At 40.8% G+C, this 62,455-nt stretch overlaps 5 protein-coding genes across 9 annotated transcripts; 4 read left to right on the plus strand and 1 right to left on the minus strand.

Annotated features, from left to right (window-relative positions):
• Nucleotides 1-2,756: 2,756 nt before the first annotated feature.
• ddr2b (discoidin domain receptor tyrosine kinase 2b) lies at nt 2,757-11,195 on the plus strand (the record flags this gene model as incomplete). The annotated part of the gene is made up of 16 exons (XM_079452529.1): nt 2,757-2,826; nt 3,852-3,954; nt 4,041-4,272; nt 5,443-5,590; nt 5,720-5,822; nt 6,123-6,306; nt 6,403-6,643; nt 7,679-7,732; nt 8,142-8,278; nt 8,456-8,633; nt 9,162-9,388; nt 9,463-9,584; nt 9,729-9,926; nt 10,039-10,273; nt 10,352-10,501; nt 10,802-11,195. 16 exons carry the CDS (start codon nt 2,757-2,759, stop codon nt 10,931-10,933), a joined length of 2,514 nt encoding a protein of 837 aa, XP_079308655.1. The 3' UTR covers nt 10,934-11,195.
• A 778-nt stretch (nt 11,196-11,973) lies between these two features.
• xpr1b (xenotropic and polytropic retrovirus receptor 1b) lies at nt 11,974-23,791 on the plus strand. The gene is made up of 15 exons (XM_079452135.1): nt 11,974-12,391; nt 16,190-16,241; nt 19,147-19,248; nt 19,669-19,889; nt 20,054-20,203; nt 20,333-20,416; nt 20,510-20,591; nt 20,675-20,871; nt 21,133-21,312; nt 21,453-21,621; nt 22,110-22,304; nt 22,411-22,571; nt 22,713-22,852; nt 23,073-23,294; nt 23,490-23,791. Exons 1-15 carry the CDS (start codon nt 12,323-12,325, stop codon nt 23,542-23,544), a joined length of 2,079 nt encoding a protein of 692 aa, XP_079308261.1. The 5' UTR covers nt 11,974-12,322; the 3' UTR covers nt 23,545-23,791.
• A 1,908-nt stretch (nt 23,792-25,699) lies between these two features.
• LOC306892010 (lipoamide acyltransferase component of branched-chain alpha-keto acid dehydrogenase complex, mitochondrial-like) lies at nt 25,700-29,578 on the minus strand. Of its 2 annotated transcripts, XR_013786426.1 has the most exons (13): nt 29,467-29,573; nt 29,265-29,360; nt 28,871-29,003; nt 28,426-28,501; nt 28,050-28,231; nt 27,814-27,938; nt 27,482-27,716; nt 27,240-27,406; nt 27,040-27,117; nt 26,740-26,931; nt 26,506-26,577; nt 26,041-26,310; nt 25,700-25,917 (listed from the first exon to the last, which is right to left on the minus strand). XR_013786426.1 is itself a non-coding variant. In XM_079452713.1 (12 exons), exons 2-12 carry the CDS (start codon nt 29,313-29,315, stop codon nt 26,143-26,145), a joined length of 1,479 nt encoding a protein of 492 aa, XP_079308839.1. In that variant the 5' UTR covers nt 29,316-29,360; nt 29,467-29,578; the 3' UTR covers nt 25,700-26,142. The 2 variants fall into 2 exon arrangements, 1 of the variants encoding a protein (XP_079308839.1); XM_079452713.1 differs by having other exon boundaries at nt 25,700-26,310; nt 29,467-29,578.
• A 2,114-nt stretch (nt 29,579-31,692) lies between these two features.
• On the plus strand, nt 31,693-46,082 carry cdc14aa (cell division cycle 14Aa). 4 transcript variants are annotated; one of them, XM_079452716.1, is made up of 16 exons: nt 31,693-31,901; nt 32,032-32,105; nt 32,353-32,443; nt 32,581-32,656; nt 33,466-33,558; nt 33,809-33,888; nt 34,102-34,168; nt 40,958-41,020; nt 41,122-41,209; nt 41,742-41,972; nt 42,048-42,186; nt 42,295-42,460; nt 42,847-42,944; nt 44,274-44,399; nt 44,507-44,903; nt 45,546-46,082. In XM_079452716.1, the coding sequence occupies exons 2-16, from the start codon at nt 32,048-32,050 to the stop codon at nt 45,573-45,575; spliced, it is 1,803 nt and encodes a 600-aa protein (XP_079308842.1). In that variant the 5' UTR covers nt 31,693-31,901; nt 32,032-32,047; the 3' UTR covers nt 45,576-46,082. The 4 variants fall into 4 exon arrangements, with proteins under 4 accessions (XP_079308842.1, XP_079308844.1, XP_079308841.1 ...); XM_079452718.1 differs by lacking the exon at nt 44,507-44,903 and having other exon boundaries at nt 45,546-46,078; XM_079452715.1 differs by having other exon boundaries at nt 31,710-32,105.
• Nucleotides 46,083-46,126: 44 nt separating this feature from the next.
• On the plus strand, nt 46,127-52,005 carry vcam1a (vascular cell adhesion molecule 1a). Its single transcript, XM_079453556.1, has 6 exons — nt 46,127-46,385; nt 46,528-46,806; nt 47,201-47,503; nt 47,583-47,837; nt 47,918-48,181; nt 51,451-52,005. The coding sequence occupies exons 1-6, from the start codon at nt 46,325-46,327 to the stop codon at nt 51,594-51,596; spliced, it is 1,308 nt and encodes a 435-aa protein (XP_079309682.1). The 5' UTR covers nt 46,127-46,324; the 3' UTR covers nt 51,597-52,005.
• The last annotated feature ends 10,450 nt before the right edge of the window (nt 52,006-62,455 follow it).

Here is a 62,455-nt window from a genome sequence, read left to right on the forward strand (position 1 = left end):
GGCCTTCCCCTCCTCTTGTTTGCTTGTTATTGCGTCTTGTAGTTTAGTGTAGTTATTTGTAGTTCATGTCAAAAGTTAATTTAAGTCTTGTTTAAGTGTAGTTAGTTTTGCAAGTTATTATTTTCCCCTGTTCTGTTATGTTACCCCCTCGTAGGTTTTTGTTTTGTTGTAATTATTAAAGTCTTCTGTTAAACCCCTTACCCACTGTCTGCACCTGGGTCCTCTGTCCGTGTCTCACCCATCGTGATCATGACAGGAGATTAGAGAAGAAGTAGAAGACTGTATTATTGGGTCAGATGTTGACGGAAAAGATGTGATTATAGCTGATTCTTAAAGACAACTACAGAATCCGCTGATCTTGTGGCACAAGTTCCAGAGTCGTGGAACACATCCGGAAAAAGTGCGAGAGTGATTTTTTTCCCTTTGTGGGATGACACCACAAGACATTGTTTGATAGCTGAGCACATGGATCGGGCAGGTACATAAGTCTGAATTAGCGGCTGAAGATAAGGGGGTCCTGAACCAGTGGTGGTTTTGTAGTCCAAAAGCCGAGACTGGAATTGGATGCGAGCGACTTTAGGGAGCCAGTGCAACATAATGAAGAGAGGGGTGATGTGCGCTCTTTTTGGCTTGTTGAAGACAACTCTTGCCACTGCATTCTGGATCATCTGAAGAGGTCTGGTTGAACAAGCAGGAAGACCAGCCAGTAGAGCATTGCAATAGTCCAGTCTGGACAGAACAAGAGCCTGGACTAGAACTTGCGTAGCATGCTCAGACAGGAAAGGTCTAATTCTCCTATTATTATAGAGGATGAATCTACAGGACCTGGTGGTTCAGCTGATCATCAATTACCACTCCCACATTTCTGGCCGATCTGGAAGGAGTAGTGGTTGATGAGAAAGGTTGGATGGAAAGGTCGTGCTGAGTCTTCGGATCAGACGGGATCACAAGCAGTTCAGTTTTTGCAAAGTTCAGCTGCAGGTGATGGCCCTTCATCCAGAGTTAAATGTTGTTCAGGCATGCTGAGACGTGTGCAGAAATCTTCGGATCATTAGGCTGAATTGACTGGTGGAGCTTTGTGCCATCCGCATAGCAGTGATAGGAAAAGCCATGTTTCCGAATTACATAACCTAGGGACGTTGTGTATATAGAGAAGAGCAGTGGTCTAAGAACTCAGCCCTGGGGTACAGTACTGAGATCCTGGAACTCAAAGACCTCACCTCACCAGGATACTCTGAATGACCTATCCGAGAGATAAGACTCGAACCACCGTATATCGCCGTATAGAGACACTCATAGTCTTGAGAGTCGACAGGAAGATGTGGTGCTTGACAGTGTCGAAAGATCCAGGAGGATGAGTGCAGATAATTTAGGTCCTTACAAGATTGGAGTTTTAAAATTGTTCATTGTTAAAGTGACGTTTCACCCAAAAATAAAAATTCGGCCACCATTGATTTACCCTCATGTCATTTCAAACCCGTATTACCCAAAATATATTTTGAAGAATGTTGTAACCGGCACCCGTTCACTTGCATTGGTTTTGTGTCCGTACAATAGAATTGAATGGGTACCGGCACTGTTCAGTTACCAACTTTTCATCAAAATAAATTTTTATATGTTCTACGAAAGAAAGTAATTCAGGTTTGAAATTACAAGAGGGAAAGAGTGTTAATGATGAGAGAATTTTCATTTTTGCGTAACCTATTACTTTAAAAACCACATAGAGTAGGTTAAGTATTGTCTTTTCTTAGCTGTCAAAATGGTGTGAACGTCTCTGAACTCTACAATTTAAACCTTCTGTTTCTGATGAAATCTGGGTTGTTTGGACTTTCCCAGCCTGCTGCTGACTGTATCCTTTCCTTTCCCTGTTTATTTCTGCTCCTGTAAGAGGGTCAGCAGCCCCAGCCTCTCATTTCTCTCAGGATGGAGCATGAGAGCGAGGAGGATTCTGTTTTTCTTACCGAGTGATTAAAACATCTGTTTTGAATGTTGCACCAGAGAAAGCGGTAAGTGTCATTTCTATTCTGTGGAATATTTGATTGGACATATTGATTCATTACAGATAATAAGTATTTTTCCAGATGATCAACAAGTCAGTCATTGTGTGGTGTCTTAGATTTTTTAATACAAAACATTGGAAAAAGATATCCGTACTAAAATAATAAACGTGCACAGTGTCATTTAGGTTAAACAAGTATATTTATGAAAAGTATTTTAATAGTTGGGTTTTAGAACTGAAGAAACAAGAATTATGCAACATCAAACTTATTTTATTATTCAAAATTGTATTTTTTACTATTTATGATTTTAGTGAACTGTTATGCTGTATAAATAGTACGATTCTCCTGGTCACCCACTTAAAATGACTGTACATACAGTTCTGCTGTCCACATGCAGATGACTGACGCTCCACACACAACATAAATAAACATCTCTGACATAGTGGACGTTTGTGTACAGGCAGAACTTTCTGACCTGAGGGCAAATCTACCTACAAGAGATGTTTTGTTCCTCACCTTGTGGGTTTGTGGTATAAAGAAGCCATTGAAAAACATTGAGCCTTTTTCAAGGCTTGTAATCAAAATTGTTATGTAACTAATTATATATTGTAACTATAAAGAGTGAAGATTTAACAACAAGTACTTTTTAATGAATTTGAACAGAATTTAAAAATGTGCTTGTGCTCGATATCCCATATACTGTACATCATTTTTTTCTGATTGATATGTTTGCAGGAATTAGACATGTATGACAGGATGTTTCAAATGAGACAATACTTTACTGTCATTGTCCTTGTTGGAGCAGTAAAGTCACAAGTCAACCCAGGTAAGTGACACATATTGTTAGAATAGCATTAAATTAAATAAGGAATAATTTTGTAATCCAAAGGTACTGTACATGGTATATACACATGGTTCATTGCGGCATCATTTTAGCATGTACTTTACACGGACAAACAGATACAAAAAGATGCTTTGTGAAAAATTATAAATATTTTAGACCTCCTGAGCTATGAGCAGAAAGCAGGCAGCTTACTGATGTTAGTCACTGTAGGCTATAGACACAAGGAGGAAGCTATGCTGGAGGTCTTGTGTCTGTTTCATCCGCCAAGGCTAACAAATCACATTAATGAGAAGGGCGAAATATTTAATCACTAGGTCACTGAGTTTTCCAGTTCTCCTACCTGTACAGTAGACCCTATTTATCATGAAGCTACATTACTGCCAGCAATGAAGTCATCATTTACAGTGAGTCTGTGTTATGAATTATGTATAAACAAGAATACACTAGCAAACATTTCATATAGACGTTACAACTAATATATCAGTTAAAACATTAATTTATTTTGGAATATTTCTATGAATTTAAAGGATTTTTATATGAAATAGCTATACAAAGCTGAAAAAGACATTAAGTTCATGGTGAGCTTGTCCAGGCGTGAACATAAAAGTCTCTCTGTTTTCTCCTGGTGGAGGCCTCATGGATGGGGTTGAGTGGTATTTGGGGTATTTGCTTATGGGGTGTGGATTCATGCTGCAGATGTTGTGTGTCCACTTATGCACAGCCTCCCTGGCGAAGACCTACAGATTCTTACTCCTATAACACAAAGCAACCTATAGAGGTGCTGAGAAAATGTATGGTGTTTTCTTCTGCATCGCTGGTAACCTAATAGTTAAAGCTTCAGGATGCACATAAAGCTTGTGGGATTCATTTTAAAAGATATGATCCTGGAACTATCGTTTGCATATAATGGCCACCTTTTACTTACGTATGTGTAAATAGTAATAGTTTTTATAAAATGCCTGTGTTGTTAATAAAGTTAATAATGTGTCTAATGATTTGTTTATTAGGTGTATGTAGGTACCCACTGGGGATGACGGGTGGCCAAATTCAAGATGAAGCTATATCTGCTTCCAGCCAATGGTCAGAGTCCACTGCAGCTAGATATGGCAGGTATAACCATCACATTTATTGTACAAAAGAACAAAAGTTCTAATAATGGATTTAAATTGTTTGTACTACATCCTTGGTTGTTTCAGATTGGACTTTGATGATGGAGATGGGGCATGGTGTCCAGACGTAATGGCTGAACAGAACAGTCTTAAGGAGTTCTTGCAGATTGACCTTCACACTCTCCATTTTGTAACTCTTGTTGGCACGCAGGGACGCCATGCAGATGGAGTGGGCAATGAATTCGCCCAGCTCTACAAGATCAAATACAGCCGAGATGGCACCCGCTGGATCTCCTGGCGTGACCGACATGGTCGGCAGGTGAGTTGGCAGCATTACTTTTCATAATTGGTGTCCAGTTATCCTAGTCAAATCAAAGAATAATTTGAAATGTGAAAATGAATAGGTCGACTAAGTATTAAACACATTCAGAAAAAGTGTGCACTGTACAAAAAGTACTGCTGAAATAGTAAGACTGGCATCGTAGTATATTATTCTTTTTTACTTGCAAAGACTTAGCCTTATTCAACATTCGAAGGGTTAGACCCTACCTCACTGAGCATGTGGCACAACTCCTTGTACAGGCCCTGGTAATCTGCAATGTTCTCCTTGCTGGTCTTTCTGCAAAGGCTATCAAACCACTTCAGCTGGTTCAAAAAGCAGCAGCACGCCTCGTCTTTCAACAGCCCAAAAGGCTTAATGTGACACCCCTTTTCATCTCTCTCCACTGGCTACCGGTTGAAGCCCGAATAAGATTCAAGTCACTGATGTTTGCATACAGGACTATCACTGGATCTGCACTGGCATACTTTCACACCCTACAACACTCCTACACCCCATCAAAAACCCTGCATTCAGCGAACGAGCGTTGCCTTGTAATGCCTTCTCACAAGGGCATTAAATCACCTTCCCACTCATTCTCACAACTCCTTCCTGGTGGAACATTCTTCCAAACGCGGTCCGGTCAACCACATCTCTCAAAACCTTCAAAAAACTACTTAAAACACACCTCTTCTGCAAATACTTGACAGACAATTTTTTTTAAACATTTCTCTCAGCAGGTAGTGGTTTAGCTTTTGTTGAAACAAGTAACTTTGTATAAAAGCACCTATTGTAATATTGCTCTTTTATGACATATCGCTTTATTGACATATTGCACTCCCCAAACTCTTTGTAAGTCGCTTTGGATAAAAGCGTCTGCTAAATGACTAAATCGTCCACATTATACATTTAGATTTATTCATTTAGCTTTTATCCAAAGCGACTTACAGAGAGGTCAGGGAGCAATAAGCGATATGTCATACAGGAGCAATAATACAATAGGTACTAATTGTAATAGTTTCAACAAAAAACAGACCGATACTTGTGGAGAGTAAGAGTTAGTGTTTTTTTTCTCTCATTTGTCAAAATTCAAGATTTTCTCTCATTATACAAACGTTTTCATGTAGGAAGTGATGTCTTCGTGTGTGTATACTTAATGTCTCTATACAGATTATCGAGGGGAACAAGAACGCTTACGATGTCGTGCTGAAGGACTTGGAGCCGCCCATTATTGCTCAATTTGTACGTTTTATGCCCTTGACTGACCCTTCTATGACTGTGTGCATGAGGGTGGAGCTCTACGGCTGTGAATGGCTAGGTATGTTCTTTTTATGGATTTCCTTCCATGTTAAAGGGGTCTGCTTTCGCCAATGTACTTTTTTTATGTTCTCTGTGGTCATGATGTTGGCATTTGAAGAAACCTTACCTTTCTCATTGGTGGTTTCAGATGGTCTTGTCTCCTACAGTGCCCCTGCTGGTCAACAGATGAATTTGAAAGGCCAACAGATCTTCTTAAATGACACTGTGTATGATGGAGCCATTAGTTACAGGTAGCAAATGTGTTGTAAATTAAAACAAAATGGTGTGACAAAATAGCCAGTTGCCTTTAGTTTACGTTACAACCATGAAACATTTCAGTGGCATTAGGGGATGGGGAAGGTATTTTATTGGACAAAAAATTTGAAATGCCACTGTGAACCGTATGAATCATCAATATTTTAGTTTTGTTTTCCTAAAATAAAACATTAAAATGTGTGTATCTTTAAAGAGCATGAAATTCATAAAACTATGTTTTTTTGAGGGTGACATTTGCTTCGGGGGATATAAATTATAATAAATATGTCCTCCAGCATGACTGAAGGCCTCGGACAGCTTACTGATGGAAGCTGTGGTCAGGATGACTTCACTAAAAGTCAGGTGTATAACGTCCGGCCAGGCTATGACTATGTAGGTTGGACTAATGCTACTTTCCCTAGTGGCTCAGTGGAAATGACATTTGAGTTCGATCGGGTCCGAAATTTTACATCAATGAAGGTAAATCTAATTCAATGAACTATTGCTTTTGCATATCATGATCTTTTCCATTATCGCTTTAATATGATACATAGATATTTTGTCTCATTTAAATAGATCCACTGCAACAACATGTACACGTGGGGGGTGAGAATATTCCGACAAGCTGTTTGTTACTTTCGTTCGGCGTCAGACTGGGAGCCCAATTCTGTGTCTTTCCAGCCGAAGATAGACAACATCAGTCCGACTGCTCGGTTTGTCACTGTTGCCCTTGGCAACCGTATGGCCAGCGCAATCAGGTGCCATTTTGCATTCAATGACATCTGGATGATGTTCAGTGAAATTGCTTTCCAGTCAGGTAAGAGACAGTTTGATCCATAGATATCAAAACTAGAAGTCACATTCAAGCTCTCAAGGCACGTAGACGCATCCGCCATCTTGGAACGGTCAACTGACGTCACTCACAGCCATCCATGGCTGTGCATTTTAATTCCCGAAAAACATTATAGGCTACCCTTTCGTTGTTGTCATGTATTTGTGTAGGAAATATAATGTTTGAGTTTATACAAAAACAAATATGTTTTCATAATCATACACAGTCAGCTTGTTCTTGAGTGTTAACGGACCGGCTTGGCAGGGTTGCCAGATCTGTGAATCTAAATCCTTCAATACGAGCCTAACGTCCCTAGTCCAAATAATACAACATTCATAAATAAAATAATCTTAAGATTGACAACTATATAACAAATTCCTTCCACTCCTAACCGGTGGATAAAAACAACCCGGGCAACAGTTTCAAAGTAACCCATTTCCACTGGACAGCTGCAGACTGGGCAACACAGATCGGCTCGCACCGTTCCAATATGGCGGACGACCTACGTAAAGAGGGTATGCATTGGCATGACTTTCCCACGTGAACACGCCGGGTCACGCCCCCTTGAGCCCCAGGACAGGTTCCACTGAGTGGTAAAACACGCAGAAGAGGAGAATAGGAGAGAAAAATAACCGGGACAAAACACCCAATTATTTGCTGACTTACCTGTGACTTACAAATCAGGTGTTCCTGGACACTGAAGTGTTGCACGGAATCGCGTTTCCTTATATTGTAAGCAGTCATTTTGCTGAATGTTTTGCCACTCACAGAGGTGCGCTCTTGCATGCTCACGTGGTGTTTCTACTTGGTAAAGTGACGATGTCCATACCCTTTATATCAGCCCATAGAAACAGATGCTAATGCAGCATCTTCTTTTGATATCTATGGTTTGATCACTCAGCATCTCCAGCTCACCCTTTCTTGCATATTAATGTTGTTTTTCAGTTCTACAGTAGGCTATTTATCACCTAAATTCCACAAAATACTTTTTGTCCAAATTCACCTCTTCAACTCTTTCAGACACAGCAGTGTATAATACCTCTCTTGTTCCACGTAAACGTAACCAAACTCCAGGTATCTACCCAGGTAAATGATATAAATATTATATAAATAGCCTACATATCATATGTAAACACTGTGCCATGTGGTATTGGGTCTGTCCTAAATGTTTGAAGACAACAGCACCCCCAGATGTCTACAATGACATATAAATATGTTTAATATCCATACATTTTTCAAATGTTTTTAGACTACATAATCAAGTTAAATAGCATTTTATAATGTTATAGTTAATGGATCATTGAAAATCAATATCTTACACTCAAAATGAATCAATTATCTTACACAACATCTTGGATTGTTTCAATGCCTTTTAAAATTCAGTTGAGGTTGTTTGCCATTTTTTTCACATGCATTGTCCAATCATTGTCACAGTGTACAGTAACACACGGCTGTCTTTTTTTGCCCAAAACCCCTTTTTCAGTGGATGACCCCACCCACAAAATCGATGACAGCAACACCCGAATACTGATAGGCTGTTTGGTGGCCATTATTGTTATTCTGCTGGCCATCATAATAATCATACTGTGGCGACAGGTCTGGCAGAAAATGGTTGAAAAGGTAAGATCTTTTTTTGGTCTTTCTGCCCATGCAATGAATATTGATCTCCTTCAAAGCAACTTTTCTTCAAATTGAAGGTGGCATTATGTGACATTACATTGCACATTCACCCTTTACAACCTGTGATTATTAATGGAACATATGATAATGCTGCCTTGTGTTTGTGTTGTATTGAAGGCCTCACGGAGGATGCTGGATGATGACCTTACAGCTTTTAGTCGCCGTCATTCCTCTATGTCTAGTGATGTTGAATCCAACTCCACATACGAGCGGATTTTCCCCATGGGCTCTGACTATCAGGAGCCATCACAACTTCTACGAAAACTTCCAGAGTTCCAGGCTACAGAAAACCTTGGTTAGGGCTCCTCAATTCAAACATTCTCTGTTAATGTTAAAGGGGTTTTAACAAGTCAAATGAATAGTTTATAATTCTGGCATTGTTTACTCACCTGAATGCTTTTCTTTTTTTCACATTTAGTTCAGACTTGAAGTTTAGTTTAGTTTTTAAGTTGAATATTTAAGTTAAAATATAATATCTTGTCAGTGTAAATGCCAAATGAATACCAGTGATATTTTAACACTTGAGAAGTCATATTTAATACGAGAGCTGCACAAAGCGAGAGAAACATTTTTAGTGACTAATAATACATTTTGATTAAAAAGTTATTATCTTCTGAAGACAGGAATATAGTGCATATATTGCTTTTTCAGAGCTTGACAGATCTGTTCACTGTAAATGGCTATATGGTTAATTGTTGCAAGATGATTCTTAACGTCTGTAGATTAAACAAAATAAAAAGAACGTAAGTGGAGACATATTTATTACTTTCAGTCAGATCCCCTTCACTTCATATCTATCTGTGTTGACATGCTTGTGTTACAGCAATGACTGATGCCCCTTCAGACACTTCCACAACCCCCCCTACAGATGAAATCCCACACTATGCAGAGGCAGACATAGTAAGTCAGGTGGAAGTTCCAAGTGCCCACAGTTACCGCGTCACTGTGGTCAATATGCCGTTGTCTCCAGGAAGAGATGGAGCACTAGAAGAGTTTCCAAGAGAGAGGCTGACTTTCAAAGAGAAACTTGGAGAAGGGCAATTCGGGGAGGTAATATTAAGTTTCTTCATGGATTTTTTTTCACATGTATTTGTTGCTACACTATACGTGCATACCCTCCTCAGGTTCATCTGTGTGAAGCTGAGGGAATGCAGGAATTCATAAAGGACCATTGTGGCGACATCAGCGATGAGCCAATGCTCGTAGCAGTCAAGACCTTAAGAGAAGACGCGAGCAAAAACGCAAGGTAACGCCAAGGCGCAGGTGTCCCGCAACACTGTTACAAACCGGTTTTTGCTGAGGAGCGCTGCTTTTGTTCTACAGATGCTGTCCATCCTTAGTGTCCATTTTAGGAGATAGTAACATTCCTCAAGGAAATCTACATTTTCAGGAACGACTTCTTGAAAGAGATCAGGATCATGTCACGGTTAAGAGACCTGAACATCATCCGGCTGCTGGCAGTGTGCGTTGAGAGCGACCCGCTGTGCATGATAACAGAGTACATGGAGAATGGAGACCTCAATCAGTTCCTGTCCCGCCATGAGCTGCAGGAGGATGGAGTTCAGGCTTGTGAAACAGCTACGATCAGGTATAAAAAACAATCTAATTGTTTAGATTACAACCCTAGCGACACCCTAGCAACCACCCAGATCACCCTAGCTTGAGCAAGCACCACTCACATATTTTTTTTCCCTCTGTAGCTACGATAACCTGATAGACATGGCCTCTCAGATTGCTTCTGGAATGAAGTATTTGTCATCACTGAATTTTGTTCACCGCGATCTTGCTACTCGCAACTGTTTAGTGGGCATGAACAATACCATCAAGATCGCCGACTTTGGCATGAGCCGTAATTTGTATCGTGGAGATTATTACCGCATCCAGGGACGAGCTGTCCTGCCTATCCGCTGGATGTCCTGGGAGAGTATCCTACTGGTAAACCAAAACTGCAATGACATAAGAAAACTTTGAAAACTCTGCTATTCTCCTCTCTAATCTCTGCTTTTTGTGCAGGGTAAATTCACCATGGCCAGTGATGTATGGGCGTTCGGTGTGATCCTGTGGGAGATTCTTACCCTATGCAAAGAGCAGCCGTACGCCCAGTTCACAGATGAACAGGTGATTGAAAACACGGGCGAGTTTTTCAGAGACCAAAACAAACAGGTAAAACTTCCCTCAGCTCTGGTCAACCAAGTCTTTCATGTGTCAATCATTTTCATGGTCTTCTAATTCAGACCTCAAAAATAAGATAATATGACCACAAAAAATTCTCAGTACAAATGTATAGGACCTTGTTCCCTTCTATAACAGATCAGTGTACCACATTAATAAATACATTTTAAAATAGACGTTTCTTCCCTGCACCTAATAATATCTGGCACTGCAAGATGATTTAGAGAAATCCATGCACTGTAATAACTTAAAAAGAACAGAAGGTGTCAGTCGTGAGCTTTATTTGTTCAGGTCTATCTGCCAAAGCCTGCTTGTTGTCTGGATTCAGTCTACAGCCTGATGCTCAACTGCTGGAAAAGAAATGCTAAAGAAAGGCCCACGTTCCTGGAGATCCACAATACCCTGAAGGAAAACTACATCTAACCGTTAAATAGATTCTAACGCCATGCTGCTTTTCAGAGCAACACCTACATACATACACTCTTATGAAAAAGTAAATATGTGTGCTGATATCCATATAACCACACTAGCAACCCTCTTTTTTAAAAATGGACACTTTATAAAGACAAGTTGTAATTATTAAAAAGGATATTGTATGTTCTTTCTTAACACTTTGTTGCATGCACTTTGTAAACACTTAGTTATCTGTCAGTTTGGACATTGTTAAATAAATATAAATTTGCTGACTTTTGACAAGAGGAGTCTTCTTAATCTCTAAATAAATGAAAATTCTTTCATCGTTCACTTTCTTCTGCAGAACTCACAAAAAATATATTTTCAAGAACATTTGTAACAAAACACCATGCTCCATTTTGACTTCCATTGGAAGCACACAAAACTACCAAGACATTTCTGAAAATATCTTCTTTTGAAAAAGAATCATATGCAGGTTTCAAGGGTGAATAAATGGTGACAACATTTTTATTTTGTATTGAACTATCCCTTTAAATTATCCAAAACAATTACTGTCAGATCAGAACATTCACATCAGACCATTTCCTCTTAATTTATTTTAATATTAAAAACTAAAGTCTACGGAAAGAAGTTTCCAGACCTCTCCTTAAAACAAATCTAGTCTATTTACAGAACTTCAACCCCACTGCTTGTGGTGGGTGCAGATCAGTTTAGCACTGCGCGATCATGCGTATAAGACTATTAAAACCACAATATAGCTATTATCTCATGCATTATCTCATGCACACGCCTGTGTTTACATATTGCAACATGCATCTTATTTTTATTGTATCTACAAATGCTTTGCAGAGCAGGGGCATCCCACGCTGCTGAGAAATGTCTCTCAGCCTAGATATTGTCACAAACTGTCAATGACAATGCAGTGAGGTGAGGTGACATAAATACAAACGCAATTTTGTGTAATGAATGCGTTGGTAAAACAGCCCGCCCTTCATTTCATACTTCTTTAACACAGTCATTATTTTAAGAGGCATGAGCTATCAAAGCGCGAGTTGGAAAACATCCTCTGGTATGACGCGCTGTGACGTCATTCTCCGACAATGATGGCCGCGGAGCTTCAGCCTCGGACAGAAAGAACAACTGTCTAGACCTCGTTTGGTCCTCTAACCCACTTCTTCCGGGGTTGCTATGTGCTTTAAAACACGCGAAAGGAAAATGAGGAACATTTGGGCTTGTTGTTTGTAAACGTTGCTATATTTGCCCTGAATATGTGTTCCGCGGAGCAGCGAAAAACAGCCGTTAATCTGAGGGTGATTTTCAGCTCGCGATGATTCACTGGTAATTTTCCAGCAGCGCGAGTCTCTCCTCAGACAAAACACCCAGAAATATATAATAAAAATGAAGTTTACCGAGCACCTGTCTGCCCACATCACACCGGAGTGGAGGAAACAATACATTCAATATGAGGTAAGAGTCGAAGAAAACCAACGGTGAGCCAATGCACCCACGTTTCTTCATTTGATTGAACTAGTTTAAGGATGAAGCGGATGTTTATGTGCCATGAATGGGCAGAGGTTTAACTCTGGATTTATGATTGATATCTGTCAAGTCTGTTTGGTGTCGGTAATTTGAATGCTAACAGCTGGTAGCTTTAATGCTAATGTAATTCCGATAATCGGTGATGCAGATTAATTAGTCCGATGCGTGTTTTATAACCTTACTGATCCAATAAATATAACATTACTGTATGTACAATTTACAGTTCGTCACGTGTTTCAGCACAGTCTAACCGTCCATTAGAGTTAACAGATACTAAGGATGTCAGTCAGTAATATCGTTGTGGCTGCATGTCGTCTATACGAGTTTAAAATTGTAAAATGTAGCATTGTGTTCAGTAAATTATACAAAGAAATGTTATTGTTGTTAGTGTAGTGTAGTGTATAAGCCACTTTATGAATTACAATTCCGGTGGGCATGTTTGTCCAAACCTTTACTTGCAAAACATTGAATGAAATGTTTTTCTGTTTTGTAATTATTAGTAGGATGTCATTCTTCTACAACAAGCATATTTGACAACGTAGACCATAAAAAAGCAATGCTTTACAGACTACATCATTGAATTATTTCACATGAATGCATGGCAGGCAGTTTTCTTTGTCTCTGACAGTGGGCTAGGTCTGAGTCGACGGGGCTTTAGTGGACAGGAGCTCCTTCGGGGTTTAATGGCCTACACATAATAAGATTATTGCTTCCCCTCCTTCATTTGCTAATTCATTAGTCATCATCCGCATTTGATAGTTGGTCGATGTGTGTTTATGCTCAAATAACACATGGAAATCTAAACGTTTAACAAGGCTTTATTTTCTACTTTTATAAAATAAAAGTACTCTATTTTCTAGCTTGGTCACTAGGAACTGTGGACTTGATTTGGTTGTTAAATTCTAAGCTTTTGCCGTGACCTTTACTGTGTGTCACACAGTCTTGACAACGCTGATGTCAGCGAATTCAAAGATACAAAGACTATTTCTGCTGATTTGTTGGGTTTCTGTTTGGGCTATCACATGCTTCCTGATGCCCTGCGAAAGAAGTGGGAGAAATAGTCTCAGACAACCTGAAAGAAACACTGGAGTAGCTGTGTGCTACAGTGGAGACTAGAGGAAAGGCTGTGCTGCAGTCAAACAGATTTTTTAGCAATTGAAGTATAGATTGGCCTGTGTGGAGCTGTGCAGGTCTGCTGGTAGAAGTAAACATCCCTCATACCACTGTCAGATTTTTCCATGCTCGACCTTGATCTGCTCAGTTCGCTCTGAGCTAGTATTTTTTACAGGAGTTTGTTTTTGTTGACCTGAATGAACCTGCAGCTGACAACTGCACCGCAAAACTGCATTTGATCAGAGTGAACATGCATCCAGTCAGTCTAGTTACTAGTCAAATATTATTCATTCAACCCATTGTTTTCCTCTTCTCGCATTTATTTATAGATTGCGTAAAGCTGGCAGTTTTCTGCCAATCTCATATTAATCTCGAGTACCTAGAAGTATTGCACAAGTCGTTGTCTTCGAAGAGTATTTAGTTTGATCAAATTTACAAAAGTGAAATATAGCTGTACGATTATTTCTGGAAAAACACGAGCTGCTAGAGTTGGAACTAGTTTGACTTGCGCATGCAGTTCATGTACGGCATCTTTTAGCTCTGAGGCCGTGCCATCTATCAGTTTCAAATGATCTCCAAATCCAGAGTTATATCCACCGTTTATATAACATCCATCCCTGAAATGCCGTGAACAAACGGACACACCTAAACTTGGCTTTATCAAGAGTAACAAGCTTCAGCGCAGTGCAGCCCATCTTGACGCAGAGAAGATAATCTTGATGGTAAGCGGGTCTCGCTCGTAGGTTGGCTCGTGGGCGGGCTCTTTCTTGTGCCTTGCCGTGCTTTTCCGGGAGAATGACCAATATACCAGAAATATAAAAAACTTTCCGAAACAAATGCATCTGCTAAATGACTTGATGTATATGTAAGTTGGAGTGCTGGCGAAGTGTATCAAGTACAGTAATACTACGTCATAGTTGACCATTTTAAGCATGAGAAGCCAGTGCGTTTAACAGTGTAAAGATGGCAGAATGCATGAAATAGCATGATACGCTATCTTTAAACTCTGAGCTCAATGCTTACATATGACTTGAGGCTGTATACTCCATTGTACTGTACACTGTGCTGATGCATAAAAGTGCATGGAGACCTGCTGCAGACTGTCTCAGGATAGTATGGACCTTTGTAAAGGTCATAAGTTCATACTGTTTGTCCATTCATCACAACTGCATTTCCTTAAAATATATAGATGAGGTGTATTTTTGCACCACGCCATTGCCATGCGTTGTTCATGACTGTCATTTAGAGGTATGCTGAGGTTGGACTTGTGGTCACATTTCTATGCTTATTTTGAGGGAGATCTGTGGAAAAGTTCTGCGGAAGGAATTTGATTATGGTTATGTTGCAGTACCATAGTAATATGGTTATGGTACTTAGCGGAAAGCATAATCAGATTAGCCAAAAAGGAAAACCCTGTGCTCTTAAAAGTCAAAACATTTACAATGTTTTATGTTTTGTCTGATTCTGGTGCAGGTAACTATAAGGTAGTCTAAATAAACATCTTAATGGGGTTGATGGGTTTTGATTGTTTAAGCACTGCTTGTCTAATCTTTTTACTTATTGGCTTGGTTTTTCCCAGAAGTCATGTGATTCCAAAAATCTTAGCGACACCTTTTGTAATAGGCAGTAGCTGTCCTTTTTCTCTAGTCAGTATCTTTTATTGTGACAATGACTATGGATAACTAACAGAGGGCCAGCAAAATATTGACGTGTTGTTATTGATGAGTTACACAAGCAAAATGACTGCATTCCGCCACAGCTGAATACAGGATCTTTGACCTTGTTGCTGTAAATAACTAGTCAAACTTTCACGGGCAGGATGTACTTATACTTGTAGAATGCAGTGGATAATTCTTATGTGTCTAGCTTTGGCTAGACTTACTCTATAAAACAATTACTACTGCTGATGGAAATAGCTTTAAAGGTCCATTGTGTGAAATGTAGCTGCACCGAGCGGCTAACTCCACCCCTCCCTTTCTAGGCACTACGGACAGAACTAAGATGTCGTCACATTTTCACTTCTTTGCTGAAGGAGAAAACTTATTTATGAAACGCGCTCTGTAGAGCATTTTGTCCTTTTAGGGCTACTGTAGAAACAACATGGTGAATACCATGTAAGGGGACCCGCGGTGTATGTAGATAAAAATAGCTCATTCTAAAGTAATAAAAACATAATGGTTCAATATTGTAATACCTTTCAAGACATTGTTAAGTATATTATATTGCATTTCTGTCAACAGAGCCTCCAAAATATTACACAATGGACCTTTTAAGTACTTCACAGTAACCCCTATTGTGTTTTTTGCTGTTTCATGTATTTTTCAAGGACACTGTGCAATTCTCATGGGGTGTATCCAATCTTAGATAGATAGAAATGGAGTTCACTGAACAACGTTAAAAACAGCCGTTTCCTCTATCATACTTTTAGTTTTAGTACTTCCTCTTCTGGGCTCAAGAACTCATTCTTCTGCTGTCTCACTCCATCTGTATCCTGGCAGAAGTTCCCCTGTCAGTCAGCATGGGCACTGGTCCAGTCACATGCTGCTGTGTAATATGAAAGCCCAGTTGTCTGACCTCTACAAATAGTGTCTCATATTCTTCTCTTCTCCACAGGCTTTTAAAGAAATGTTGTACTCCGCCCAGGATCAGGCCCCATCAATCGAAGGTAAATATTGCACATGTGACATGAATGTATCCTTTGTTGCACCCACAGCTGTATAGAGGAGTCCACCAGGAAATCGACCCGGGTGACATCCTCTTTAACTTTATTTTGGATCAGATTTTCAGCCCTCATGTCATTTTCAAAATGCACTGTACACATCAGCTACTGTTTTCAGGCTTTGTGGTCTTTTATAAATTATTAAAATAATATCTGTGTTACTGAAAAAGTTAGGTCTGGTCCATTTTCGTGGTTAAATCTTTTGGTTTGACGATATTAGATGGAAGCCTATGAGGTTATCATCCTTTCACTTTGCCTCTCTCTTTAGAGTTTCAGCTAGCATACAGAGAAACAAATTATTAACATTGAAACGTTTTTTTATCAGTCAAAACCAGTGGTAATCATTAAAAGATGAGGGGCAAAGGTTAGCCTGGGGTGTTGCGAATACACCTCAGTCACAGGGTGTCAAAGTTTTTATCAGATAAGAGCAGAGCACAAAGCTGAGTTTGCATCAGCATCTCTGAATAGGGCACAGTTCAAGTTATTTTCGCATTTTCCACACATCCATTTGTTCAGGTATGAAATACCTTCAAGCCATCAACCCAGACTGTAATAGTATATTCTGGAAATGCTTTGCTTGCATGTCACTGGTGTTTGTACAACAACAAACACCTGCTAGTGACTTTGCAGCCCCATTCTTCTGAGGTTGACTCTACCTGCATCCTTTCAGATGGAAAAAAGCTGTTTCAGTAACCTTACGGAGACTTCTAGCTCTCAGATAAGCAATGATTTACATCCAAAGTTTACAGCACACACACACATCTAGAGGCACATTTCTTCTATAATAGTGCTAAAGCTCTCAGAAGGCCGTTATCCTGCACAAGAGGGCTTTTCTAAGCTGTGGGATGAAGGTAGTTGTGATTATGTTGAAATAACTGTAATCTTCTGTCAAAGTTTGTGGGTTTTCTGGGTGGTGGTAAGTGTAGTTAATGGGATTGTTTAAGTGAAGCTATGATTTTGAAAGTGGGAAATTGCATGACCAGGGTTTTGGTTAATAAGATGCTGATTCTTTTTGATGACGGGTGCCAAAAAAGTCAGAAACCTCTCATTTGCAAAGTTCTGTGCTTTAATATGAGAGTCTTCATTTGTCAGTTCTTGACAGTCTTGAGAATGAGATCATCTCCAGATTTCTCAATGAAAAGAGTCGGTTCACCCCAGTATGAGGTTGCCACCCACATATCTGTCTATTTTATAAAATATTAATTTGCGCATATGCTTAAACATTATTAATTGCTAATACAAACATCGGCTGATGGCAAAAAAAACCAGATGGAATTATACGCTGATTGCATTTAAAACACAACTAGTTTGTGTTATAGATTTGTGTTATTGTCCTCTGTGATAATTCACTGGATGCTTTTGCAAAGTTCCCAAGTGCCGAGGCAGTCTGTTGTTTATTATTTGTCCCAGGATCTCTAGCTGAAAGAGAGAGCCGTGTATGTTCATCCCTGCCGAGCAGATATGTAACTGAGCTGTGTGTTTTCATAGCAGGCCAGACACTATGACCCAGCTGAAGGTCTCGCTGGAGAAGGTTACCTAAACCAGGACAGAGAGAGACTCCCTACTGTAGAGTTTGACACAGGATCAGAACTAATCCCAAAGTTTGTTTTGATATTAAACAAGAACCCTTTCTCACCCAGTTTTTTTTTGCTTGTTGTCTTCTATACGTACTGTATGCTGTTTTATGATTAATGAAAATAAATTTTTGACCGCTCTGTGCCAACCACACTTTGGTACTTTGACCAATGAAGCAGATCTTTAAGAATCATATCTACCAGATACATGTTCATTAATAATCTGGGGCAGATTAAAAAAAATGTGTTTATACAATAGTGAAGAGCGTCATTTTTAGTCAAAGGACCTGGTGTTGGTAATAGGATCTTGTCAGTCAAACAGTGTTTGTTGTGAAAATGTCGGTTTATGTGCTGTTTTTGTCAGTGTACTGTTTCTAGAAGCACAGCAGCGAATAATGTTGTGTTATTTTTCGGCAGAGGACCGTGCTGGCTCAGTTCACTTTGGCCCAGACAGATGTGTGCAGAAATGTATGCAAAGTAAACCTGCCTGTCACTCCTCACTGACCGAAGTGGAATTAGTATGCACCCTTGTTATATAAGTGAGCTCACGTGTTACATTCACAGTGTGTCTCTCCACTTGACAGGTGTTTAAATCCAAACTCAAATGAGTTAACTCGGAAACTTGCTAATAATGTTATTGCAAGCACTATTTCCTTAAGAGTCATCCTTTGAGTGTGTTTAAGCTCATGGGAACACTTGTGCTTGTGAGCAGTCACGGTGATTCACTGTCCGTCTGTCTGTCTGGACAGTATCAGCCACACTCTCTGTCAGTGCATTCTGTGTTTTGTCCATCACAAGAGAATGTCACACAATCTCTATAGTGTCACACTATTTACTGTCAACAGAAACAGGGTAACTTCAAATGCATTCAAACTGTAAATGTTTATGGTTATGACATGGGAACTGTAACGATTGTTGTGATTTAAGAGCATGTTTACTTCCTTGGCTTTGACTAGAGCTTCTTACACTTGTGAAGAATGTACCTCAAATTGATTATTTATTTAAGACAGATCAGAGTATCCATTACATTTTACAGTCACCAAAAATGACAATTCTGTCTTTATTTACTCACCCCCAAGTTGTTCCAAATCTGTATAAATGCCTTTGTTCTGATGAACACAAAGAAAGATATTTGGAAGATTGCTTGTAACCAAACTTATTTTTCCCATCTGTTAAATACACACAATCTTTTTTTTCTCTTCCATTTTGTGTAGGAAGATGTGTTGCTTTTTGTCTTTTTTCTGAGTTACTTTTTCACACTTGCTTCTTGCTTTTAGTCACAGATGAAGACACAGTCAAGAGATACTATGCCAAGTTTGAGGAGAAGTTCTTCCAAACATGTGAGAAGGAGCTGGCCAAAATCAACACTTTCTATTCAGGTAACCATGTGTAAACATTGGCGTCTGTTCTTTGTTGTTTCCTTTTTTGTCATTGCCGTTTACAGTGACGAATCAGCCATCTCATATAGATTAAACTTTGCTTAAAAAGACTCTGAAACACAGTCAGAACTGGGAATTAGTTATTTATTAGTTTATTAAACCCCCCCTCCCAAAAAACAAACGAACAAACGCCTGCTTTCTCTATTCTACTTTCATTTACATCCGTGTCAGATCAGTTTTGCCCAGAGATAATAAATTCATTTTGTATGTCTAACATTTCAAAGTGAAACAAAAATTGTCTTAGTTTGGCAAAAAATCTTCGTAATAATGAACAAAAACTTTTTGTAAAAATGTGCACCATCGCACTTTACAATTGCTTCACAAACTTTTCTGACAGTGTTTTCTCCTCTCCTGACACAGAAAAGCTGGCAGAAGCCCAGCGCCGCTTTGCCACGCTGCAGAATGAACTGCAGTCGTCTCTGGATGCGCAGCGGGAGAGCAGTCGGGCCACAGACCTGCGGCGGCGGCGCACTGTCTTCCACCTCTCACAGCAGGAACGCTGCAAACATCGCAATATCAAAGACCTGCAGCTGGCCTTCAGCGAGTTCTACCTCAGCCTCATCCTGCTGCAGAACTATCAGGTCTGAAAAAAAGTTTGATTGGACTGTAAGAAGAATAAGAGTAAATGTGAAGTCCAACAACTGACTATTCCACAACATCTGATTATTATTTTTAAACAATTCCTATATAATTCCCAATATTTAGGGACCTCATCTAAGGGTTTTCTAATTGTTTTCCCTTTCAGAATCTGAACTTTACAGGCTTCCGGAAGATTTTAAAGAAACATGACAAGATCTTTGAGACGGGGCGAGGGGCAGATTGGCGCGTGGCCCACGTGGAAGTGGCTCCTTTTTACACCTGTAAGAAGATCACCCAGCTCATCTCTGAAACCGAGGTACTGTATACCGATCTGACATGACTGTTTGAAAGCACATCTGACTCTCTAAACCCTCAATCTTAGCCAAAAATCTATTTGTGACTGACGTTGAGTAGTTATTTTAACAGCATGTTTCTGAACCTGCAGGGCCTTGTTACCACAGAGCTGGAAGGGGGAGACAGGCAGAAAGCCATGAAGAGGTTACGAGTGCCCCCACTGGGTGCAGCACAGGTATGACATCCTGGAACCTAACTTTTTCAATTAAAAAAAATCTCCTTCAAAATGGCATGAACATCTCAATGCTCTGATCTCGGTTTATCTTAGCCTGCACCAACATGGACAACCTTTAGAGTAGGACTGTACTGTGGAGTCTTCATCGCTTTAACTGTCACAGTCATCATCACAGGTAAACCTTCTGCCAGACCTTTTCACAATGGTTCCTAGAGATTTGTCGTTTTAACAAATTCATCATGTTTTGCACATATGTAGGTGTGGTAAAGTTGGTTACAGAAGACAGAGATAATGTGTGGCCTCTGGTAAGAATTTATCGAGGTGGTTTTCTGCTCATCGAGTTCCTGTTCCTGTTGGGCATCAACACGTATGGCTGGAGACAGGCTGGTGTGAACCACGTCTTAATATTTGAGCTCAACCCTCGCAATAACCTGTCCCACCAACATCTCTTTGAGGTAACTAGATATATATCTTCTGTACAAAAGAATTCATGTTATTTTTAGCTTTTAATTTCATACAAAGGGTTATTTCAAACCACCCGGTACGCTTGAATGAAGCCATTTATGCAATTAAAATATATTAAAGACATTAAGTGTTGTTGCGAATGTGATGTTAATCAGATGTTGATGTTTTTTTTAGTATTGTAACATTTATCAGTCAGGAATTCGTTCCTTTTACATTACAAGAGTCACTTTAATGTGTTTCTTTCTGTGCAGATTGCAGGTTTCCTTGGGGTTCTTTGGTGTGTCAGTATACTGTCCTGCCTCTTCGCTAAGGACATCAAAATCCCTATACAAGCAAACCCTCTTGCACTCTATGGATTCTTCTTCCTTTTCCTCATCAACCCCTTCAAAACATGCTACTACAAATCTCGCTTCTGGCTGCTCAAATTACTGGTATGAGTCAGGAGCAGTCAATGTGTATTAATAAAGCAGGCGATATATTATGTAATGATAGTATATGCCTCTATCAACTCTATTATGTTGGATTGAATTGCTCAGCCATCGCTCTAATTCTTGTCCTGTTGTTGAATTAGTTTCGAGTGGTGACTGCTCCGTTCCACAGAGTTGGCTTTGCAGATTTCTGGCTGGCTGACCAATTGAACTCTCTAGGAGTGGTTCTGATGGACCTAGAGTATATGATATGCTTCTACAGTATGGAGCTGGACTGGGCCACAACTTATGGGGAGCTGGAAATCAAAAATGGTGAGTTTGTCACCATCCAGGTGTTGTAGAAGCAGTTTATGATGCTTATTATTAAAGGTCCAGTGTATGCAATTTAGCTGCATCTAGAGGTTGTGAATTGCAACCAACGAGTCACTCCACCCCTCCCTTTCGAAGCACTACAGTGGCTGAAACAGAACTAAGATGTCACGCTTTTGCTTCTTTGCAGAAGGAGATAACATATTCAAGAAATGCGCTCTGTAAAGCAGTTTGTCCGTTTAGGGCTACTGTAGAAACCACATGGTGAACCTGTGGTATATGTAGATAGAAATAGCTAAGGTAATAAATACATTACGCTTCATTATGTAAGGTCTTTATAGATTATAGATTGTATTGCATATCTGTCAGCAGATATGTTAATTACACACTGGACCTTTAATGTACTGTTAGAACCTAACAAAGTTTTTCGCTTTAAGGTCCTCATGGATTCAAAATGATCACAGATTGATTTGTTTTGATATTCTGATCAGGTGGTGGGATTTGTCACTCGTATTCATACGGACTACGAGCTGTCATTCAGTGTTTGCCCGCCTGGTTCCGGTTTGTGCAGTGCCTAAGGCGTTATCGGGACACAAAGCGTGCCTTCCCTCACCTGGTCAACGCCGGCAAATACTCCACTACTTTCTTCGTGGTCATCTTCTCTGCGCTTTATAGGACACATAAAAGTAGGTGGATGCTGTTACATTGTGCACTTGGTCGTTGGATGTTTAGATTAATGTTTTAAATCCTTTATTTACCCAACATGACAATGTGTCTGTTTTGTTTCCTTAGATCATCAGGAAGAGAAAGTCTTCTTTTACTTGTTAATTGCTTGTAAGATCATAAACTCCTGCTACACTTTATTGTGGGACCTGAAGATGGACTGGGGTCTGTTTGACCGTAATGCAGGGGAGAACACCCTCCTCAGAGAGGAGATAGTATATCCACAGAAGGTAAAAGTATACACACCTGGGTACAGTCAAGAGGGCTGTTGGCACTCTCAACGTTTTCAGATTCTCAAATATGTGTATAGTAAACATTTACAGCAGTGGATTGAATTGTTCTTGATGTGTTTGTGTGCTCTCTTTGAACAGGCTTACTACTACTGTGCCATAGTAGAGGATATAATCTTGCGCTTTGCATGGACCATCACTCTTTCCCTAGAGGTTATGATTTCAAACCCGAATATCTCAGATATTTTGGCCACTATTCTCGCACCGCTGGAAGTCTTTAGGTGAGTTACATTATACCTGTTCTGTTATATAAATGAGGAATAAATAATGAGGCCCTTGCGGCTGTGCTATATTGTGAATTATATCACTGCGACCTGGCATTGTTAGGCTTGAGGTGCAGTGGGCTGTCTATAACATTTAATGTTCCTAAATTGTACTGAAAAGTGCTCAATTGTAGATGTGCCATTTGAAATTGATCATCATAATGTGTGGGCTTTTAAGGCGCTTTGTTTGGAACTTCTTCCGTCTGGAGAACGAACATCTGAATAACTGTGGTGAGTTCAGAGCAGTGCGGGACATTTCAGTAGCTCCTCTAAATGCAGACGACCAGACGCTGCTGGAGCAGATGATGGACCAGGAGGATGGCGTGAGGAATAGATTTGGAAAGAAGAACTGGAAGAGGAGCTACAGCATGTCTTTGAGAAGACCACGTCTGTCCTCCCAGTACGTTCATTATCAGGCTGTCAACCACACACAAATAAAGACATGGAATAAATAATAAAAACAGCTTTTTTAGCATACCTAAAATGTTTCAATGTTGTTTCAATTTGTTTTTTAAGACATGGTTACATAAGCATAATTCACTCACTGTGATGAATCTTCTGGATTAGTGCTCAAGTTTCTTTGCTCTCTTCACAGGTCAAAGGTCAGAGATACCAAGGTACTTATAGAGGACACAGATGACGACACCTGACCCTTGCGTCCACAATGGCTTGATAAAGTCTTTTATAAGGGACCGTAGATGTCAGCGGGCTTTGGCTCTTCAAAAGCTCTCCAATCAATCCATCACAAAGCTGCCTGACTGCACCACACACATTTCCTACCGGAGAGACATCACTGACTCACACGCATACAAGCTCACCGCAGGAGCGGCTGCCACTTAGTTACTGTAATATTCGTGACTGCCTTGATCATTTTTTGAAGATCCAATACGTGGAAGTAACAAAAAGGAAATCAAAGGACAGTGTATAAATATATATATATATATATACATATATATATGTCAGTTCATAAACCACTGCGATCGTTGAAATCATACTGACTGTGGGATTTTCAGACATGAACAGTTTGAACACAAAGACTAACGATGAGGGTATGAACACATTCATGTAGCAGACGCTTGTCTGGTTAGCAGACACAGGACTGGTTACCCTCATTCACCACAATGTCAATTTCCAAATGTTTTGTTTTTTGAATGCGTTTCGTTGTTATTTATGTAAAGGAGAAATGCCTTGAAAGTTGCTTTAAAGGAAATCTTTTAACTACGGTAAGGATTTACCTTTTGACGACTTCAACTAGGACCTCCACATGCTTTCACACAACCCTCAGGTGGCTCTGAACGTAAATTAAGGACTTTTTAAAATGATAAATACTTTTGTCATTACTTGCTTATGTAGTCTAAAATGCCAAATGGGAATATTTGCCTATGTTTTCAGCTGATATTTTTTCCTTTGTGTGTTTTGAAGCATCAAGTCAATGGAATTTGAAGAAGTGCTGCTTATGACTGTGGAAGAGAAAAATACATTTCGCTTTAAGTGTCAGGCTCATTTTAGAGCAAGCCAAATATGTAACACATTCCTCAAGAACATTTCTTTAGCAGTAATTTAAGTTGAATGTCTTTCTTTCTCTCACAACATACGACAATCCTCCTTTTTTAATGCAGGTTAAGTGCACACCGTATACTTGTCACATTCCATGTCTGTAATATTTAATTTTTAGCTAGTGTCTTCCAGGGTCTGACCTATTTTTTTGAAAGCCACCTGAGGGTTTTAGAGGTTCCTCATTCATAAATCAAGCATAACGGCAGTTTTTCATAAAACTTAGCATTCAAGTTGATGTAATTATTTTAATAATACTTGAGCCTTGTACGCATTGAGGTAGTTCTCATGTGATGGCTTATTTACAAAATGTGTTCTTGTACCTTTTGAAAGCCCAGTCTGCCTGTGAACAATACTACCTGTGTGCACCAGGGACCCACTGTGTCCTGCATCATGAGGAAAATAGATGGTTGAGAGTTCTGTTACATTCCCTGTATATCACACTAGAAGGTCCAGGTTAAAATGGAGACACTGCATTTGTAAATTCGTTCAGTCTGGGTGTTTAACAGAAGTATGGCTTCATGGGAATATTCATGGTATTCAACTAAGCTGCAGTACTCAAGAGACACTCGCAAGCTCCAGTTCATCATGTCATGTACTACTGTCCCAAGTAAACACTTGGTCCAAAAATAAAAGGTTTCTCTGTGGATGATTGATCATCTCTTCTCATGCCATTTTGAACCTAAAATTCTTTGCCTTTGTATTTCCGACCAAATGTTTCTGGTCAGTCGACGATTTTGGTAATCATAGCCCTAGTACATCTTCACTGTCCACCCAACTTTTCCAAATTCAATGTACACTGTACTTTCTAAGTGATTAATACTGTGTTGTCAAAGTTGACCTTATATATAATCAATTTTATTTCTAAGATATTTGCAAAACCCAGAAACAAAAAAAGGTGACTAATATTAATGATGTATCACAAAACAAATTAGGATTTCAGAAGGACAGCAGCAACATACAACTTCTAAATGTAAAACCCCTTTTGAGCTTAGCTTGCCTTTGAAGACTAAGTAAAAAACAGACATTGTTCTCAGCAGTTTACATTCTGCTTAATGAAAACTAAGCCTCTTAGTAATGGAAAACATTTACTGATTCACAAAAACTGTCATCATTGATTGATCCATATTACATGCTCTACAATCTTTTCCATTGAATTGGATTTCCATTCCGGTAGTTTACACAGTGTCATTTTCATGACAATTAAACCAAATAACTGAAAAATAAAAAACAGCTTTAACACAAAGCAAACGGTTTGCCATAAAACATTTATTTCCAATAGAATTCAGTAACAATCTATCCACATAGTGGTTCCAGATGAAGTGGCAGTCTGTCTGCTCTACAGAGACTTGTTGTGTGAATGAGCTCGCAGAGAAAAACAGCAGACAATGAGACACTACAGTCCAGATGCTAACACTCGAGATTCAGTCAGTATCAGCCTATACCCCTTACTCACACATCAGCTTGATCTGGAACAAAATTATATGATTTAAAGCTTTTATTATACGTAAAAACTTTCCGTTAATTTCTAACCATGAATAATGCAAGGCAAAAAAGGCAACAATAGAAACAGGGCAAAAGCTTCTTTTCACCACAAATGTAGAGTTGCGCACTGTTTGCGGTTAGTTGTGACCAAACAGCGACACTCCAGGGAAAAATGGATTGTTTATAACTGCAGAGACATCACGTTGCAGTCATTTGAGATCTAGCAACATGGCAGCTGGATTCTCCAGGTAAGAGCGCCAGAGGTTGGAGAAGCGGCACATGGTGGCCCCGTCTATAAAGCGATGATCAGCAGACCAGCTGACGTTCATGATGTACGCCTTTACCACATCATCACGGGAGGTAAACCTGGGCAGCACCTGGACAGAGGAGATGTTTTTATAAACCATAGGTATACAGAAGTTTGAGTAAAGACACAGTTTTTAGACACTAAACTTTGCGGCTCTTTACAATTGCAGCACATACAAACCATCCCTCCAAAAATTTACTGAACAGTTTAACCTTGAACGTGCAAAAATGCTTTAATTAGAGGGTGAAGACAACAAACTGCTCACCTGGATCTTTCCCAAAGCACCGATGGCCGCCTCCGGGGGCAGAATCACTGGCTTGGCATATGTCCCTCCAATCTAAAAAAAAAAGCCAAACTCTTACTGTACAGAACTCATTATTTTATGTTGAGAGATTCAACCAGCACTACAGAGGAACACTGGGCAAATGATGATGATCCTCAAATTTTGGTGAATAAATCACTCGATAGGTTTGACCCTCAGAAGGGCAGCGAACCTCACCGAGCCAATGTTGGAGAGGGTGAAGGTTCCTCCAGTGAGGTCAAAGGCGCCCAGCTGTCCAGCAGAACCCAGAGCCTGCAGACGATTGAGCTCCAAAGCAATGTCTAAAACACTGAGGCTCTGAACGCTCTTCACGTTGGGCACCAGGAGGCCCTGATGAGTGTCCATTGCCAGACCGATGTTATGAGATGCCTGAGAGGAATGACACGTCATCCATAAACAAATAAAACACTATACTATTCAAACAAATACTTCAAACCCTCAATTGAAGAGTTAGGGCAGGTTTGGACTTTTTCTGGCCTTGTATGTGATGTTCTGGCAGCCTTCATCCACAGAGGCGTTGAGAAGAGGAAACTGCAGGAGGCTAAGTGATGCAGCCTGAACAAAACACAGTATAAGCCAGTTTAAAAATCTGATCTCAAACCGCCAAGTGAGATACAACTTTAATTCTTAATGCTTAAATTTGCACACTGTCCAAGAGTGAAAAGGTGAAACAGTACCTTTATGAAGAAAGGCATGTAGCTGAGTTTGATTCCCCGAGATTCTGCAAAACCTTTCAGCTCCGAGCGCAACCGCACTAGCTCCGTCAGATCCACCTCATCACAGTAACCAAAGTGAGGAATCTTTAGAGCGGCAGTCATTGTCTTCACCATAACCTTTTGGAAACCTGCATTTATAGAAGAGATCTTTATATATAAAGCTTCTTGATCAATTGAAAACATGCTGAAACTGTGAAGTTCACCGTTTAGGGGCTCTGTCCTGTCTTTGCCGGTGAAGATGGGTCGAGCGATCGCTGGAGGAGCCATGACAGGTTTCTTCTCACTGGATGGTGTATCTGTACTGCTCGCTGCAGGTGCTGGAGTTTTTTGGACCTCATAAGGGAGGATGGCTCCTGTTTGCTTGGCTATGAAATTGAGAATGTCCTCCTTCAGAATGCGACTATCCTTTCCTGTTCCGACTATTTCACTAAGTTTAATCTATGAAAGCACAGAAACAGAGCTTGACATGAAATATGGGTGAATACATTTATATTATTCTTTTGAACTAATGCACATTTGTTGAAAATACATTTACATTGTTCTCAATGGCCAGGCGGCGGACTGCTGGCGTTGCCTGGGTTTTTTGGCCCTTGATCTCCTGGAGTGGTTGTTCATGGGAGACGGCTGGAGTCTCTACCACATCCTCTTCTTGAGCGCCCTCTGCAGGTAATCAAAGGACAAAACATTTTCACAGAAAAAACAAACAAAAGAATGGAAGGACATTTCAAAGCTGTTTACATACTAGGATTACAAAACACGGCAATGACTGACCGTCCTCTCTGTCTGTTTCAATGTCCACGAGAGGAGAGCCGACATTAGCGATGGCATCAATGTCATAATACAGTTTACGAATGACTCCGTCATAGCGGCTTGTGATGGTAACCGAGGCTTTGTCACTTTGGACCTCGCAGATGCTGTCGAACTGGGACACCCTATCGCCTTCCTTCACATACCTGCATATACGAATAACAGTGAAAAATAGATGAATAGTAACAAAAATTTAGTTTTGTTTGGCAAAAATGTTGATACAATAGTGTATTTTAAAAGCTTTTTTGTCATTGTGCTTCCATTGCAGAATAAAGGTAAGGTCTCCAAAAGGATGTATTACAGCGTAAAAGATATATTGCAAGAGGAGAAACAAACATACCACTCTTTGACTGTCACCTCCATGATGCCCTCTCCTATATCGGACAGTTTGAACTGCAGCACCTGTCCAGACGCCACTGAACGCAACAAAAGTGTATTTAACAGCAATGAAATAAACACAAAGGACCATGTTCATGAAACACAAATAGAATTTGTCACTGTGCAAATAAAATAAAACAATACATGAAACCATTATTGTGCTAATAGTCCAAAAGGTATTCAGGTCAAAGGGACAATTAATTGAAGTACAATTAACATATACATCTGTTCTATTTGAGTTTTAAGAGTAAACCACACAGCTTATAAATCTTTATGGGACCTACAGCTGATATGCCAGTTTTAAATCAAAAGATGATGTCACACAGTAAAACACACTGTCTGCCTTAGAACCAGAAGACACATCTGTACATTAAAATGTGCAGTTCACAACTTGAGTTGGAACATACCAGGGCTGGATCTGAAGCCTCTCCATTGAACTGATGTGAGGGATGTGGAGAAATCAAACACGTGTTGTACATAGGCTGGTTCCGTCCCCTGGTGCCTGTGACACCGCTGGGTGCGATGGCACACGACCTGGGGCTTTGAGTGAAACAGAAATGAATACGATGAAGACATGACAACTTAATCTTGCTATATGCTGGTGCAGGAACTGTGTGAATGAGTGAATTAAATGAGCGAATATCCAAAAGGTTAGACAAGAACACTTGCATTTCTTTAACAAGCTTGCAACTAAACAAAATATAAGAGATGACTCTGCCATGATGTGCATTATATGTGAATAAATGTCTGAATTAAAACATTTTAGTAAATATAAGTTTATGTTAGTAAGTGTTAGTTTACCAGATGTCTCAGTATTCGCAGAGAATTCCGCACTGGTCTCACCACCGCCATCTTTGCCCAAGACGCTCATCAAGATGTTCAACGCGAGAAGTTTCACTCCATATGCGAACCATCAAACATTGAGACACCAACAATAAGTTCACTCGTGAGGTGACAGTGCATTCTTTATAATACACATAATTTGTAATAAAAGCACACCTACTTTAAGTTTCTAGAAAGCAGTGTGTTATAAATCGAGAAAACAGCCATACTCGACTTCCTGGAAGTGGAGCGAGTTGATTACATCGTATTTTTCAATCGTCTTGTTTCTTTTTGACGTCACGCTCTCACCTCTTATGACTAGCCAATGAACCAGGGTCTTGGCAAACTATATTATTTTGTAAATATGTGAATAGTCATTGCTCAAATCAACATAACAAGTAAATAATATGAAGAAAGAACCTTTTTTTGTAAACATTTGGTGTAGAGTAACCATCTTTTTTTAAAACTTGAATGTAAAATTCAACAACAATAGTGAAACAGCAACTACAGCAATTCAAGCTGCTTTTTGTACAAAGGATCAGTTGGTCTAGTTTTACTACAGCGCTGTTGGTAATGTGACTCAGTCCTTTGGATGTCTAGTCACCTACTTTGCACAGTAGTCTAGTCATTCACATGGGGAGATTACCATAGGCGGCATTGAGTCTGAACTCTTTCCGCCACCGTGTTAAACTACTGCTACTGCTTAATTGTCAGATTAAGGTGAATGGGTCAAGATGAGGTGATCTATATAAGTGATGTGAATCAAGGGCTATATTGAATATTTCTGCTCTGATCGTATAGGATGCATGTTGATAAATCTACTAAATCCAGTTTCGCATCACATCGAATAATGTCAGCAGGTTTGTGTAAGAATTAGATCTCTTTGTGTGTTTGTATGTGTACCGTCATCACTGTGTGGGGACATTGACAATTTTTCAGGTCCACATGGGGGAAAACAGCTTATAAATCATACAGAATGATATTTATTGAAAATGTAAGAATGCAGAAAGGTTTGCGTGATTTATTAGGTTTGTGAGTTAGGGTTAGGGGATAGAATATAGCAGTATGATATCAAATCAATGTGCACGCGAGTGTGTTAAATTATTCCTCATTAATCCAAAAAGAAGAAATCGTGATTTGTAATTACACACAATTAAAGTGAAAGTTCACCCCAAAATAAACATTCTGTCTCATTTATTAACCATTATGTCAATCAAAACCTCTATATAACAATTTCTTCTGTGGAACACCAAAGAAGAAATTTTTAGAAATGTATGAATGCCCTCTCCTGTTACACTGTTAGTTGTTATAAGAAACCCTGTTCCATTTGCACTATGGCCTCTACACCACATCATCATCTCAGGTGTTGCCTCCGAACAAGCCTCATAGTCTCTGAGCCTTGAATAAGAGAAAGGGCCTCCACACACTGCCAGAACGGTGAAATTCCCAGGTCACTTCATTGTGACAGAGACTCATAGTGACAAAAGTTATGTGTTGCTGAGGTCATATTGCAAACCCAATCAGAGCAAGAAGTGAGGAGTGACATTCCCACCTTTATAGGAACTGAGAGTAACAGAAAACCTCCAGCAGTACCAAAGCCTTTTTATTGAGTTGAGCTGTAACCTGAGTCTGTCACTTGAGCAGCTCGTACCTTTGTGTCGTGGCACATTGGCAGGTGGAGCTGTATGGCCGTTCTGTGAAAAATGCAGCTTATTTCTTCCGTTCTGTGACTCAAGAAAACTTCGGAATCTGATTGTCTCTGGTTTCATTTCGGTGGGGACGACATAAGGACTTCAACAGTTTAATCTTCCTCTCTTGACGGACCTCAATGAAGGCATGTCCCATGTGTCGTCTTGGGGGGGACACTGGCGCATCAAGCGTAGACGTCCAGCCATGGTGCCACCGACGGCTTGGATAACACACATCACAGGTAAAACCAATATCTGTCTGTCTGTCTGTTTTCAATCGAGACCATAGTATGCCATAAGGCTAATAATTTAAAAATGTTTAAACGAACTATATTATAACTGATTGCATGTTGTTGGTATTTGTGGTGAATCATGAGCTGACACAGGCCTGATCATATTTAAGAGTTTTAGATTTAAAACGTGTCAGCTGAACGTGAATCATCGGATTCTGAGAGGCAAGAGTGTTTTTTATCACAGCAAAATTTAGCAGCAAAAGAATTATGTCAAAGTTTTATATTATAGGCTACTTTACGACGAGTTTAAACCACACAAGGATGTAAGTGTGACTTTTGTAACGATATTACTTACAGAAAAGCGTGCACCTCAGTGCTGCTAAAGTCAATCGCTAATCTAAAAACCTCATTCTTGTGTTTACATTAGTGTGCTACACCTCGGGCACTGATTGGTCGAAATTAGCCCCTCCCTAGCAACGCGCCTTTGTGTGGTGGTGTGGCACGTGGTTACTAGGCAATGTTCCTTTAAGATGTATTTTTAAGTTTGCAGCGATTGAAGAACGCGTTAGGAAACTCTCGCGCTGTAGTAGAACATTGAGAAACAGCATTAAACTTCTGAGACATAACATGTTTTATGTCACTTTCGGAAGTGAATTAGAGGATTTGCGTTTATAAGGAGCTTACGGGATTCAGAAGTGGGTTATAACAAGATTAGCTTTTACTGTACCTCTTTATACACATTTTACACGCGGATTCACTATTGAAATGTTTATTTGTAATTTCCCGGATGTTTGAATATGACACACTTGAATTGAAACATCGAAGTTTTGTGAATATATACATGGAACGTACAATGGAAGATTGTAATGAACTGCTCGGGGCTTCGGAGTTTATCAAAGGTAAGTAGCCTATTCTTTTCTAGCCAGGTTATATGTAAATGTACGTTGATGTACATTTGATTCTAAACATATGTTTTGCTCGACAATTATTGTTGGATAGATAGAACTTAAATAATTTTACTATGATGTTTGTTATATTATCTTCTAGTCCAGAACGTATCTACCATATCTCATTAAGTCCAGATGTAAAAATGTGTTTTTTTTATTATGGTGTTTTTCTTTATTGTTTTCTAAAAAAAAATCACAGATCGTCTATATTTCGCTACACTCAGAAGCAAACCCAAGAGCACAGCAAACACACATTTCTTCTGTACAGATGATGAATTTATTTATGAAAAGTAAGTGAGTCATCTTGATGTAGGCCCTTGTGTTCACTTAAAATGATTAACAAATGTAACCAGTGTTTACAAAGAAATTAAAATGTGAATTATCTTGATCATTGTTTTACAAGTAATGATTGGATTTCTGTCCACAGCTTTTATGCAGATTTTGGACCCCTTAATCTAGCAATGCTGTACAGATATTGCTGCAAACTGAACAAAAAGCTAAAGGTAAAACCAATCTCTTTTGAAACTTCTAAAAACATAAGCCTGAAACCTACAGATTTACATTTTTACATATAAATAGAGACCCATCTCTCATGGAAAACTCAAGTGGTCAGTGCCCTATTAAGACTGGTCACAAAAAATAAATGGGAATAAAACATATTGTTTTCAACTCACCACTTCCGGGAGTCATCAACCATATCTGTTTAATGGTTAAGATCTTCACTTTGCTAAAATTCTTCAAATTTGTTGTGATGGGCTACATTCAGTTTCTATTATGGCCAGTAGAGTACGCTGTAGGGCTATTTCACAGACCTCTGTGTAACAGAAGTTTCTGGCATGAATAAAAGAAACATGGCAGCTTTAGTGGATATTATCCTGAAAGGCCTAGCTATATATGGAGATATCTGGAGTTGACAGATTAAGGATACTGTGCTGGGTTATGTTTTGGATAAGACTGTGTTTGTGTATCCTGATGATAATCTACAGTGACCCCACATTAAGACTAAGCAACATTTAAGTGTATGAATCTCTTTGCATTTGACAACAAAAAATCCAATAACCAAGTGTCCATAATAACTAACCACAACAACCAACTTTCGTTTCTGTTGATGCACTTTAATCATTTTACTTAGTTATTGTTTAAATTACATGTTACTTTCAAGTCAACTTCCTCTGTCTAGGAATTAAGCAGTACTATCCTCCACAAAAAGCAATTTGTAAAATTTCAGCAAAACAGCTTAAAGAAGAAAACAAATATTTACGTTCACAATGTTTGTTAAATGAATGTGTTTGTGTGTTGTTTATGTTTGCAGTCTTTTACCCTATCCAGAAAGCGTATCATCCACTACACCAGCTATGATCAACGAAAAAGAGCCAATGCTGCTGTTCTTATTGGGGCTTATGCAGTGAGTCCATACGTTTTCTGTATTTCACTGAACTTAGATGATGATGTCTCAAGAATGTTCTAAATGGCCAGGTAGTTCTTAAAAAATACTTTTACGACAAAACGCAAGTGAAACAATCTAGGGGTGAGTCAGTAATGACTGAATAAAAAAAAGAATGGTCAAGGTCACAGGGCACAAGGCTTCAACAGTGGAAAAGAGTGAGAAATCTTTATACCCAGTTGAGCCTGTGTTTGCTCCTGCTTTTCTCTAGGTAATCTACTTAAAGAGAACTCCAGAGGAGGTGTATCGGGCTCTGATCTCTGGAACCAATGTGTCATACCTGCCTTTCAGGTGAGATGCTACGTGCACTTCTGAAAGTGTGCATACTAGATTCTACTGTAATACTAATCAGATCTCTTTACATTAGTCAGTTATTTTGTGGATCATTTTGAGGCAGTTCTGCACAGTTATTTTCTTTACTGATTTTTTTAGTAATTTTCCCCATTTCAAAATTCTCTAATTTGTATTAAACTCTTTCGTTTTTTTTACTTTATATCCATGCAGAGATGCTGCTTTTGGCAACTGCACATATAATTTATCCATTTTAGACTGTTTACAAGGAATCCGCAAGGTAAGTTTATTTAAACAGTTAGTTTGTTTTGGCTTTTCTCTGTTATAATATCACCATCCTTTATATGTAACTCTTGATATTTCACAATAGAAACTGTATGGCTATTGAGGTTCCCTTTCTGTCGGTCTCTCGACGTTGTGTCGAAGCCGACAGATGGGGTTCGCCCTTGAGAACCAATCATCTCTGACTATTTTGAAAAGGCCAATGAAATTGGCGAATGAAATTTGCATGCCGGGCTCCGCCCCCGGATATCCGGGTATAAAAGGGGAGCCGGCGTGCTCATTCATTCACCTTTTGTGCTTCGGAGCCTTCGCATCTGATGACATTCTTCGAATTGCCGGTTTCTACGACGCGGTGCAGCGGAGATTCCCCTGGGCGTCCTGGCAGTTCCTGAGGTATTTTTCTAAAAGAGCAATTTCCTCAGCGTGGCATTGCCCGCTGATCTCTTGGGTGCAGTACACTCATCGAGGACGGGGACGGACACGGTGGTTGCCGCAAGTGTTCGGGGGTCCGATCGCTGTGGCAGCCTCGTGGATTCGTCCTGCCCGCACGGCGCGCGGATGGCTATTCAGACGTTGCGTCACTGCGCGCGGATGGCTAGTCAGACGTTGCGTCACTGCGGGCGGACGGCTATTCAGACGTTGCGTCACGTTGGCTACGTTCTGTCAAGAGCAAGCCACCACCTCGTTTGCTTCCCGTTCTGCGACCGCAGCGGCTACGGCCCTGCCGTCAGCGGCGGCGAGCAGCGAGGGTGATGTGGGGATTATCGTGAGCGTTAATCCGTCAGCCGGTCGGCTCGCGGACCGCTCGCGCCCCGTCTCGCTTGTTTAGCAGGTCCCCAAGGATGGTCCTAAGCCATCTTATTCCTCAGCCACGCGCTCGGACACGAGCCGTGGAGATGAGGTGTCTCTTGCAACATCGGAGCGCGACCTGCTGGCATCAGACTCTGGCGATTCCCTGAAGCTCCCTCCCTCGGGAGGTCGAGCACAGGTGAGAGCAGACGTCAAGATGTCAGCCATGCTCGCTCGGACCGCCGTGAGCGTCGGGTTGCGGTGCAGCCCTGGTGCTCGCGGCTGGGTACTCGCACATTGGGCCCGGCTCAAGTGCCAAGTTTTACCGAGCTGCATAAGGAGTTCAGTAAGACCTGGAGCGTCCCTTTCGGCGCGCTTCCGTCTAGCTGACTCTATCGCCCTCTCTTCCCTCGGGGCGGGGAGGCAGCTAGGGACTATGTCAATGCACCCTGGGTGGAGCATGCAGTCGCGGGTATCCGCAGACGGCGGCCACCTGGGGGGCTTGACCTAGACTCACCGTCCAGGGCATGTAAGGTCTCAACATCTCTGGTGTTGAGGCTGGCAGTGCCGTGGACCAAGCTGCCTCCACTCTTACGCATGGCCTTCCTGCAGGCCAGGGCGCTAAAGAGAGCCCCACGGGGTAAGACCGACCCAAGTAGTGCCGCCGCCGACTGGCCCTCCGGGGACCGCGGTGGCAGCGCAGGCTGGGTCGGACGATGTCCACATCAGTGGCCCGGAAAGATGCCTCGGACCCAATCTTGCGCAGGGGGGCGATGTCGAGAAAGGCCACTTTCCCGACTCCCCTCTCGCAAGGTCGGCTGATTGGTGGCGCTGTCAAGGACTGCTCCAGCAGCCTTTTGACAGTGTAGAAACAGACCGGCCTGCTGTGACCCGGCCGCCTTTCGGCCGTCGAGGTCTCGCACGTGGTCTGCCCCCAGCAGCCCTGGCCTTCTCCAGCGTCGACTCCGGTTCTGGTGCCCCCGCAGGTGGCCCCCCGGAGGAAGACGTTGAGAGGAGGACCACCTAGAGAGATTGAACCATCGGGCCCGACCCAGCCTGGGTTGCTGGATGGTCGGACTGGGGCGGTCCCTGCCGCGTCCCAAACACCTTCTGGGCCCCTTCGGGGGCCTAGTGCCCGCCTTCTCACAAGGAGAGGTCTCTCTCTGGGTCCCACTTGCAGCCGCTCTCACCCTCTGAAAGATGGTGTTCGGCAACTCGACGTTGCGTCGTGGCGGCACGCAATGACGAGTATAAAGCAGCCCTCAGCACTCTCGCTTCGACGGTGCGTCGAGCTGCGCCATCGCCTGGCAGGTGATTTAGCGGAGCCGTTCCCCCCGGGGAGAACAGCACTGCTAGTCATTGAACCAACCCCCGCGGGTTGATGAAGTAGATCGCAGCCCCCCCTGTGAGGTCTCTGGGTGCTTGGTTAGCATTTCAAACCATCACGGTGGCTGGGAGTGTGGTCCGTCTCGGCATTCGATCCAGCTCGCCAGACCTCCGCCGGACTTCAGGCATCCTCTTACCTCAGCAGAGGCAGGGATGTTCCTGTGCTCCAGGCCGGGGCTGCCACCCCTCTGGCGAAGGCGATCGAACCGTCCCCTCGGCCGAGATGTCCAGTGGCTTCGACAGCCGCACTTCATCATCCCCAAAACCAGGGGTCGCTGCATACCTTGAGCAGCACCTTGCAAGGGTGCCGTTCGGGAGGCGCAGAAGCGCGTCCTGGTGTCTGTCAGACGCCAGGAGTGGTTCATGACAACTGACCGCATACTCTCATGTACAGTTTCCCTCGGCACTGTCGAGGGGCTGGCATGTCAGTAACGGGTCAGCCGGGAAAAAGAGAGCAGCTCTCCCTGGCGCGGAGCTCCCCCTTTTCCTGGTAGAGAACTCAACACTGTCTCCATGACGGTGTGCTCGCTCACGAGCACGCACAGTCAGTGCTGAGCTGCTTGAACTTTCAGGCAGCAGCCAGCGGTCCCCTGAAATCAGTTTCAGAGGCTCCTGGGCATGGTGTCCTCGGGGGTGGCCTGTCCCCCTCGGGTTGACGCACATGGGACCGCGACAGCACTGACTACAGAGATGAGTTCCCTGGAGAGCGTGGCGCACTGGCAGTAGGCGTATCGTCATTACGCCTGCTGCCGTCGCATCCTAACCCCGAGCAGGTCTTGAGGCCGGTCGTGGAACGACAGACGCCTCCCTACGGGGTGCGGGTGCGGTGTGCAATGGGCGCGCAGTGTCGGGTCGCTGGACGGGCCCCCGCCTGCGTCGGCAGATCACTGCCTTCAAGTTGCTAGCTGTCCTGCTTGCACTGATGAGGCTCCGGCCTCTCGTGCAGAGCCAGCATACTGGCCCGGACAGCACGACCGGCGTAGCGTACTAAACCTCAGGGTGGCACTCGCTCGCTGCAGTCATCGCAACTCGCCCAAAACGCCTCCTCCCGTGGAGACAGCAGGTGGCAAAGCCCCTGCAGGTCACAGGCCCACCGGGTGTCCTGAACCAGACAGCCAAGCGCTCTCTCGTCAGTTGACACCCCGTGGGAAGTGATGACTCCACCCCTGCGGGCTGGCCTGGGTGTGGTTTGGGCGGGCACAGGGGGACCTGTCGCCTCCCTGAACACCACCCAGTACCGCTGGGCATTCCTTGGACGAGGACCCCCTCGACACGGAGGCCCTAGCGCGCAGCCTCCAGTGGAGACAGCAGGTGGCAAAGCCCCTGCAGGTCACATAACCACCGGGTGTCCTGAACCAGACAGCCAAGCGCTCTCTCATCAGTTGACACCTCGTGCGAAGTGACGACTCCACCACTGCGGCCGGCTTGGGTGTGGTTTGGGCGGGCACAGGTGGACCTGTTGCCTCCCTGAACACCCCCCAGTGCCGCTGGGCACTCCCTGGTCGAGGCTCCCCCCTCGACACGGAGGCCCTAGCGCGCAGCTGGCCGCGGGACAAGCGGAACTACGCTTTCCCCCAGTGAGCTTCATTGCGCAGGTCCTGTTCAAGGTCTGGGAAGGGAGTATCAAGTGCTGCTAGTTGCGCCTTACGGGCCCAACTACACTTGGTCCTCGGAGCTGATACTCCTGACGACAACTCCCCCTGGCCAAATTCCCTGACGAAGGGCCTACTCGCAGGGGATGGACACGTTGTGGCGTTCGAGCCGGACCTCTGGGTCTGGCTCCTGGATGGGACGAGGAGTTCCTGGATGACCTACCCCCCTCAGTGGTGGAGACTGTCACTCAGGCAAGGGCCATGCCCACAAGGCTGGATGCCTTTAAGTGGCGCCCCTTCTCGTCCTGGTGCTCTTCTCGAGGAGAAGACCCGCGGAATTGCTCGCTCAGGAACGTGCTGTCCTATTGCAGGAGAGGCTGGGGAGTAATCTCCCCTTCCACATTGGAACGTGGGTACCCGCTGTCGCGGCTATCACGTACCAGTTGCTGGTGAGCCTCTGGGGCGGCATGACCTGATTATTAGGTTCCTCTAGGGCGCGAGGGGCTAACGCCTCGTCCGCGCCCCGTACCCTCTTGGGACCTTAAGGTGGACCTGTGGGTCCCCTTTTTTCGGGCCCTGCCGAGAGCCCCTTCCTCGTTCTGCGAGGGGGGTTGGCTCTCCTGCTGGGGCTCGAGTCCATCCAGAGGGTGAGGCACCTGCAAGCATTCCGTGTCCACCGATTGCCAAATTTCAGGCCCGGTGACTCTCACGTGATCCTGAGACCCCGGCCGACTTACGTGCCCAAAGTTCCGCCACCCCCCTTTGGGACTAGGTGGTGAACTTGCAGGCGCTCCCACACCGGGAGAAAGACCCAACCTGTACGTGGGGTGTCCAGTAAGCGCATTGCGCCTCTACTCGAACCACACTGAGGGCTTCAAGGCCCTGAGCAGCTCTTGTCTGTTATGGAGGTCAGCAAAGGGAGTGCTGTATCCGAGGAGAGTTGTAGCGCTGGGTCGCACACGCCGTCACTACGGCGTGCCGATCCTAGCCCGTGCCCATTTGAGTGACGGTACACTCCGCTCGGGGTGTGACCTCCTCGTGGGCATCGGCTTAGTGCGCCTCTCTGGCAGACATCTGTAGAGCTGCGGGTTGGGCTACGCTATACCTCGCAGAGGCTTGCAACCTCCGTGGGGAGTCGGCAGCTCGAGTCTTGCCAGCAGGTGAGACCAGCAGTCGTGGGGCGTACGCCTGCGCATAGCGCCATTCCCCTTCTGAGGTGGACCAGTGCGCTATGGGCTGCCTCCCTTCTTTCCCCAAGGGTGAAGAATAGGCAGTCCGTCCATCCATCAATAGCACTCAGGGCGGCGGGCTCGGCGGAGCAGCCCTGCCGCCTATGGCCGGGTATCAAGCTGAGTTATTACATATAGCTCTAACCGGACCTAGTGCCCCACACGTAGTAACCCCCCACTAGGGTGGTTCCGTCTGAGATGTCGTCATGAGATGGTTCCCCGCGTGGCAACCCATGACCTCCCCAGGTGGACATCCACCTTGCGGCATTCCGCACATACCTCCCATGAGTTCTCCCCTATTTGGTGAGACCATGTTGGTGTCTCCACTGTATTCCCACCTAGGGTGGGAAGTGGTCTCCGTAGCGCACGTCCTCATTGAAGGAACAGCGCTTACCCAGTAGCCCTACGACTGGATGGCCCTCGCCAATGGGGCCGTCTGAGTTGGCAGAGGGCAGGGGCTACTCATCTTTGCCAAAAGCTCTGGGAGCCCCTGCCTGCCCACTGGAAGGTTACAAATTTCGCGATAGCGCTCACGTGTGGCTCGCCCAGGCCGGTCAACGTCGCTTCGCTAGAGATTGTGACGCGGCTAGTGCCGTGGCGTTTTCCATAGGAACCCCATCTGTCGGCTTCGACACAACGTCGAGAGACCGACAGAAAGGGAACGTCTCGGTTACGTATGTAACCTCTGTTCCCTGATGGAGGGAACAAGACGTTGTGTCCTTCTTGCCACGACAATAGCCGTCCGCTGCAGCAGTCACGAGATGCTCTCAGGCTCCTCAGCACAAAAGGTGAATGAATGAGCACGCCGGCTCCCCTTTTATACCCGGATATCCGGGGGCGGAGCCCGGCATGCAAATTTCATTCGCCAATTTCATTGGCCTTTTCAAAATAGTCAGAGATGATTGGTTCTCAAGGGCGAACCCCATCTGTCGGCTTCGACACAACGTCTTGTTCCCTCCATCAGGGAACAGAGGTTACATACGTAACCGAGACGTTAGTAAGTATAAGGTCGTGCAGGACGCTTTGGCTCAATGCTGGCTTGCGTAGATGTGAAATGCACTTAATCCTCAATTTATAATCTCTTAGTCCAATTACTGTATCTATCTTTTCAGTGGTGACACAAGAGAAAGAATTGGCACAGTTTGTATCTGAAAAAACACATAAGGAAATTCCACACATTGTAATAATGAACAGGAAGCACGATAAAACAATTAAACAAGAGGGTGGAGAGGTTTAGAAAATAATCTGGCAATCACGCATGCAATCTGGGTGTCTTTGACTATGATTTGTCCTACTATTCAGATATTTCTGTAAATAATGAATTATACGTTAACAATAGATAGATAGATAGATAGATAGATAGATAGATAGATAGATAGATAGATAGATAGATAGATAGATAGATAGATAGATAGATAGATAGATAGATAGATAGATAGATAGATAGATAGATAGATAGATAGATAGATAGATAGATAGATAGATAGATAGATAGATAGATAGATAGATAGATAGATAGATTCAACTTTATTGTCATTACACATATACAAGTACAGTGTAACGAAATGTAGTTTAGGTCTAACCAGAAGTGCAGTTAGCAAGTGCAGGATATACAGTTAGAATAAATACAGAATACAATATTTCTGTTTGTTAGCAGGACTGCCTCAACCAGTGACGTGCGATTTAGGGCAGGACTACACATTTTATCCAGCTGAAGGCAGAGGGGGGATGTACAGAAGATTTTACACTGCATCTTTAAATAATATTTGAATGCATGTTGCTTCTCTTTAGGCCCTACAGCACGGCTTCTTTGACTTTGAGAATTTTGATGTTGAAGAATATGAACATTATGAGGTATTGATCCCCTTTCTTAACGTTGATCAATTGTATCCTTTACAGTCAACATTGCATATACAGTATCTGCATTATTAAATTATTAAATGTTGTTTTTTAAGCGTGTGGAAAATGGTGACTTTAACTGGATTGTGCCAGGAAAATTGTTGGCCTTCAGTGGACCTCATCCCAAGAGTAAAATTGAAAATGGTGAGCTGCTATATTTGCACTAAATCATAGCCACTCATTTCCAACTCTCATTTCCCTCTGTCTATTTTTTTACTTATCTATCTTTTCCTTTCTAATGCCTTTTTGGATTTCATTACCGTGAGAGTTTTCAAAAGAAGGGGCACCAGATTTTCAGGGTGTTGTCCAAATTAAAGGAAAGGCAACTTCAAAGAGAAACTGAATTTGTCATGGACATATTAAATGTATATAAATATAACTTTTGTTGTCATCTTGAGAAGGAGGGCTTGCCTCATATTCCTAACCATATTAGGGAGGATATTCCGATCACTGTTGCCTTTGGCATGCTTTCTAGAGGTTGTAATGCACTTTCATTCTCATTCATTCATTTGTTATGTTATTTATTTTTCTCTTCCTGTTAATGGGGCATTGTATATTGTAAAGGGTTCTATATATATATAAATTGAACTCAGATGTAAGGAAACTGGAGTTATGATAAAAGTAGATTAGTATTGTTGTTTTATAATGAGTGACAATGAGATTTTGGCTCGGTTAGGTTACCCTCTGCATGCTCCTGAAGCATACTTCCCCTACTTCCGCCAACACAATGTAATGGACGTTGTGCGCTTGAACAAGAAAATCTATGATGGTCGCCGCTTCACAGATGCTGGGTTTGAGCATCACGACCTGTTCTTTGTAGATGGCACCACACCTAGTGATCTGATCGCAAGACGCTTTCTGCACATATGTGAGAGTTCAAAGGGTGCTGTGGCTGTCCACTGCAAGGGTGAGTTGCGTAACAACAATGCAGAGTAAAGCTGTTTCACGTGTCAAATTTCTCATTGTCACACTTTCTTTGCAGCGGGGCTTGGTAGGACGGGCACTCTTATAGGCTGCTACCTGATGAAGCATTATCGTTTCACAGCACCTGAAGCGATAGCCTGGATACGCATCTGCAGGCCCGGCTCCATCATTGGACCGCAGCAGCACTTTCTCGAACAGTAAGTAGAGGTTGAGAGTGGCAGACTGATCTTGAAACATGAGGAGATACAAGAAAATTCCTTAGAGATTCCATAAAGAAGCTTTCATCTGTATCTGTCTCTCTCCAGGAAACAACACAGTATGTGGGTGCAAGGCAACCTTTATCGCTCACAGCAAAAACAACAGCAGCTGAGACAAAGTCGGCAACAAGAGAGAAACATGTCTTGTCTCATCTCCAGCATGGATGACATTTCCATCAACAGTGCCAGTCTTAAGCCACAGAGTGTGGATGAGGTGAGACATCTGAGATGTCGCCCTGATGTCCATCAAAAACTAATATTTGAGTTAATAATAAAGCATTATTGACTTTAAAAGCATCTTTATTGGTAATAATAAAAATACAATTCTATTATTAAGATCACCTACTTATTATCATATACAAATAATGTGAATCATTTACAATAATAACATAACATCACTGATTCAACATTACATTATTGCGCATTGCAAAGAGGTTTTATTGTCTGATCTCTAAACACCCACACTTTGCACTTCGTCAACGATAACTATAGCTCAAGTCATCTTACAAAGCCAGCTCTTATTTACTTTGTCGCCACAAATTGCTGTCAATATAAAAGCGCCTTGAGAATGTCATTGACACTGTGTTTTGTATTCTATAGAATGAGTTCAGAGAAGAGGACATGATACAGACTCAAGGGGATAAACTACTAGCGTTAAAGGGCCAACGCCATCCCAGACCTTCTCTCACAGCCAATAGGTACCCATCCAATTATACTTTACAAAGGATGCAAGTGTTCGCATATACAAATTAATTTGTGTTATTATTTTGACCAGATCTAACAATTAAATGTAAATATTTGTCAGTATACTTAAAGAACCTCACACGCTGTTTGTCATCCTTGCCAACTTGTTTAGATGTTACTAGAAAATAATGACAGAGAAAATAAGTTAAATAAAATTGTTAACAAAACTTCATTTCAGATGGATGTATAAGTTTTAAGTTACTACGGTTTTATTTTTAACCAATAGGTTGGACTGTCACCAAATTGATGTGGCAGTGACATTAATAAAGGGATAGTTCATCCAAAAATAAATGTTTGTCTTCATTTGCTCTCCTTCAACTTTTTCCAAATCTGTAAAAATGTCTTTGTTTTGATGAACACATAGAAAGATATTTGGAAGAACGCTTATAACCAAACAGTCCATGGAAATAGTAGGAAAATTAACCTAATCATTTCTTTGTTTTGAAGATATTTTGGAGAATGTAGGACGGCGAACAGTTCTGAGGCACTTTTGCCTACCATTGACATTTTTCCTACTTGGTAGTCAATAGTGGCCAAGAACTGTTTGGCCTACAAACTTTATACAGGTTTGGAACAACTAGAGAGTGAGTAATCTTTGACGGATACATTTTGGGTGAACTATCCCTTTAAGTGCAAACCAATTTTGCAACAAGGAAGTCGTTTCCTTCCTTATGGCCTGATTTCACAGACGCGGTTTATCTTAAGCCAGGACCATGCCTTAAGATATTTATGTCGCTCTTATAAAAAGGCCTTAGAAGAATACATTACTGGTATGTATCTCGAGACAAAACAATAGCACTGATATATTTTAAGATATTTCTGGGTAAGTTATATTCAGTTAAGACAGGTCACACATTCATTTTTCCTGGTGGAACATTTTTTCTAATGCGGTCCGGTCAACCACATCTCTCACAACTTTCAAAAAACTACTTAAAACCCACCTCTTCTGTGAATACTTGACAGACAAATGAAAAAAAAACTCTTCTCTCAGCAGGTAGTGGTCTAGCTCTTGTTGAAACTAGTAACTTTGTATTAGCACCTAATGTACTATTGCTCTTTTATGACATATCGCTCCCCGAACTCTGTGTAAGTCGCTTAGGATAAAAGCGTCTGCTAAATGTAAATGTCTAAAGGTAGTGTAGGACTAGCCTAAGCCTTGTCTGTGAAACCGGGCCTGAATGAAAACAGAAGACAAGTAGACAAAAATAAATCTATGGCCTGTGTATACATGAATGAATTAGGAACTCTAGAATTAAACTATGCTGATTTGTCATTTCTGGTAGTGTGATAAGTCCAGCTCAGAGCACCATTTCATCTCCCAAATCTTCCAAAGCTACTCTATTCCACTCCTCCTCGCCTGCACGGGGACTAGCACGCAGCCCTTCCTCATCTGCTGGTAACCTTAAAAGGTGGGTTGATGTGACATTGATGTGATTGTTTAGCATGTGTGATTTAGACCAGATCTAATTTACACACCCAAACCTCTTTTACTTCCCCGTTTATGCACCCCGCACAGCTTCAGGCCACGATTAGCTCACTCACTTGGCAACCTGTACGATGAAAGCAACTTCCTCGAAGATGACAACAGCACACCTCCATCCTCCTTTACTCCCTCCCTGTCTCCTGGCCTAACCCCATGCCCTCCAGCTCCTCCGTCAGGATTCAGCTTTGGCTACCCTGCTTCCGATCCCCGACTGCATCCCTCCCACCTAAACTACAGTCAAGAGGTCGACACGAACCTCAACACCCTGACCCTCCCTGGAGCTAACAGCATTAGTGCTAGCCATACAGTCAGGCCTGTAAACAGAACTGGCTACAGTCTGTTCTCCAGGAACCGTCCAAGCCCTCGTAGAGGTCCAGTACGTGCTGGGCTCAGTGGGTTTCCAGCACGCTACCTCAGCAGATCCATTCCAGTGAGTGACAACCGTCTGGCAACCGCTGGGGTTACACCGTAACCCTGATTTCACTCTCTACATCTAATTCATTTCCTCAACTGATTTCCTGAATTCTTTTTTTTAAATAATTTTCTCTCTGCCCTGACTTAGTAGTCCATTCAAAATTGAAAATAGAATGTCTCCATTTACTCAGCATTTTAGTTTTTATTCAAAATTGCTGCTCTTTTATTGTTCTATTTTTACATAAATTGTTATATTTAATTGTTGCATCTTATATACAGTATTCATCTTCTATAGAACACTTCGCAAGATGTAAACACTAGTCCAAGCACTTCCAATTTCTTTTTTAAAATGTAATTATTATTATTTAAATCTTACATTTATAGTCAAAACATATTTGTTTCGATTTGCTTATAAATGTTCTGTTGATTGTATTTTGTTCAAAACGTTCTTCTGGACAGCGTGGTTTACATGTTCCGAAGTGGTCTTTATATTCATCTTATATTCTGTTATGAAGCTGTGCAAATTATGACAGCATTTTAATTTCTGGGTGAATTCTAACTTTACTGTTCGAACTATTAATATTATTTTATATTGCAGTATTCTCAGGGCATGCAATCAGATCATTTTCCTAATGTCACTCCGTCTTTCTCCCCCCAGTCCCTTCAGTCTGAATATGCTCAGTACTAAGGCAATCGCTATCCACTGATGACCATCACAGCTGATCCTCCATGGCATGGATGATCTGACCGATGGATCTTGAATTTCTTCACAAAGCTGCTAAAATATTAAATATGTCAAGTGTTCATTATGGTTTTATAAATTATTTCAATAGGAAATAAAATATGGTTTCAATTTATAACATAACATTTCACTATTTATGTAATAATCACAGATGTATCACAGATTTTGTGTACAAAATATGAAGTGTATCTACCAGTATTTGTTAAACAAAGTAACTATTTTATCAACAAACTGTGACAATTCTGATCAACTTCTCAGTTCATTAAGCGGGCATGTTTTTGCAAGAGATATGCGTTCACATTATCATGTCTTGATTCAATTATGTCTAGTCATATAATTGTACAGAAAATGTGATTTTGAATACAATTTGTATAGGTAGGTGTCTGTATGCAAGTTGATTAATGAGAATCGCTGGAATTTAATTTATATAGAGGTATTAAAATGCAATCAAACAAATCCCAGTTTTAAAGGTTTGTCTTTAGACCCCATCACCAAAGGAGATAGATCGAAAATGATTTGAACTAGCAATACATGCACAAGACCTGTAAATATGCATAAACAGAAAGTTATCAGGTGTGGCTTGTGAGTGAGCATTCGGGGTGATTTGATTCAAGGACGTAAAAAGGAACAGCTGAGGGTCTTGGACAGTAAATAGGACTCGTCTATAAGTGAAAAACAACAGAAGGCAAGTTAAGATGTGCGGAACAAGCTGCTTTGCGTTTACATTGTGCATTACGTTTCTGATATCAGGATCAGGTGAGACCTCTCGCGCATCTTTCCGTACTTTCAATTTGATGTTTTTTACACTTGTTAAATTCTGTAATATGACTAAATAATATAAACAATGCTTACGTTAATAATATCGTCCAACTGAAAAGACAACATTTTTCATTATTAGCCAGGAATGCGTTCGAAATGGAGTTATTTCCATTGAAACCCACGCTTCATGTTGGTGATGCTCTGGAGTTGAGCTGTCGTGTTAACGGTTGTCCGGTTAACGTGATCTTCGCTTGGGGTACTGTTGTGGACAGATTTCACGGAGGAGCTGCTGAAAGCAATCAGACTACTTCTCGACTGTTGTTCAGCAACATTTCAACCAAACTCAGCAATATAATCGTGTGCACAGCTTCGTGCGGAGGAACAACGCGTCAAAAAACCTCTGTGATACAAGTGTATTGTGCGTAAGCTACACGTTTTTATTGATGTGTTATAGAAAGCACTTTACACTTAATGGTAACCATTCTGCAGTCAAATCACTATTTACTTTTCTAACCATATTATGTGTTGGGCACGGGAGATTTTAAACGGGTGCTTTTTAGTTGTACCTTTAAATTGCTTTTTCGTAATGACCTAATAAGGAAGTTATGAAGTAGTTTTTATTTCCTTAAGAAACAAAATTGGCAATACACTGAAAAAAATAGTATTATACAATGTTTTATATTCATATATATTGCTGTTTATATGAAATAATTTAATATTTTGACACTTAATATTTACCAAAAAATATTTTCACAGTGTAAGGCATTATATGTGATAAAAGGGATGTTAATGATGTCAATGATCCCTTGCAGCATTTCCAACAGATCCTGTGATACCCAGAATAAAACATTTAAAAGAAAACCAAGAACAATCGCTCAACTGCACAGTCCACAACATTTACCCCTTACACGGGATTATAATTCAGTGGCTTCGTGGAAATAAGACTATTTACACAGATGAACCCGTTGACATATCCGACTATGAAAATGTGCAGAATTATTCCTCTGTGATCAGATACACTCCTTCTGTAAATGATCTGGGCAAGAATTTGATTTGCAAGGCAACACTCAATCTCAGTTCTTCAAACCCAATGAGTCGTAAAACAACTGCTGAATGTAAGTTCTTGTCGCAAATTTCTATACAACATACTGTTTTACTTAGTCTATTATTGATTCTATGTATTGCTTTTCTTAGATGGACCCGGAACTTTGACAATTTCCAGTAATAATCCTTTGGTGCAGCTTGAGAAGCATTTGAACATAACGTGTCATGCCGATGGAAATCCTCAACCCAGAATCTTGTGGTGGAAAACAGGAGAGAACAATCCCATAGCTGATGGTCAGAAGCTTGTAATAAATAACGCTTCCTTGACTCAGGCAGGCTGGTACCAGTGTGAAGCAAGAAATGTGGTGGGAAGTTTAAAAACGCCGGTACAGGTCATTGTTCAAGGTAGGGAAAGTAAAAAGTATTTTCCTTTTCTGGTCTCCAATAAGAAAATTTTTAACCTACGTAACCTCTTTGTAATGCAGGTCCTCCAAAAAACCCCCAAATCCAACTGAAAGATGGCGTGGACCCTATTGAAGGAGATAACATAACCATACTCTGTTCTTCCGACGATGAACCAAAAACACTCATACTATTTAGAAAGGAGAACCGGGCAGCAGAAGCTCAAAACAGTTCAACTGTGTTTTTGAACATTCTGGATGTCAAATTAGAGGATGCAGGGGTTTATATTTGTGAAGTGAAAAATGACTTTGGGATCAAGAGTGGCATGATCAACATTACAGTTAAAGGTGAGTTTATAGGGTTCTGGTAATAAGATGCTTTCAGCACAATATTTGGGCATATGTTTTCATATTTAGGGTTAGATATTTAAACAACATCTAAACCTAAGCATGGGGAAAAATATCCCATTTGCTTACATTGACAGAGCTATATAGGGACCCAAATAATACATTCTAATCGTAACAGTACAGCTGCAGAAACTAAAAATTTGGGTAAAGATAAAACATTTTCAGTTACACTTTACAATAAGGGTACATGGACAATTGTGTACTAAAATTTGTGAATTAATACTTCCTTCCACATTAACTGATGATGAAAGAAGAAATGGACTAATCAAGAATGAATAAAGGGCTAATACTGGAGTCATGAGGATTCATGTGTTAATACTGACAAGGTTAACTACATGTAAGTACATGTTTGTTAGTTAATGTATTAATTAACACCTGGAAGTAAAACTTAGCAAATTGATTCTTAAATAAAGAACAACGAGTTCTTCTGAGTACTTGTTATGAGTACTTTTGTAATATTTAATATGAATTAACATGTACAAGTTCATCACACTTTTACTACTTTTGATATAGCATCTGTCACACTGCTTGATTAAAGGTGGTCCTCCGATTACACATTTTCAACAATAACATCAAGCACATACTATACAACATTGATTGCAAATGTCACATTTTAATCCGTACAGTTTACCATCATCATCACACATTTATCATTAGATATGTTAAATGGGTGGTGCAACGATGTTTCATACATTCTGTATTCTCATGCTTAACATGGTCAACTTGGCAAAAAACGAGTTGGACGTATTAGGTAGTATTTCTGTGCTCGATACACTCCCCCAGTGATCGTACAGGTTTCGGAAAGTTTTTTTCGAACATGAAAAATCATTACGTGACAACTTTTCTTAGTCCCTAATTGGACAATTCTCCCGGAAAATCACGCAGCACACCCACGCATCAACCATGGAGAGCAGGAGAAGGAGCATGCGCACAAGTCACTTTCACTTGTGTGCAGGAGAGATAGAGGGCACAATGTTCCCGAAGCTGTGTTGTTTGTTCGCTGCATTTGGGTGATGAATGTTATATAAATGGTGGATATAACGCTGGATTTGGAAATGTTTAAAACTGATAGATGGAGCATCGGTCCCAGCGCTAAAAGATTCTGGACATGAACCGCACGTGGTAAGTGAAACTGATGTCTGTGTTTTCTTGGCAATGTGTGTGCTTTAGTTCCGCCCCCTCCCCCTTCCCCCACACACGTCGCACGTATTCGAGAAAATAAATCGTACAGCTATATCCGTCTTTAATAAATGTGATCAAACTAAAGACTCTGCGTATATTTGAAGGGTGCGATGCTATTCTGTAAATTCTCAAGATTAACGAGTTATGGCCACTTTAATATAATATGTAAGTTCAAGAATTGTTTTATCTAATATATTTTGCAATAATTATAATGTAACATGACAGATTACATGACAAATTAAAATTGCTAATCAAAAAACATTAATTACTGCACGTGAAAAATGCAATATAATAGGAATACAGGAACAAATTACAGTATTTATACACAGCATCCAGTTGGGTTCATCACGAAACATCGAACAAAACTGGGAGCTTAACTTCCGCACTGAACTCGTACCAGAGTTCCGTCACTAATAAGTGTGCCACCACAAACAAAGTGTTTTTACTTTGTGAGAACATTAAATACCCAAACAAAATAATTCCTAAATATCCATAATATATAATAATATTTGGTACAAACATTAATGATGCTTTTGAAAGTGCATCCGAAGCTTCACTAACAAACAGGTAAACAAATACTTTGGAATCGTTTCTGGTGAGACCCTTGTTAGCAGTGACCCTTTTTACCTTTGGTAACGTTATGATCGAATTGATACAGCAGTTGAGCAAGACAGGGAGTTGGAAGGATCTGTAAAACTTTCAATTGAAGAAAGCCTAACAATTATCATTAGCATTCATTTAAAAAAACAACGTCAGTTGTTTACTTAATCATTTAATTTAATCCTTTTACGCATCATGAAATGTTCTGGTTCCCCAGGTGGGGGGACATGTATTGCTGCACTATACTGCTAGGTCCATTCAAGAATAGTTTCATTCCACCAACCTTCCAACCTTAAATATATGCTATCGTTAAGTATTTGACGACAGTGGTCCTGACAGAAATACATACTTACCTTTCCTTGCTATTATCAGAGAGACATCACATGAGTTGTGATCACACTTTCATCAAATCCATTATCAGACCTGAGTGTGTGTTGCATTGTTGCAAGGTCATCTGGCAGCCCATGCTGTTTCCATCCGCATCAACCAATCGAACCGTCAGTGGCCCTGGACCAGTATGGCACAACGCAGTAACAAAATCAACGCAACCATACGCGCGAACCCGTTGGCTAAGCCCACTGGCACAGTTAATACATAGTGCCCCCGGTCCCATATGGCATAACATTACAACACCATTACGTGGTCATTTTGCAGCCCATATTGTGTCCTTCCGTTTCATCTATGCACAGCCAGTGGCTGCTTCTCTTAGCAACAGTGGCAAGTTCTTCGACTACAATTGTTTAGGTAAATGTGTGTTTTTTTGTTTATTTTTCTCATATACAGATGCTGATGTATTTGTGTTTTACAAAAACTAATTTATATGAACTATTCATCTGGTGCTCAGAATTGTATCACTGGAGGGCTGCATGGTTTAGTATCAACTACTTATATACTAAAATTAACCTGTTAATGCATATTTATGTCATGACTTTACTTGAAGGGGATGTGATGTTTAATTCAATATTAACTAGCTGTTTACTGACATTAGCTCATGACATGTTAATGCATCTTTATATCATGACTTTACCCAGGTTGATTGTGATTATAAACGTATCATCTAGTGCATTTAAAGAAGGCATGTTAAAGGAAAACATTTTATTCAATCACTCAAAATATCAATATCACTGTTTATGTGATATGTGCCCAACTTTCAATAAAAAGTGTGAAAATGTGTAATCGGAGGACCACCTCTAATCAAGCAGTGTGACAGATGCTATATCAAAAGTAGTAAAAGTGTGATGAACTTGTACATGTTAATTCATATTAAATATCACAAAAGTACTCATAACAAGTACTCAGAAGAACTCGTTGTTCTTTATTTAAGAATCAATTTCCTAAGTTTTACTTCCAGGTGTTAATGAATACATTAACTAACAAATATGTAGTTTTCCAGTGGTAATTATTTGAATTCCTTCAACTCTTTGTAGAAACACAACACATCTCGATGACACCAGATCTACCAACAATCATTGTGCCAGCTCTAGGGTCAGTCTCCCTCCTGACTGTCCTTGCTCTGCTTATGCGTTACCTTAGAGAAGCCAAGAGAGACTCTGTCAACATCGGCATGAACTAAATCAATAATTCAGACACAATTCAGCCTTCAACCTCAATGCAGCATCATGTTCTTCTGTGGAATGTCTATAAAATATCTCATGAGCAGGTATGAATACATTGCCAGACTGTTTGTATTATGTTATTCCTGTACACATGCAGTAAGATGACTTATTGCTTATTTGACTACGATGTTCCTGTAGTTTAGCAAAGGTTGTTGGTTCAATTCTTAGAAAACACACGTTCTGCTATAATATGTAGTTAAATGCATACCTAAGATAAAAAAGTTTGCCAGATGATTTTACATTAAACCAAGACTGGGTAAATACTATGTATACATGGTCACTATACATCATTTTAATTATTTACTGTACATCAATATAGGAGTCATAAACATTTCTGAATAAAAATACATTACATTATTTTGATGGATGTATATGCATTTTGTCATTTTTACATTTAGTCATTTAGCAGATGCTTTTATCCAAAGCGACTTACAGAGAGATCAGGAAGCAACAAGCGATGTCATAAAAGCGCAATAGTACAATAGGTGCTAATACAAAGTTACTAGTTTCAACAAAAGCTAGACCATTACCTGCTGAGAGAAGAGGTTTTTATTTTAAATTTTTCTGTACAAGTATTCGCCGAAGAGGTGTGTTTTAAGTCGTTTTTTGAAGGTTGTGGGAGATGTGGTTGACCGGACCGCGTTAGGAAGAATGTTCCACCAGGAAGGAGTTGTGAAGGAGAATGAGCGGGATAGCGATTTAATGCCCTTTTAAGAAGGCATTACAAGGCGCCGCTCGTTTGCTGAACGCAGGGTTCTTGATGGGGTGTAGGAATGTAGGAGGATGTGAAAGTATGCCATTTTTGTATAGCATCTAGTGATATTCATGACACAAAGTTGTCAAAATCTTTTTAACAGACCATTCTCATATATGCCGTCAATAAATTAAACAAGCATGACAAAATAGTTGTGAGGCTGTATGCTTTGGTATATTGACACCACGGATAGGAAATAGACACACATTCACACTGTGTGATAAGTTATAGTTACGGCCCTTTAAAGGACATTAGAGAGCGTTGAGAGAATCCAGCTGTAGTACACACCGGTAGTCAAATAGAGAAGCCTGGGAACATGGGCTTGATTTGCAGAGCAGGGGAGTACGTTGACCACAATGGCAGCAGAACAACAGCCACCAGACAAAGAAAAATGGACCTCTCTCGGTTCCAAAGAACCAGTTTTTATCTCCTTCAAAACCCTCATGGCCAGCTGTTAAACAATTAGTCACTAATTGCAATCATTAGCAGCAATGCAGAGGCAATAATAAAGTTACCCAATTACAGGAAGTGTCGTCCAAATATGGGCAGAAAGGTGGAGCATGGTGATGAATTCTAATAAACCGAATGGGTTCACATTAGCAGTGGAGTTGTTTTTGTTTCAAGAAACACATATTTATGTTTATGTATGTTTTTTAACATGACTTAAATATCCTAATTTAACTAAGGCCAAGTTCTGATTTAAGCCATAATCCCTGTCCGGGAAACTGCCCCATAGTGTAAATGTATTAGTATTTTGATTCTTGGATATACACACCTGCTTAAACAATCTACTAAAAAATATGCACATGGTCTACTTGGCACTTACAGAAGGAAACTCATTTCCTCAAACTTTGCCTTTCCACCCAAAACAATGCAACACAAGACACGTTTAGTTGACACAAGACTTGTCAGTTATTACAGGCATTTACTATTTCCCTTTAATCAGACCTTCAAATTGTACACAATCCCCGTAGGATGGGAAGTTCTGTTGTTTGACCAACACTCAAGGGGATTAAATTGACTGCAGTAGATTAATAGCACAAATTTCTTTCCAAAACAGTATGGATCAGACAAGTAAGTTTAAAAGCCCTAACTTGTTTGAAGCTAAAATATATATAGAGTGAACATTTCAGAAACTTTGGGTTCTTTGTTACAAGGAGCATAAAGAGACTAAATCTATTGATCTTAATTCAAAATATGTTTTAGGTGATTAGAGTATTCCTAACATGCTCAGTACTGCATGTTTATAGAGATATAAGTCATTTTAATTACAGGAAATCTGGATAGTGAAATATAACAAACAAAATCAGCGATTCAAAACCAGATAACATTGTGTCAATATTGTGAATATATGCACATTTTGTACAAAGGAAACAACTTCAATGACTTTCTATTAGCAATAACATTACAGGAACAGGAATTCTCTGAATCTTTTGTGTTCAATTTCCTACTGATAATGAATGCAACCAAAAGTGAAAGTAAATTCTTCAAACACGGATGTGACCTTTGTGATTGTTGCTTTCAGCAAAGAGAAAAGAAATAAAACAAATTTGACTTGCCTTTTTATTTTTGATGTAAACATTGCATTTTTACAAGGTCATATTGTTGCTGCACCTGTAACAAAACTTTTGAAACTAAAGACAAATGTTGTTAATAGTGCATTTCGACAGTTTTACACGTTTAAACGGATTCCACTTTCCCATTCAGAAGTCATCTTTCAGTAACAAAACTTTTCAAATTTTCTTTTTCACCTTACTGATTTAACTGTGAAATTAAAAGTAACTTCCCTTGAAATGTTAAACTTGGGTTGTTTAAAAAAGACTCACATATGACTTGTACAGTATATACTATTTATAGTATACGATATTATAAAAAATTTAGTTTACAATATTTGCCTAAAAAACACATAGAATATTGTTTTCTCTCAAAATCAACTTGGGCTATAGGTGTGGGCCCCACTTGGGGTCCGTTTCAGAAAGGAGGTTTAGTGAAATCTCCGATATTAACCCCTGAAATATGGGAAAAATATCTGTTCTCAGAGTGCGAGGTATGTCAAACCCGAGAAAGAGGGGTAACTGAAGCCCGTTTCTAAAAGAGAGGTTACTTATACTCAGAGTCATTAACCATAGTAACTTACTCTGTGAAACTATACTGGTTGGGAGCAGGTTTTCTTTGGTAAACCCAGAGTTTATTTTCTATCTCCTCCCCCTTTTAAAGCGCAAGTGGTGTACCGTATTTATTCATTCATTAATAGTCATCCATGTGTAGCCGGCATAGCTGCCTAGTTAATTGTAGTGACAACCTGAGTACGCACTGAATGGTGATCACCTAATTAGATACAGGTGCGCTATGGGTGCGTGAGTGCGTATAAGGAATGTTCCTGCGTTCATTGAGAAGCGCGTTGATTATTGCAAACTTGGAGGCTGTTCTCTGAAGTTGCTCCCGTATGGGGACTTTGGATCTAAACCGCACAATCTGTGAGTGGAGCTGCACAGCATTTGGGTATGTTACCATGAAGACAGGAATGTTAGATTTGGGGAGAGCTATTGGCTTTATGCGCCTTGTTCATTTTAGTGCACTTCCCGGGCTGTTTACCCTCTGCATCTCCTCCAGTAGGCTCCCTGTTTTAGGATTCAAAAACAAAATAAAAAATTAGAGCAGAATCATGTTTTTTTGATTGTGCATTCCAATTAATATCAATCACACTGCGGTTGGTTAGTTTTGATTTAAGCCATAATAACCAAGAAAATACAACACAATAACAGAAATCTGGGAAAACCAATCACATGTTGCAATGTTACATATTACAGGTTTTGATATCGTATGAAAGCTGGGTTTTCCTAATTTTATTCATACCTTGTATGTAACAAAAATTGTTTATCAGAAGTTGGCTGAATGTTACAATTTGCAGGAATGGAATTATTAGGGTTAAAGATCATTATGTTAACGTGGTCACTCTCTCCCACCCATCGGCTCTGAAAACATTGTGAAAAATTTAAACATTGCGGAAGAGATTAATTAAACGTTCCGAATTCAGAAAATATCATTTTGATTCGTAAAAGTAATAAAACTCCTAAGTGGCAGCAATCCTTAGGCTACCGGTCTGTAGTGATCTATGGCAATATCTGCCGGGAATGACCTTTAATATCAGCTTGCTACTATCATTTGTTATTCTTTCGCAACAAAAATTGCATTTTTCAAAATTAAGCCATTTACACTGATGATAGGCCTGATGTTATATAGAATACTTTATTTAAAACCTAATTTTGACAAAAGACGACAAAAAACGTAAAAAACATGTGATCACGTGTGAAAAATGTGTGAAACTCATGTGACTTTTCTGTAAGGGCGGTCACAATTGTTTTTTACCTGTCATATGTAATGACTAGTAGTCAGAATGGCCATTGAAGAGTCAAATCGCAAATCTTACTAGTAAAATAAAACATTTTACTATTGAAAAAAGTACTAGTATCTCGTGAATAGGTACTAGTATAAATCTAATAAGTACTGGTAGCTGATAAACACATTTACGTTTCTGATAAATAAGTACTAGTACCTAATAAATTAGTATTAGTGACTATCAGAAGACACATTAGTCAGAACTGAATAGTTGATATCTAAATGACAGATCTCCAATCTGAAATATGTTACTAGTCAAAATTAAATCATTACTAATTACTGTCACTGATGTAATAAATACTATAGTATCTAATGAATAAGTACTAGTATCTAATGAATAAGTACTAGTATCTAATGAATAAGTACTAGTATCTATTGAATAAGTACTTGTATCTAATAAATAGGCACCAGTATCAAATTTTTAGGTACTTCTATATAATGAGTACTAGTGTCATGATCGTAAGTGGTGAGACACGGATAGAGGACCCAGATGCAGACAGTGGGTAAGGGGTTAACAGAAGACTTTAATATAAAAGACAAAACAAAACCTACGAGGGGGTAACAGAACAAAACATGGGAATATAATGACAAGACAGAACAGGACTAAGACTAAAACAAACTTTAAACATACACTAGACTACACTAGACTACACTAGACTACACTAGACTACACTAGACTACACTAGACTACACTAGACTACACTAGACTAAACACCACTAAACACCACTAAACACAGGAACTCACCACACAAACCACAATGAACCAGCACAAGACAGAAGACACAAGGGCCTTAAATAAGGGAATAATCAAGATGGGGACAGGTGTGGGGCATGAACTAATTAACAAGCAATAACAAGGTAACGAGAGGATGGGAACAGAGACGAGACCGGAGAGAGCGTAAGGAAGTCCAAAAGGGCCAAAAATACCTCTCTCCACACAAAACATGAGTTTCTGACATGATACTGCCACTAAACCAAAAGAAACATGACATGATGCGGTAGAATCATGACAACTAGTATCTAATAGAATAGTTACTAGTAACTCAACAATAAGCCTAAAAATAGATACTAGTAAACGTCAAGGGTTAAATGACAAAATTACTTGACATAGTGCTGGGAGTGTCTACTGATACTGCATAGAGACAGAAAGATCGGATGTTAAGGAGCTAAAGGTGTTCATGTACTGTTTTCATTATCTTAAAGGGATAGTTCTCCCAAAATAAAAAAGTTCTGTCATGATTTACTTACCCGCAAACCTGTGTGAATTTCAAGTTCTGATGAACACAAAGATGTGTGGAAGAATAATCAGCAATTATTTTCAAATAACTTTTTAAGTGAGTGTACAGAATTATGGCATTAGTGTACAATGGGAGAACATCAAGCCCAGGACAAGGCAGATGTGGAGATGTCCCGGACTGCCGTGAGTATTGGGCTGCAGTGCACCACACCACTTCCCCAACGCTTGAGGCTGAACTCGGCGCACAGTGTGAAGCCTCATCCCGCTCCAATGCCATTCTTCACATGGGTGCATGAGGTGCATACTAAGTGCATGCATGTCAGATGAGCTTGGGCGCCCTCACTTCCATCTATTCTGGAGCTGCTAAAGGATACGTCAATGTACCCCAGGCAGAGAGTGCAGTTGCGGGGAACCTGTGCCCGCAGACAGCCACCACCTGGCAGGACCGACCAAGGCTTGTACGTTTTGGTCAGTGCAGTGTCGGGGCAGAGGACGGGCCCATTGCCCGCTCTGGTACTTCCTGACCGAGGGCCCCCTTGGTATGGCTGCCTTAGCGCACAGCAGGCGGTGGGACTAGTGAAAGTACACCTTCCCCCCCAGCGAGCCTCTTCGCACTGGGGCTGAGCAAGGTTAGGGAAGAGGAGCATCAAGTGCTGCTAGTTCACCTTATTGGCCTGACCAGACTGGGTTCGCGGAGCTGACGCTTCTGACGACAACTCTGCCCTGGCTGATTCCCCTGACGAAGGACCTGCTTTCTCAGGGGAAGGGCACGGTCTGGCACCTGAGACCAAATCTCTGGAGACTCCATGTCTGGCTCCTGGACTGGGTGCGGTGTGCAACGGGCATGCAGTGTCGGGGCAGTGGACAGGTCCCTGCCTGCAGTGGCATATCAACTGCCTAGAGTTGCTGGCTGCTTGGCTCACATGCTACCCCTCGTTCAGGCCAAGCATGTGCTGCTCCGCATGGACAACACAACTGCTGTGGCCTACATTAACCACCAGGGTGGCATATGGTCACGGCAGATGTCGCAACTCGCCCAATGCCTCCTTCTCTGGAGTCATTCCCCGGACAAAGGACCTGCTTTCTCAGTGGAAAGGCACGGTCTGGCACCTGAAACCAGATCTCTGGAGACTCCAAGTCTGGCTCCTGGACGGGACGAGGAGATCCTGATGGGCCTGCCCTCAGGGGTCAAGGAGACCATCAATCAGGCCAGGGTTTATGGAGGAATTATTTGTTCAGATTGTAAACTAAAAGTCTAAAACTAAAAGTCTAAATTTAATACTAAAAGTCCAAGTCGAAAATGAATTTGGTTTATAGGATTGGAAATTTGGTATTTAGGATAGGGCATTTTGTATGTAGGATTGGGCATTTAATCATTTAGCCATTTAGGTTTGAAGATTTGGGGATTTAGAATTTGGATTTTAAGGATTGAGGATTGGGCATTTGAGGGTTGAGGAGTGTATGCAAATTAGAAGGCGTGGCCCAAGTAATGGAAGATGAGTTTGAATTGGCTGGTGCTCAGAGGCTTATGGACAGCAGAGGGAGCTCCCAGTACAAAGGAGCACAATGTAATGAAACCAAAAGGAGCGAGTGAGGGGCTGGAGCGAGGATATGAGGCGCCGTATAGGGTTTAAATCAAACTGTGCTTATGAATACATGTATATGTGTGTATGCAAGCTTTTATATATGGCTCACATATACATGTATAGTATTGGATGTTCAAGCAAACACGTATGAAAACAATGTGCGCACTAATGTGAAATCCATAACAATACATTAAGTTAGTAATGCATGCATGTACACTTTTTCACGCATACATATAAACTCGATGCGTGCAAACAAACCTAAACAACGCTTGCACATACATACAAACTATAGCACACACACACATCTATAAAACACTCGCACATATATTCACTCTCGATAATATAAGCAATATATAAAAGCGTGCATACACACATATACATGTATTCATAAGCGCAGTTTGATTTAAACCCTATACGGCGCATCATATCTTCGCTCCAGCCACTCACTCGCTCGGTTTCATTACAGTGTGCTCCTTAGCACTGGGAGCTCCCTCTGCTGTCCATAAGCCATTTCAAACCCATCCTCCAGTATTTGGACCACGCATTCTGATTTGCATACACTCCTCAATCATCAACTGCCCAATCCTCAATCTGTAAATTCCCAATCCTAAATCCTCAAACCTAAATGGCTAAATGATTAAATGTCCAATCCTACATACAAAATGCCCTTTCCTAAATACCAAATATCAATCCTATATACCAAATTCATTTTCGACTTGGACTTTCAGTATTAAATTTAGACTTCGTTTTGGTTTAAGACTTTTAGTTTTAGACTTTTAGTTCACAATCTGACCAAATAATCCCTCCATAAGGGCTCCTGCCACTAGGCGCCTCTATGCCTACAAGTAGCTCCTCTTCTCGTCCTGCTGTGCTTCCCTCCGCGGAGACCAAGGAGTTGTGTGATCAGTGTAGTTCTTAAAATGTATGTTGCCGCCATTGCTGAACATCACGATAGAGTTTGGACCAGGTGACTCCTACGTTCTGTTGAGACCCTGGCCAGGCTATGTGCCCAAAGTTCCCACCTGGTGGGAAGACTGGTGCGTCATACCATTCGCCAATTTCATTGGCCTTTTAAAAAGTACAATCAGAGTTGATAGGTTGTCAAGATCAAACCCCATCTGTCGGTTCGACACAACGTCTCATTCCCTCCATCAGGGAACTGAAGTTACATCCATAACCAAGACGTCATGTTGGCTTGAGAAAGCCTATTTATTTATTTAAATTAATGATTGAGTAATTGACGTCTTCAAGACTTTTTGTGCTCTACCAAACTCGGCTCAGTCCTTCAAACTAGCCTGACATGCGTTGTTCTGGTCGACTTTTTATGCTCTGTTAAATTTACATTGATTTACATTATTTTGAGCAATAAATGCAGTAATTCTTAATGCTGTCCACTAGAGGGGGCGACAGGATGATCTTATTAATCTTTTCAGTATAGTTTTTCTTGTTCGATTATGTCAGTTTAAATGACAAGTAAATGCAAACATTTTATTATTACAGCCAGGAATAGGCCATATATGTGTATGAAAACACTTTAAGCCGTACAAAAGTTCCCATTGGGGCTTTCTCACTGTGTGTTCACATAGAGCGCGAATGAGGCGTCAAAAACGCGCTATTCGCGAGTAGTTGGACGCTTGAACATTTTGTGTTTACTCACTTCATTCGCGCGTGAAATTCACTTTTAACAGTTCCATGACTAGAAATGCACCATCCAATCCTTTGAAGTAAATGAAGGAAAAGATCAGGAACTGTGATCTATGTTTGGATGTAGTGAACCTATAGTAGTGTAGCTAGTACAAGCTGAGGCAGGTTAGCCATTTATTAGTTCTTGATTCCTCATCATCAGTTCATGTGGAAGGAGTAATTCATTCATATATTAGTACTTGATCATTCATGGACACTTATTGTATTGTTAACCATTTTTTATTTAATATTGCATTTCTCTATAATGGGTGCCTGTTTTTTTATCAATTTAATAACATTACAATGTCAGCCACGTCTTGAATATTCCACTCCTTATTTTTGAGTTTTTTAAATGTTTACAATAAAATTAGTGGTTTGTAGTATAAAATTGTATAAGTAATTCATTAGTAGTCTTATACATTATTTACTGATTTTGTTGTAATGAAATAAAATTAGTTGTTGAATTAGTATTTCATTAGTAGTCTTATACATTATTAACCAACTATAGAATAATACATTCAAGTACGTAAATGCCTAAACCTAACCCATACCTTCATGGACACTTATTGTATTGTTAACCATTTTTTATTTAATATTGCATTCCTCTATAATGGGTGCCTGTTTTTTATCAATTTAATAACATTACAATGTCAGCCACGTCTTGAATATTCCACTCCTTATTTTTGAGTTTTTTAAATGTTTACAATAAAATTAGTGGTTTGTAGTATAAAATTGTATAAGTAATTCATTAGTAGTCTTATAAATTATTTACTGATTTTGTTGTTATGAAATAAAATTAGTTGTTGAATTAGTATTCAAATTAGTATTTCATTAGTAGTCTTATACATTATTCACCAACTATAGAATAATACATTCAAGTACGTAAATGCCTAAACCTAACCCATACCTTTAAGCACCTAAAGCTTACCCTTATGCTAACCTCAACCGTCTAAATCTTACTCTTAAGCTACTGTACCCTTAACCCCCAAGTACCAACACTTTAGTGAAAATGGTCCTAAACTCTACATTATTTGTAAAACGTGTATATATAATACTAATCAAGTATATATGTACTCTATGAATATATATATATATTATATTTGTCTGATTATATTAACTAGACACTGGCACTATTAAGACTATGCGTCAGGCATTTGGAGAGGATAGCCGTGCCTTCGCGGTTGGGATAATAACCATCCCCCCCAAACAGGTCAGGTCTATTGAAAAAATATTTCCAATTGTCAATAAATCCAAAATTATTTTGTGGACACCACTTGCACATCCAATCATGCAGTGACGATAATCTACTATACATTTCGTCGCCCCAAAAACAGGGGAGGGGACCAGAGCATATTACAGTGTCTGACATAGTTTTAGCCAGGTCACACACCTCTTTAATATTAATTTTGCTGATCTCGGACACACGGAGTTGAACCTCGTTAATTCCTAGTTGAATAATAATTCTGTCAAATCTACGGTTAGCATTAGCCAAGACAGTTAGTTTGTTTTTAATGTCAGACGCTCTGGCCCCCTTTATACAATTAACCACGGTCCCTGGTGACTCTATTTGTACAAGTTTCAAAGTAGAGTCACCTATTACCAGGGTGCTTACCACAGGCAATCCAACCGGATTATCTTCGCCGGAAGTGGATCTGTCTGAAATTATTACAGGAGCAGGATTTAAGCTCCATTCCTCCTTATGAGCATGTTCCTGTTCAGGAACAACCTGGACTTCAAATGAAGATCTATAAATACATAAAATATTGTTAAGACCTGTTGAACATTCAAACAACAAGCAATTTATGTCTGATAAAGGACAACAGGTAAACATTGCAAACATTTAAGCTAAAACTAAGAGGATTTGCTAAACTTACTGAGACTTATCGAAGGGAGAAACTTCTGGATCACTGAAGACCACTGAATTTGGTGGTTTTGGGGCGAGTGGAGAAGTTGCTGAGAACAAAGCACAAACAGTAAATGAAGCACATTATATGTTGTTGCAGCCTTTAAGTACTTGAGTAAAAACACTCCTTAAATGTTTTATAAATGTCTTTGTTCTGATGAACACAGAAAGAAATTTGGAAGAATACCAGACAGATAGTAGGAAAAACTACTTTATACTTTTTTTGTTTTGTTGAACACAAAAGAAGAAATTTA

This window comes from Barbatula barbatula (assembly GCF_947034865.1).
Source record: "Barbatula barbatula genome assembly, chromosome: 3".
Classification (NCBI taxonomy): Eukaryota; Metazoa; Chordata; class Actinopteri; order Cypriniformes; family Nemacheilidae; genus Barbatula; species Barbatula barbatula.

Coding starts and splice junctions, on each gene's coding strand:
- xpr1b (XM_079452135.1), top strand. CDS start 12,323: ATGAAGTTTACCGAGCACCTGTCTGCCCACATCACACCGGAGTGGAGG. Junction 20,417..20,509: donor CCCCACTGGGTGCAGCACAG/GTATGACATCCT, acceptor GGTTTATCTTAG/CCTGCACCAACATGGACAAC. Junction 21,622..22,109: donor GGAGCTGGAAATCAAAAATG/GTGAGTTTGTCA, acceptor TATTCTGATCAG/GTGGTGGGATTTGTCACTCG.
- vcam1a (XM_079453556.1), top strand. CDS start 46,325: ATGTGCGGAACAAGCTGCTTTGCGTTTACATTGTGCATTACGTTTCTG. Junction 47,504..47,582: donor TCGTAAAACAACTGCTGAAT/GTAAGTTCTTGT, acceptor TGCTTTTCTTAG/ATGGACCCGGAACTTTGACA. Junction 48,182..51,450: donor GATCAACATTACAGTTAAAG/GTGAGTTTATAG, acceptor AACTCTTTGTAG/AAACACAACACATCTCGATG.
- LOC306892010 (XM_079452713.1), bottom strand. CDS start 29,315: ATGGCGGTGGTGAGACCAGTGCGGAATTCTCTGCGAATACTGAGACAT. Junction 29,004..29,264: donor TGCGAATACTGAGACATCTG/GTAAACTAACAC, acceptor TTTCACTCAAAG/CCCCAGGTCGTGTGCCATCG. Junction 26,311..26,505: donor GTGCTTTGGGAAAGATCCAG/GTGAGCAGTTTG, acceptor TCCTCTGTCCAG/GTGCTGCCCAGGTTTACCTC.
- cdc14aa (XM_079452715.1), top strand. CDS start 31,994: ATGTTTGAATATGACACACTTGAATTGAAACATCGAAGTTTTGTGAAT. Junction 32,657..33,465: donor AACTGAACAAAAAGCTAAAG/GTAAAACCAATC, acceptor TTATGTTTGCAG/TCTTTTACCCTATCCAGAAA. Junction 41,973..42,047: donor TGTGGCTGTCCACTGCAAGG/GTGAGTTGCGTA, acceptor CTTTCTTTGCAG/CGGGGCTTGGTAGGACGGGC.